The sequence below is a fragment of the Helicoverpa zea genome, chromosome 13 (genome assembly GCF_022581195.2).
Source record: "Helicoverpa zea isolate HzStark_Cry1AcR chromosome 13, ilHelZeax1.1, whole genome shotgun sequence".
NCBI classification, from domain to species: Eukaryota; Metazoa; Arthropoda; class Insecta; order Lepidoptera; family Noctuidae; genus Helicoverpa; species Helicoverpa zea.
This window is the reverse complement of record NC_061464.1, coordinates 5630650-5702738: the sequence shown is the minus strand read 5'-3', so window position 1 is coordinate 5702738 and position 72089 is coordinate 5630650. Positions and strand designations below refer to the sequence as shown.

The 72089-nt window shown below is 37.4% G+C and overlaps 6 protein-coding genes and 2 long non-coding RNA genes across 10 annotated transcripts; 6 read left to right on the top strand and 2 right to left on the bottom strand.

The window, feature by feature from the left end:
* The first annotated feature begins 11834 nt into the window (after positions 1 to 11834).
* Positions 11835 to 13881, top strand: LOC124635855 (THAP domain-containing protein 5-like). The gene is made up of 3 exons (XM_047171804.1): positions 11835 to 11913; positions 12274 to 12451; positions 13159 to 13881. Exons 1-3 carry the CDS (start codon positions 11837 to 11839, stop codon positions 13342 to 13344), a joined length of 441 nt encoding a protein of 146 aa, XP_047027760.1. The 5' UTR covers positions 11835 to 11836; the 3' UTR covers positions 13345 to 13881.
* Positions 13882 to 13900: 19 nt separating this feature from the next.
* On the top strand, positions 13901 to 15203 carry LOC124635856. 2 transcript variants are annotated; one of them, XR_006985073.1, is made up of 3 exons: positions 13901 to 14282; positions 14502 to 14724; positions 15130 to 15203. It is a non-coding gene; the product is annotated as an uncharacterized LOC124635856 (long non-coding RNA). The 2 variants fall into 2 exon arrangements; XR_006985072.1 differs by lacking the exon at positions 15130 to 15203 and having other exon boundaries at positions 14502 to 14847.
* A 17298-nt stretch (positions 15204 to 32501) lies between these two features.
* LOC124635794 lies at positions 32502 to 33664 on the top strand. Its single transcript, XM_047171749.1, has one exon. The coding sequence runs from the start codon at positions 32502 to 32504 to the stop codon at positions 33339 to 33341; it is 840 nt and encodes a 279-aa protein (XP_047027705.1). The 3' UTR covers positions 33342 to 33664.
* Positions 33665 to 45251: 11587 nt separating this feature from the next.
* LOC124635915 lies at positions 45252 to 54819 on the top strand. The gene is made up of 6 exons (XR_006985078.1): positions 45252 to 46118; positions 46547 to 46705; positions 52307 to 52380; positions 52614 to 52843; positions 53292 to 53647; positions 53741 to 54819. It is a non-coding gene; the product is annotated as an uncharacterized LOC124635915 (long non-coding RNA).
* Positions 47559 to 51749, top strand: LOC124635914. Its single transcript, XM_047171871.1, has 2 exons — positions 47559 to 47809; positions 49178 to 51749. The coding sequence occupies exons 1-2, from the start codon at positions 47647 to 47649 to the stop codon at positions 49711 to 49713; spliced, it is 699 nt and encodes a 232-aa protein (XP_047027827.1). The 5' UTR covers positions 47559 to 47646; the 3' UTR covers positions 49714 to 51749.
* Positions 54820 to 55977: 1158 nt separating the features above from the next.
* Positions 55978 to 60005, bottom strand: LOC124635756 (uncharacterized protein K02A2.6-like). Its single transcript, XM_047171707.1, has 2 exons — positions 59738 to 60005; positions 55978 to 59635 (listed from the first exon to the last, which is right to left on the bottom strand). Exon 2 carries the CDS (start codon positions 59622 to 59624, stop codon positions 56283 to 56285), a length of 3342 nt encoding a protein of 1113 aa, XP_047027663.1. The 5' UTR covers positions 59625 to 59635; positions 59738 to 60005; the 3' UTR covers positions 55978 to 56282.
* On the bottom strand, positions 55978 to 67833 carry LOC124635758 (protein ALP1-like). Its single transcript, XM_047171710.1, has 2 exons — positions 67260 to 67833; positions 55978 to 66304 (listed from the first exon to the last, which is right to left on the bottom strand). The coding sequence occupies exons 1-2, from the start codon at positions 67565 to 67567 to the stop codon at positions 65398 to 65400; spliced, it is 1215 nt and encodes a 404-aa protein (XP_047027666.1). The 5' UTR covers positions 67568 to 67833; the 3' UTR covers positions 55978 to 65397.
* On the top strand, positions 62037 to 67243 carry LOC124635757. 2 transcript variants are annotated; one of them, XM_047171709.1, is made up of 2 exons: positions 62037 to 64084; positions 66449 to 67243. In XM_047171709.1, the coding sequence occupies exon 1, from the start codon at positions 62037 to 62039 to the stop codon at positions 63438 to 63440; it is 1404 nt and encodes a 467-aa protein (XP_047027665.1). In that variant the 3' UTR covers positions 63441 to 64084; positions 66449 to 67243. The 2 variants fall into 2 exon arrangements, with proteins under 2 accessions (XP_047027665.1, XP_047027664.1); XM_047171708.1 differs by having other exon boundaries at positions 62037 to 65298.
* Positions 67834 to 72089: the final 4256 nt, after the last annotated feature.

Genomic DNA, 72089 nt, shown 5'->3' with positions numbered 1-72089 from the left:
GAACTGGTAGACCGAAAAGGGCCGTAAGAGAATGAATCCTCAACTTAGATCTGAGAGGAAATATAATAAATTCAATAATTTAGAATAAATTAGTCAAACCAAAAATCTTTACTGAATATAATTGTAATTGTAAAAAAATTGTGCTAGCTTTATTCCAATAGAGAAAAGAAAGGAAGAATTTGAAAAATGTGTGGGTCCTACAATGCACAATGTTTATACTTAGGATCATGTATTAAAGGAGAAAAGGGCCTGAAGATACACTTTGGCAAAGTCCACAAGGCTCAAAGTGTATCTCAGTGTCCCTTAACCAGGGCACGCCACCATCGTGGCGGTAAGTCCCCTCTTTGAGGAGTGGCACGGGAGGAGTCACGGCGCCCTCACGTACCGCATGACGCAGGTCCTCACCGGACACGGTTGTTTCGGGAGGTACCTGCACCGCATCGGTCGTGAGGAGGCGCCCGGGTGTCACCATTGTGCGGACAGCCCCGAGGACACGGTGGACCACACAGTCCAGGTGTGCCCCGCATGGGAGGGGCACCGCCGGGTCCTCGTCGAGGCTTTGGGCGGCGGCGACCTCTCGCGTCCGGCCCTGGTTCAGGCCATGGTCCGGGGCGAGAGGGAATGGGATGCCGTCGCCTCCTTCTGCGAAGCGGTCATGCTCGAGAAGGAGGAGGCGGAACGCCAGAGAGTTCGCACCTCTCATCCCGGCCGCCGCGCTGGACCAGGTAGACACCATGGGCGCCGGGTGTCGCGAGATGACTCCCGGCCACCGTAGGCGTGGGTCTGTGGGCGGTGAGTTCGGGTGGCTCATCGACCCTCTGTCTTTCTAGACGACAGACCCGTGTCGACGGCGCGCGTTGTTCCACGCGCTCCTCAAAGAGATGTCAGCAACCCCAGCGGGGCCCAGCAGGGCCAAGGCCTGCCGGGGCTGCGGGTTGTTCGAAAGAGATACCGCGGCCCTGGTACATAAAAGGCCCATGACGGAACACGACGGTTTTTAGTCAGTAAGAGTCTGACACTCCCTCTCCGCTGCTAACCCACAGCGGAAGGGTCATTTGATGATTTTTGACGTCGTTAAAAAAAAAAAAAAAAAAAAAGTGTCCCTTAACCGTGCCACCGGCCACCGCCTAAGCCATCCCCTCTGGAACTCTTTATCCAAATTAAAACGCATACATAAAAAATCTAAGTTATTAGCACTTAATCCTTTTGTAGACACAGAGAAGTTGCTGCGTGTAGGTGGCCGGCTAGGAAATTCTAACTTTGATTATAACAAAAAACACCCTGTTCTCCTAGATGCAAAACATAGCGTCACTAAACTGTTAATGAAACATGAACACTTACGTTTATTTCATGCTGGTTCACAGGCACTGCTCGCAGCCATTCGTGAAGAATATTGGCCAATAGGAGGAAGAAACCTAGCTTGCATTAAGTAACCAAGCAGTGCACGGGAGTAGCCAGGGGGAGGGTTTTGGGGGTTCAAACCCCCCTCCGAAAAGTTAAGATAAAATTTAACTATATTAATTAATTACTCTCAAAAGTATGTGGTTTGGATTGGATTCTCTACGGGCGCACCGCGCTGAGCCGCTCGTCGTCGTTTCACATTCGGTAATCTTCGTAACTATATTAATTAATTACTCTCAAAAGTATGTGGTTTGGATTGGATTCTCTACGGGCGCACCGCGCTGAGCCGCTCGTCGTCGTTTCACATTCGGTAATCTTCGTGTAGTTTCATGCCGCGTCGTGCCGTTTCGTATCCCACGCGCACCGCGCGCATGTCGCGTTCATTACCGAGACCTAATGCTTTGCAACTTTTGAGAGATAAAGTTGACGAAGAGTACCCCCATCTCTATGAGAAAGCAAAGGTGCTAATAGAAGAAAATGGTGGTATTCTGCTTATGCCACGTATCGTCGGGAGGCAGTTAAATCGCTCTAACATTCCTGCGTCGGATATATCCACATATTACAAAATAAATTTATTCATCCCTTTTCTCGACCATACAATTCAACAATTAATTGAGAGATTTACGAAACACCGTAAAGTAGTATCGGCACTGTCTGGTGTGTTACCGTCAAATTTTGCGAAAGGTTGTGAAATTGAAGAGGCATTTTGTATGTATTCAGAAGTGCTGCCTGAAAAGAGTACAACTGTCGTCAAAGCAGAACTTGAAGTGTGGAAAGCAGCTATGACTCTCACCTCCCCTACTCCAAAATCAGCTTTGGAATGCTTAGATAAGTGCGACCAAAAACTCTATCCAAATATTTACACATTGTTGCAAATACTGGCTACGCTACCTGTTTCCACTGCTACCCCAGAAAGGTCTTTTTCAAGTCTAAGAAGGCTTAAAAACTACTTGCGGAACACAACGGGTGAAAACAGACTGAATGGCTTGGCTCTCATGAACATTCACTATGGGATAGAAATTGATGCGAATGAAGTAGTGGGTATATTTAAAAAGAAGAACAGAAGATTAATTCTATAACGTGTACCTAGGTATAACTAACGTAACGTAATTTTTTTATTTAGCCTATATTGTCCCCCTGCTTGAAAAAGGTCTTCGACGATTCCTTTCATTCCAGAAGTTTTCTCTGAATCTGTTTATTACATATTAAATATTGTTCTTATGAATAAACGGCTATTTTATGTATTTTTATTCGTTTTATTTTCTTGAACCCCCCCCCCCCCCCCGATTCTAAAACCTGGCTACGCCCGTGAAGCAGTGCGTAGTATGTACGCACCTGGTGCGTTGTATGTACGCGCCTGCGAGGTAAACCTGTCGAACCAATTATGGGCGATCTGCCAGCCGTAAGAACTGACTTTGCATTTAGTTCCTGTGGGGTAGACTTTGCGGGTCCATTTAGAATTTCCAGCCGTAAGGGCCGAGGGAACCGCATAACAAAGAGTTATTTATGTTTGTTTGTGCGTCTAACGGTTAGACACACAAACACGCCTTAGTGGTTTCTAAGGCGTGTTTTCCGAAGAGCCGCAGTAATGCATGACATCAATCGAAAGTCGTTGTTGCGATACATTCGCAAACGCGATGATCCAGGCGACACCAGTCTTCACCACTCTAAAAACAAATAGCAACCTCGCAACTGCTACCCCAAGCTGGCAGACAGTCACGCTATTAGAGAAAATGGACGCGTGTCTGGGTGCTATTACACATGGACTCCTGCAGCAGCGAAAACAATTCCAGGAAATATACAGCAAAGCTAGTTTGGAGATAAAATCCCATATAAGCAAAAACTTCCTGGCATCTGACTCTGCATTTCGCCGTACTTCAGATTCACTCTTACAGTATACGTGTGGGAAAAGAGCCGAAATCATCCAACAGCGAAGATCGGTTTATAAACCATCTAATAAGACTCTTAACGAGCTTCTTCATGCTATTCCACCATTTAAAACGCATCTGTTCTCAGAACCACAACTATCGAAACTCATTAAAGACCAAGGAGGAACCAGTAAGTTTTTTCCTGCCCGGAAACAATTATCATCTACCGCTTATAAAACGAGAGCCCAGTATAAAAGTTCCACCAACCAAGAAAGGAGAGAGAAATCGAGGTATAACGAGAGAAGGCCCAATTTTCGAACGTCAGAGCAAGTAAAGAAGCGACCGTTCCCATCTTCTGCAACATCTGGGAAATCAAAACGACCCAGATTCGAAGGAAAACCTAAGGCATAAAGAAACAACTAACTTCAAAGCAGGTCAGGTAAGCTATCACCTGCAAACGTGGGAATCTCCTGGTGCTTCACCGGCCATTCTTTCAATGCTCGCGGGATATAGAATTCCCTTTGTTAGTCCAGCGCCATTCGTAAGATTTGACAGCATCAACTCTGAAGGACTTTGCGTCAAAGCCTCGCCGGAAATGACTGTAGGGATTGAGAAAAAAATGCTTTCTTGCGAGGCCATCGAACGGTGTACAAGTAACTCAGGTTTCTTATCACCCATGTTTTTAAGAAAGAAATCCGATGGATGTAATAAGCCAATATTCAACCTTCGACAACTTAACAGATATTTGAATTCCCCGAAATTTCGGCTTATTAATCATCATAAGATACCGTCGTGTCTTAACGAAGCTGATTTCATGGTAAAAATCGATCTGTCACAGGCGTATTTTCAATGTATTCTAAAGAAGAATATGCTGACATAGTCATGTGCTACGGGTTTTGCCAAGGAATTTCTACAAACGCACAGGCAGAATACGCGGTGCGTTACCCCGACAACCGCTTACCAGACCGAAGTGTGTTCGATACAGTTTATCGCCGCCTGAGAGAAACTGGAACATTCCGAAGACGCACATCAGATTTGGGAAGACCTAATCGTTATAACGTAGATGATGAAGATTTCATTCGACGCCACTTCATTAGAGATCCGACTACATCTACAAATATTGTTGCGAAGCGTCTGGGAATTTCACAGTGGAAAGTGTGATTTACAATGCATACTGCTGGAGACTACCCATACCATTATACCCCAGTACACGCCATTGAGGAAGGAGATCCATTGAGAAGATTGGATTTTTGTCGATTTATGATGAACAATAAATATTGAAAACTCTCAATTTCTAAAAAAAAAAATTATGGACTGACGAGTTCAAATTTGACAAGGACGGTATAACCAATTACCATAACGCTCACTACTGGGCTCCAAAAGAAATCGAAGAGGTGTACGTGATTGGTTGGATCAAAATTATCAGAATAAATGGATTGGAAGAGGGGGCCCCGTACCATGGCCCGCAAGAAGCCCGGATTTGACACCAATGAATTTTTATGTGTGGGGCCACATGAAAACAATTGTGTACAAAGATGGTCATCCTATACCAACCATAGAAATCCTGCAAGAAAAAAATATTGATGCGGCAAATCAAATAAGGGCCCAATTGACAAGTAAGGTGGTCAAGACTGGTCTGCGAAGTAGGATGAGAGTCTGTGTTAGAAATAGAGGTGGACACATTGAAAACAAGCTAAAAACTGTGTAAATATTGACTAATTAACCTTTTTAATTAGACTTTTATTAACCCTTTCTTTTCATTTTCATTATTAAAATAAAAAAGCTAAAATCAATAGGTATATATAATATATAAATCAACATGAATATGTAATATAAAGAAATAAAGATACATCACCTAATACTACCTACCACATTACATCTAATACGCACTTGTTTTTGATAAAAAGTTTATGTCTAGAATATAAGTTAGCAATAAGTAATTTAGCAATAAGCCCTCACATTTTTGCAACGCCTGCAAAAGGCCGTTAAGCTGAACCTAAACAAACCTATATTTAAGATCTGTACAACCTTAACATGCAAATAAATATTTTGAGTTTGAGTTTGAGTTATTTCGGATTTGATTTCCTACGTTTGTTAGTATCATTTTTATTTGTGAATGTGCACTTTTATGCTGACTATTGTAGCTTTTTGGATAGCTAGATAAATGTAGATGTTTTTTAAATACTCCGCACAAAAAATGTAGATTTAAATTTTGTAGAAAATAGCTACTAAAAAAGTAATTGACAAAAATTTGTTCAGAAATTCAGCATAAAAAGCTGTTTGCTATAAATATCCTCTGTGTTTTGTTACAGGTGTACAGTTTCATTACAGGTTTGTTATTATGAAGTGATTCATCTTCTATCCAAAAACACACAAAAATCTACAAAAACGAGACGTTTAACTAATAAATAAAATTTATACGTGTACCTAGACGACTTTTTAGAAAAGATCTTGAAATTCGATTATCTTGAAACGGGTTAACTTTTGCCTAATGTATCCCAGGGTCTAATTTGACCGTATTGACCTATACTATCACCTATCTTTTTTAAGCTTTCGGGAAATCTTTGAAATCCTTTCGGCCCAAAAAACATGCACTCTAAATGTAGCTGTAGTGTCCCGTTGAGATTGTGGACGTATTAAAGCGTAATCAAGATGATGAAGCACTAATAATGCTGCGCTTAAAACGCAACATGATGGAGAAAATAAATATACGAAATTCCCAGTAACAAAGCCTACTGTCGCGGCAGCACTATTGGATAACCGCTTTATGAGTCTGACTGAAATTAATTTATATCTAGAAAACCAGAATATGGCCAGAACCTCGTTTCTTTCCTCGTACATTAGAGAAGTCATTAATATTAATAATGTGCCAGAAGCTTTAGCAGAAACTACAGGCAATGCAAGCACAAGCAATGACACCGATACAACATTCTTGCAAAAAATGTCGAAGAAACATAGCATTAGTTCATGTCAAGGGATTCAAGGCAATCCAATTGAGCAAGAATGTTGGCGTTATATTACTAGTGCTGATCCTACAGAACCATGGTAATCTGTTAGCTTATTGGAATAGTAAAATGAAAGCTTTCCCCTATCTTGCTGCTCTTGCTAAATCTTTACTTTATGTGCCTGCTACAAGCACTCCAAGTGAGAGGGTGTTCTCAGTAACCGGATTAACCGTTACTGCAAAAAGATCTCGCTTTAGCACACGAAAGGCAAGGCTGTTCGAAAGTGACTAGTAATGTAACTCCGTTTATGAATGGACGCAAAATACGGAAGGAAGGAATGGAAGGAATGGCTTAAGTAACCATTAAATGAGTGGGGACGCTATTCTTATAGGTAAAGTAGGTAGGTCGTCGGTAGGGGGCTGTGGGTTTCAGAGTTCAAATCCCCCGAAATCTGTCAAAAATAAAGAAACTAACCTATCCGACGCAGAGTACCGTAGAGGCGGGTTACTTTGACCCTAGGGCATAAGTTTGGCCCAAATCGAGAAAATGTTGGAACTGTCCGCCGTGTCGCGACCGTACAACCGATCGTCGTAGTTCCTTCGGTAACTAATAGATGTCGATATAGACGTGTACTTGTGGAACTGTTTTACCGACTCAACTGCACGTCGCTACATCATGTTTGCGCCATTTGAAATTTTGACACTAACGTATTTTTCTGCTGCAAACTTTGATGTGTATTGCTCTATTTTGGTAAGTTTTGCAACTGGATTGTTATTTATTTTCTTAGACATGTATACAGGAGTATGGCAATGGGCATTGAACAATTTTTTCGACCCTCATTAATTAAAATCTCACCTCATAAATAATTTTTAATTTTATGGAGTTGTTCTATTTTTATTAATTATTTAAAATTAAAGGCTCGAGCAGACCGGATGCGTATGCGTAACCACGTCGTAGTCACGCGCGTAGTTACGGCGTAACCATGAGTTGTAATGTATGGAAATGTATAAGACAGGCCACACCGCTTGCGTAACGTAGACGTGCGCGTCGACGTAATGCGTAGCCATACGCAATGCAGCTCCCAAGATACAAACAGGCTGCGTGACTACGCCGTACTATGCGCAGAGCAGAGCGGCAACGTCGCGTTGATGACGTTGTATTCAACGGCACGCCATATTGGACGTCACACCGAAAAAGTTTGAACACGCACGTACCTTTGCTGTGCGTTGCCCTACGCGCGTAACTGCAGTGAGTTGTATTTTATTACAAACCGGCACTAAGTTTTGTTTTATTTTTACCTATAATAAACTAACGATAAAATAACGATGTAATTAGTTATTGTTGTTTTCCTTTTTATTTAATTTGTACTATGATTTTTGGTGTATTATTTTAATGTCTTTTTAACCGACTTCCCAAAAAGGAGGAGGTTCTCAATTCGTCGGGATCTTTTTTTTTTTATTTTTTATGTATGTTCACCGATTACTCGAAGACACCTGGACCGATTAGCAAAATTTTTTTTTGTTTGATAGGGTTTACCTCCCAGGTGGTCCCATAATCATCAGGTCAGGATCTGATGATGGAAACCCTGAGAAATCGAGGGCAACTTTCGAAAATTGTAGGCATACGTAGAGTAAAAACTTGTCATTAAGGCGTATGTCTGATAACACTATGCAATGGTGAAGGTTTGAAGCTGACCTGATGATGGAGACCAGAGAAGGTCGAGGGAACTCGACAACTGAATGTGTAAACTGCCTCGTGTTTGGGCTTATATTATTCGTATTGACAAGACCTTTGCAACAGTGAAGGTTTGGAGCTGACCTGATGATGGAAACCAGAGAAGGTCGAGGGAACTCGACAACTGAAGACGTAAACTACCTCGTGTTTGGGCTTATATTATTCGTATTGATGAGAACCTTCCACTTATGCAGATAGTGACAACTATTATGCTTGTCACTGAAAAAGTTTAAAATAAAAAACTTTTTACAAAAAAATAAAACCGACTCCCAAAAACACTGAAAAGCAAAAAAAACTATTCTTAGGTGCATCGGCCTAGAAGTCGGTGGCGTATGATATGCACCTAAGAATAGTTTTTTTTTGCTTTTCAGTGTTTTTGGGAGTCGGTTTTATTTTTTTGTAAAAAGTTTTTTAACAAAAAAAATGACCAACGAGGGCGAGGTTCGCATGCATAAATTGGACTCCTTGCAGCACTGGCTGCAACTAGCTGTTTTATTTTTTAGTTCCGCTTTTGTTTTTCGTAGATGTCGAGCCTCTCGTTTTTCCTATTCTTTCAACAAAATTGTTTCATTTAAGGCCAGGTTTTCGCTCTTTCCCGGTGTTTACCGCAACCATTGAATAAAGTCCACCTCCCACCGAGCACAATAATGAATAGTGATAATAAAGAAAAACTTATTGAAATGGTGCGTAAATATGAATGTATCTACAATCCAAAAAGTAAAGACTACAAAAATGTATCCTATAAAAGTTTATTATGGGAGAAAATTGGAGCTACACTTGAAATACAAGGTATGTAAGTACGTATCTAGTTATTAAAATATGTAACAAACTTTTCTCTAATATTAATTGCATCATTAGTTGACCTTGTGTTAGTGCGTCTTAGAGGTATTAATGCACTTTCTTCCAAGTTTGTTTGAGTTGTTTCAGTTTGAATCTCGTGCATCATAATATCAGCGTGTTTTATTCTTACATAATTATGTAAACAACATGCTGCCTTCGTAACGAGAATAGCCTTTTCGACATGGCACTCAATAGGTCTATGAAAAATCCTCCATTTTTCCGCTAAAATACCAAAAGTATTTTCAATGATACGACGAGCACGGCACAACCTGTAGTTATAATTTCGTTTTCTCGTATCATGTAAAGTTGTGGCTCTAGGAAATGGTCGCATTAAGAAAGTTTGTAATGCGAAACCTTCATCGCCGATAAGCACGTGTGCTACAGGTTCGTTAGTACCGGGCAGAGGTTTCGATGTTAATATTGTTTTTCCCAGTAAATAGTGACGATAAAAGTCAGAATTTTCAAAGATGTTGCTGTCACTGTGTCGACCGTAGCTCCCAACGTCAATCATCGTAAATTTATAAAATGGGTCGGCAATAGCAAGTAAAACAATTGAGAAATGATTTTTATAACAATAATAGTTCGATCCACTATTGGGTGGGCATTTTATATTAACGTGTTTCCCATCGATGCTGCCGACACAGTTTGGAAAATTCCAAATTTCTCTGTAACCCAATTCCGACTGTTTCCATATGTTATCGTTAGGGTTAGGCATGTATATAGGTTGTAAAGTTTCCCAAATGGGTTTTGCTACCTCTTCGATAATCTGAGATACCGTGCTTCGTCCAATGCGAAACGAAAACGAGATGGTAAGAAAGGAGTCGCCAGTTCCGATATATCTGAAAAAATAAATAATGATATAGCGAGTCAAAAGCAAAACAGAGGTTTCGCTCCGCGCTCCAAGCGAACCGTCGACGCCCGGCGCGCAACAGACGCGCACGATCCGCTTCAAACCGGCGCGCGGCGGGTGCTGCGTCCCCGCCGCCCGCCAGTCCAAAAGTCCAATTAGTCCGCGACCCGCTCCGTCAGCGATAACACGCGCGCCGATCCTCTAAGTCGTGTCTCTAGCTAGTGTTTCTAAGTTTTAGTTTTGTTTTGTTCATCCATTGTTGTTTACAAACACTATATTTTACTTCATTATACGTCTTTATACACCTATCCACAGTTTCATTAATTAGTTCGCGTACCCCGAGCTATAATTATAATAATATTAGTATATTTTGTATTTATTAAAATCTTTTATTTTTATTTTAGGTTCCAAAGCAAAGGATGCGTGGAGATCATTGAGAGATGGATATATTCGACATAAAAAAAAAATAAAAGGGCAAACTGGTTCAAGCAAGAAATATTCAAATTACACATGGAGTTCCCAGATGTCAATTTTGGACAGCACGCTCGAGTTAAGACCAACAAGCACTAACATAACACCACCGCAACCAGGTTTCGATGCGTCACTGTCACCATCATCTTTACCCAGACAATCATCGCCAGTAGGGAGACAGTCATCGCCTGTACTAATGCCCTCACCGCCTTCCCCGCAACCTGGACCATCGCGGCTGTATCCTGAACCTGAAATTGATGACTATTCACAATCTCTATTAGAAACACTTGATTTACCTTCAACACAGCCGCAGCAGCCGCCAACAACTAGTTTACAGCCATCGCCGTCGCCAGCGTCACGTACAACGAAAAAAAAGACTAACAGCCGTAACTCGGCAGACAACGCCGGTAGGGTCCTTGATTATCTTAAAAATAAAAAGAAAAGAGAATGGGATGACGCTGACCACTTATTCATGAGCTATGCCAAATCTTTTAAAAAATTATCAGTGCGCAATCAAGGTAAAATAAAAATAGAATTAGCAAAATTGTTTGCTAATGCTGAATTGGACGAATTTGAAAATAAGAGTTCAACGAATGGAGGAACTAGCCAGCAACCATCGTCGCTAATGTACCTTTCACCGGCGGCATATTCTGTAACGTCTGATGGTTCTACTGAAACCATTTTAATAACAGGAGAGCATTTACAACAACCTGTGTTGATAGCGGAAGAAAGTTCTCTTGAACCACCTCAAGAAGATGACGTCTTTCTAGCCATAGATTTAACGAAATGATTTTAATGAAAAAGTAAAAGTTACCTTAAAAAAATTGCTAGTCTTTCTCTTGTTGCAACCGCCTTTCTGTAGTTGGTATCCAGTTTAAATATATGTGGTTTCACTAAATCATGCAATTCTTCAAAAGAACTTCTTGACATATGGAAATACAAGTAAAAGCGATCCTCATACGATTCGAGTTCACGGCAAAGGTTATGATATTCACTATGTGTTTCCCTTCTTTCATTTATATCATGGACCCATTTTCGCACCCATTTGCACACGCAGAAGTATTCTGGCATAATAGTAGTAGTATTGCGTCTTCCTCGTCAGATGAACTACTAGGTCCATATACCCAATCTTCGTCAGACATCGTGCACAATAAACGTCGAAAACAGCAAAATAAAATATGGCTGCTGCAGCAGGGCACGCAATGCTCTTGCGTTGCGCGTTCTCAGCTCGATAGCGTAGACGTATGCGTAACCCGGTGTAACATCGGGTTACGCCGTAACTACGCGCGTGACTACGACGTGGTTACGTCGTAGTTACGCATACGCATCCGGTCTGCTCGAGCCTTTAGAGTAACGTTTTTTACGGTTACGTCATCATTTGTCTGTATAATTTACGTGTCTTTGGCCTTTTACTTAAAAGAATTTCTTTGACGTTAGAGAAATGTCAATAGGTTGTTAATCTGTTCATTAGTGACATACAGTAAACAATAAAAAACTTCATTTAAATAAATACCACGCTATCATTCATCTTGTTTGTAAATCACTTTATACTGTTTTTTTACGAACGGTTTACCATGACTGACAACTTCGTGAAAGCCAATGATATTATAAATAAAAAGAGGTAGATATCGCACTGGCACGCAAAAATTGTTGCGAACGAATTCAGACAATTGTCGTAATTTGTTTTAGTCGGCTTATAGCAGCGAGCGAAACAACGCGTGTCAAAAATGCCAAGTTGTGTGTTACGAAAGTGTAAAAACTATGGTTCCAAGAAAAATAAGAGTGTAGGAGTTTCATACCATACGTAAGTATACTAAAATAATGTCATTTATATATTTTCACGATTTATTTCTCATTTACTAAATACATTTCGAATTTTTAATATGGCGGTTCGATAAGGACAGCGAATATGATGACAACTGCAACGCGACAAGGACAAATAGCCATGTGTCATAGATTAATCAACCAGAAGCGAAACCGTAGGCAGAATACACAGCGTTCGTTGACCGCTTGAGTTAGTTTGTTAGCGTCTTTCTAATAATAATATTAAGATGATATAGAATTCAATTAGTAATAGCGGGTTAGTCAATATTATTTTATTACTCGATTAGAAAGTATGTACCTTAGATAAAACATTTTTTGTAATGTTTTTGTTATCTTGCAGATTTCCTACTGATGATTATATAAAACATAGCATAGTTCAGGCGGAAAGAAGTGAATTTAACTGGATACCTACAAAAAGTAGTACAATTTGTTCTGAACATTTTAAAAATGAAGATAAATATACTACTTCTAAAGGCTACACGCGTTTGAAAAAAACTGCAGTACCTGTGATGGCCCCGGTAAAGTTTAATTTTATAAATACAGTCGACTCTCGTTAATTCGAAACTCGAGGGACTCTTAAAATATTACGAATTATCGAGTTTTTGAAATATTAAATGGTTCGAAATTTGTGAGAGAAAATAAATAAAACTTCGAATTGTTAAGTGTTGATCAATTATTATTTGTTAACTGCTATTTTATAACAATGACAAAAGTTTAAAGACACATTTGTGTGCATACATGTATTCATAATGTGAATAAATTAATCTTTCGAAACAGCTCCGTCACACTGCTTCAAAACAGATTGCTGCTACTCAGACTGCTCTCTGACTCTGACTTACCTACAATCTTTCCGCCTCTTTCTCTCTGCAACTTTGAATTCTCGAGTGTTGGACGACTAAGAATTCGAATTAACGCGTCGTTTTGTTATATAGCAATGCTTTTTTCGTTCGAATTACCAAGTGCATAAAAATGTATTGATTTAGTTCGAAATATAAAGAGATTTTGTAGGGAACTCGTGATAACTTTGAATTAACGAGAGGTTCGAAATATCGCAGGTTTGAATTAACAAGAGTCGACTGTATTATGATAGTTGAAAATTTTCACAACAAGAAAAGAATGATCGTAACTTATGTAATTCCGTGATCCGTGCATTCAATCTTGCTCAATTAATTACAAATATAATTTGTAATTACCATATCAATTAAGAGAATTTATTCTATTTCAGGACAATGATGATGTTCCACAATTTCGCTCACCTACCAGTCTGGACCATGTTGATATATCCGACATGGATTCAGTGTTCGACACCTCCAGAAAAGCAAAGCTAAGGACGCGAGTTCGTAAATTAGTTGTTGAAAAAAAATGTTACAGAAAAAAAATAATGCTCTTAAAATCCAAAACAGCAGATTAAAAACAAAATAACAAGCATGAAAAACATTTTAAAGGCTTTGAAAAAAAAAATTATCTCACGGAACAGCAATTTTCGGATCTTAACCTAAAAGCAGAACCATTAAACTTATTTAACAGAATATTGCAAATAAAAAAGTCTAAGAAAAGTTTTAGGAAGAAATACCCAGCAGCGCTTCGCAAAGAACAATGTTCATTTTTGACCTGACAATGTATAGAAATGAAATAAATATTAAAATGTAGCTTATTGTTTTGTGTATTGATTACGCTTATCACAATATTAGAAGAAACGCAGGAAAAAAAGTTTTTTAACATTTAATCACGTAACATTTTTTCTATGGCATAACGTATTAACATATTTTGAACGCATCCAAATCATCCTTCTTTAAAACGTTCCATTTTACACTTTGCTGCTTGACTTTATTTAACTGTGTTTCTGAGTTTTATGGTTATTTCACGATTAATTTGATCAGTAAGTATTTATTTATTAGTCATGGGATAAAATACATTATTTAATAAATAACACAATAATTAAATTAAATTAATTATGCAGTGTTTTATTTAGTGGCCGCAAGTGAAATGGATTTTTTGACATTTGATTGACAGTTGACAGTTCTGTGATTTGCATCGGCGCAGTCCTTCGTTGTTGCGCTTGCGTTTCGTTGTGTACTGTGCTATTTCGTGTGTGTTTCTTCTTATTACGACCCTATTTACCACCCCTTGACGCCGATATCTTCCTCATCTGACGACCTTTGCTTACCATACCTGACACCGTTATAAATCCGCCCTGTTGACAATTGGTTGACAATGCCGCCATCAGCAAGTCGACGTATACTTTGCATAAACTGCAATGTCTGTATAAATACGTTCCGACGTTATCTCGTTCAAGAGCTGAACACAAGGGTTATTTCGTTACTTAGCGAGTGGATATCACCAGTAATTGTAAGTATTTTATGCTTATTATTTTTAATCTAAAAATATATGAGAATCACACAAAGCTCCTATACAATGTGTGACATAAGATAAGAAACTGTTCGAAAAAGTTTTGAACTGGTGTATATTGTTAATGTGGAACTATTTCATCAATATAACCCTGCTGGTATTAAGCTATTTGTTTATAATTGTATTGGAAAGAAGTTTATATTGAGTATCCTATTTCAGATTACTGAGGACGATTACATTTGTGAACCTTGTAATGAACTCCTCATGAGGAGCATAAACCAGCAATTAACAACAAGCTGTGATGGTGCTCAGGCTTCTGGGTCATCTCAACTTGGACGTTGACAAGTGTGCAGTATTTGTGGACGGTCTACTTATTGACAATCCTTCAGAAGAGCAAAGACAGATTAATGCTGTTATACAAACAAGAATTGCGCCACGTCAGGTACCTATTTATGTTTCTATATTGTTTATTATCATATTTCTTCTTGATAAAAATGATCATAACTGTCAGTGATTGACCTGTGCTGTAATAGTTATAACCACAAATAAAAAATAATGTACATAATAATACTTTATCATGAAAATAATAGGTATTATTGTTTTTTGATCCTGAATGTAGTGACAGAGTACAAGGGGAGTAGGATATCTTCATAGAAACGCGCCGCGCGCGGCTTGTATGTGTGCACCATAGTATTTACGCGTCGCGTACGCACACTTTTATAGGGAATATCAGTGCGGGCCGTGCTAGCCACGGCCCGCACTGATATTCCCTATACTCTGGTAGTGACATGTCTTTTTATATTAATACATAAAATACCTGATATTAATTCAATGTTTTTTTTCATAGATATCATCATCTGATAGAATATGCCATGCATGCTGGATGAGTTGCAAGCGTGCTGCCATACGTATTGAGCATCCTGATGATGCCCGTGGAGTTGCTACTACTGAAGAAGTTCAAGTTGAAACTACTACTGAAGAAGTTCAAGTTGAAACAGGTGACTCTGAGCTAATCACTGCTGAACCAGTTCATGAAAGTCTAGATCTGCCTTCTGTAGTTGCACCTAGTGAAATAATGTTGGAAAATTATAGACGGGCAGCAAATACTGCTTCTCACTGCCTTTTCCCTCAATGTAATAATATTAATTTGCACAATATGGCAGATTCATTTAGAGCAACAATACTCAGTACATATCAATATTATATCCCTGTGCACAGCCGTGTTTGTACAGAACATAGACTAAGTAACCAGTGGAGTAATCTGTACAATTCAAGTAATAGCATCAGAACATTTACTTTACAACAAGTGGAACATATTTTTTCATTTGTTAATGCTTTCAAGCCTTACCTTGATTTTACAAATGTAGAAGCTATCCAGGAAATTGAGGATAACATATTTTTCTTTTGGACTGGAAGGTCTAAACAAGATTTTTTCACCCTTGTTAGTGAAGTTCCTCGCATACAAAGGATGCACAAAGGCCTTTTAGGATTAGCTGCATTGCTAATAAAAATGAGGACCGGTGAATCAGATGTTCGCTTATCTACATTATTAGATGTACCGCGTAGTACATTAGAGCGGCTAATGAATAAAAGCAGGGAAATCCTGGTTCAAGATTTTGTACCTATGCACCTAGGTATTACTCACATATGAAGAGAAAATCTAATGAATCATAATCTTACAATACCAAATGGTATATACAATGAAAACTTCACAAATGCTATTATTATTTGTGACGGTACATACATAAATATAAATAAAAGTTCAAATTACTCCTTCCAAAAGGATACATATTCATTACATAAATATAAAAATCTATTAAAGCCATTTTTATTTGTGGCATGTGATGGTTACATCCTTGATTGTTTCGGTCCATACAAGGCTACCACATCCGATGCCGACATTATGATTTCCCTCTTTGATGATGAAAACGCTCCTCTAAGATGATTATATTTTCAAGAAAATTATGTGTTCATTTTGGATAGGGGATTCCGAGATTCCATAAGAATGCTGGAAGGTTGCAATTACCGGCCATACATGCCTGATTCTCTATTAGAAGGTGAACACCAATTAACAACACAGCAAGCTAACCAGAGCCGCTGTGTGACTATATGTCGTTGGGTGGTTGAGGCAGTTAATGGACACTTTAAAAGAGATTTCAAGCTCCTGAGGCAAGACTATTTTAATAAATCTGTCCCAAACATGATGCAGAATTTCCAAATAGCTGCTAGTTTACTAAATAGATTTGGTGTTCGTTTTCAGGACCGAAATGAAGCTAATGAGATAGTTACAATTATAAGACAGGGAATTAATTTTGAAAATAATTTAGCCTTGTTAGTTGAACAACTTAACATGAATAGAAGGTCCACTGCTTTTCAGAGTATAACTGCTGACCGAGATAACTTATTTTTGTTTCCTAGATTAAGTTATAGCGAATTAATATTATTTGCTCTAGGTACTTACCAGATAAGACAAGCAAGGTCATACTATGGAGAACATATTAGATTTCATGGATCATATCGAATAGAAGTATGTAGGGATACACAAGACTTTTCTCAATATAATCTTAGAGGAAGTGGTGATAAAACGTTAATAAGAGGAAAAATTAAATCCAGGCACATTTCAAGAAAACAATACTATGTCTATATTTTAGTAGAAAATAATGTGCCTGGCAGAGCTGGGATTGTTGAATATTGTTGCAATTGTTTGGTTGGTCGACGAACCATTGGATGTTGCGCTCACGTGATGACGGTAGTGTGGTACCTTGGTTGGGCTAGGTACGAAGACAATATATCTGCTCCAGCAGCATTTCTGGATGACGTAGTTATAAGAGAACTTGATGATAATGATGAGTATTAATAAACTATTCCATTGTAACATAGTATTTTATTTACTTTATTTAACTAATTTTTTAGTCTTATAAATGTGGGTTAAATGAACTGTTAACAATGTTGGTTTACCGAATAAATAGGTAATGTGTCATGGAGAACAACAGTTCTCAACTCGACATTCATTTTATAGTGGCAATCATTGAGTTTTAACATTGATTTACAATTATTGGTTACAAGGAATTAATAAAGTAGAAAAGATGTTTTAAACCATAGTTAGGTAAAAGATATTCCTATTTTAGAATAAACTTCGAGCGTTATTAATATGTTCATACACGTTTGCTTTTATCATTTCTGGTGACAGCAAATCCTAACCTAAAAATAAACATTAATATTTTTCGGAATTTGTGGCGTTTAAATCGCCAAAATGAATTTAATACATTATTTTCTAAACTTATAGGAATTATTTCTACTATATCTTATAGCTATACATATACTTTCACTATCAGGTTTTTCAATGTATGGGAAGTGGGCATTGTTCTTTGCGTTAACTTTAAATTACTACTCCTCAGCGGCGTATAAATACGTTAGGCGGGTATTCCATACTGCCCTGCCTCATCCCCGTGTTTTGGCTAAATGGTACCAAAATAGTTCAATGTTGCCGGGTTTTACGAAACAGGCATTTTATATTTTAAAACAAAAAAGTAATTTATCTAGAAAAAAAATTATTTGTGGCCTGTGTAGTGTATGCAGGTACATGTGCATCATTGTATAGGTTATGTCATTATTATGACGCCTCGTGCGCATACGTCACTCGGTTATAAATACCGGATCGAGCGGTGGGGAGTCGGTCGTTGTCAGACTGTCGACCTGTGTGGTGGTGCGTTGGCGAGTCGATTAACATAATAAAATGAGCGTACAATACATTGGCGACGAGGATAAAACCGTGAGTGTTTGGACCAACAGTTACCTATTATCTAATTTTTATAATTTTGAACTACCTATTAGTTCTGTGATCCAGAAAAATATTTGATATACAAGGTTATACTAAATAATTTGTCCTATTCATGCCTATACCAAATTAATGTATGCTAAATAAGCTTTGACAACAAGTAACCTCTGACCGATGTTAATATTCAATCATATTAAAAAGAGCAAAAGGAAAGAAGGAAGGGAAGAGAGTAGAATGACAAAGTATACATAACTTTTATGTTCATGTATGTATCACCCGAATTGCAAACAAATTTTAACCTTTTTACGTAATTCTTTGTTTAAGTTTACCTTGTTACAATTCTAATGGAAGTAGCAATATTTATTGCAGGTGTTAATATTTATCAAATGAGTAATTTATAATACAAAATCATTACTTGGTGATCAGTTTACTCATTCTTAAACCTGCATCAAAGTTTATTCAATAATAGGCATTTATGGGAAGCAATATAAAGTTGCTGGTTGTTGAATTGTCGTCAAGACGACTTTAGCAGTGGTGGGATTTCCTAGAGGATATAATACAATAACCTATTTGCCTTATAATCAATTGTGTTTAATAATTGTTGTGCTTGCATGCCAACAAGGCGGAATGTACACGGATCTTATTATGTTGTTTACAATCCTATTTTGTAAGTGCCTGCATTCTAAGCAAATAAAGACCTATTCTATTCCAAAAATCTGCTGGTCATTAAATTGACAGCTTGACGGTTAGCAGTAGTGTATATCTACTGGTCATTAGATTGACAGCTTGGCAGTTGGCAGTAGCGTGTATCTACTGGTCATTAGATTGACAGCTTGGCAGTTGGCAGTAGTGTGTATCTACTGGTCATTAAATTGACAGCCTGATTGTTGGCAGTAGTCTATATCTACTGGTCATTGAATTGACAGCTTGATGGTTGGCAGTAGTGTGTATCTACTGGTCATTAAATTGACAGCCTGATTGTTGGCAGTAGTCTATATCTACTGGGCATTGAATTGACAGCTTGATGGTTGGCAGTAGTGTATATCTACTGGTCATTAAATTGACAGCTTGGCAGTTGGCAGTAGTCTATATCTACTGGTCATTAAATTGACAGCTTGACAGTTGGCAGTAGTGTGTATCTACTGGTCATTAAATTGACAGCCTGATTGTTGGCAGTAGTCTATATCTACTGGTCATTGAATTGACAGCTTGATGGTTGGCAGTAGTGTGTATCTACTGGTCATTAAATTGACAGCCTGATTGTTGGCAGTAGTCTATATCTACTGGGCATTGAATTGACAGCTTGATGGTTGGCAGTAGTGTATATCTACTGGTCATTAAATTGACAGCTTGGCAGTTGGCAGTAGTCTATATCTACTGGTCATTAAATTGACAGCTTGACAGTTGGCAGTAGTCTATATCTACTGGTCATTAAATTGACAGCTTGACAGTTAACGGTAGTGAACGTCTACTGGTCATTCAATTGACTGTACACGCATAAATTATCTGGCGATAGTTGTCAACTACTGCAACAACTAAATAGTAAATCTTGATAATTTTTATATTTTCTGTGCCCGGTGATTTGGATCATAAAAAGCTTCCAAACTTAACTTCTCAGAGTCTAGTCAACAACTTATACCTGCTATATTGTTCTGGTACTTAACTAACTTAATTCAAGTGCTTGCAATATAGAGGATATTACAAGAACAAACTGGTGGGTTATATACTCAACGGTTCTACAAATGACAAACATGTGCTAGGTATCTAGTTAACCCGTATCTTCCCAAGTCCTCAAAACTCATCTGATTGAAGCGAAACTTTCAGAATCATTTGTTAGTAGCCTAATTATCGATAATATGCAACAAAAAAAAAATTTCGATTTCCGGTATTTCAGTTACAGTACCGATCCAAAAATGGAACAGTAGGAGAATATGCCACTGTATTTTATTGTTGGTATTGTGTGCTTTTTAGGAAGATTGCTGTAAATAATGAAAGATATTTATGAATAATCTTATTTATTTTTAGTATATAATTTTAGTATTTTTAGTATTTTATATAACATTTAGTATAACATTTAGTATTACAATTTTATTTCGTATGAAACGCAGGAGAACACTTTTGGTGTAGGGCGACGTTGCATTTGCCACATTTCATTGTCGTGTTTTTATGACATAAACCACAACGGTTTTGTTTATCACTTTTGATAATATGGTGTGCCTTTCCATCTAACCTAATATCAACTGGAACTCGTTTTATGATTGCTAGAGATGATCTTGGAATAGGCTTCTTTACTGAAGAAGAATTTTCAGGAAAAGTCTGAAGATATGTTGTTACAACATGTCTTGTAAATGACAAATAGTCATGCTGATTGTTTTGTGAAGCTGGCGATAATTTATATAACTGAAAAGCATTATTCATACATACATTTATAGGAAACATAAGTAGCTGCCAGTACCACCTCTTCAGGCGTATAGAAATACGATAGCATCCCACATTTTGATCCAAACGGTCGACACCGCCCATATATTTGTTATAGTTGACGATGCAGCGAGGTTGGTCGACGTCTTTCTTCTGCTTGTCACAGTAACGTTTTACCTTAGCTAAAGGCTCCACACCACATTCGGTTGAGGCAACGGTAACAATATTGTTGTCATTGTAACGTACGAGGGTGATGTTCGTCAGAGTATCTGTACACTGGTCAAAAGACCCTCTGCTCATTTTCTTCATATCTTTCGCTTCTTTCAAGGGTGCCTTTTCTACCCTATTTGCCCTAACCGTTCCCGTCGCATCGTGTCCTAATGTTTTTATTTCATCCAACAAGGGTAAAGATGTAAAATAGTTGTCCATATAAAAGCTGTAAGTACCGGGCGGCAATTTGGATATGAGGTCTAAAACAACAGAAGCACCTACACCAAGTTCTGGGTGGGTATTTCCTGTGCTTGCCCCTTGATAAAGCTCTCCATATATCAAATATCCAAGACGAGTACATATAGACCAATTCTTATAACCGAACCGAATGGGTTTACCATGAATATGTTGCTTCGTCCCATGTTTCCCGAAATATGGAATCATGGATTCATCAATGCTTAGATTCCTGTCACCGGGATAATATTTTACCCATCTCTTATTGAGTAGATTCCAGAGAGGACGAACCTTCGCGAACTTGTCCTGTGGAGCTAAGTTATTATTATCGGCGACGTGAAAGAATCGTAATAGTTCTTCAAATCTGTTCCTAGGCATAGCAGCTGCCACACCTTGAAAATTACAATCAACACTTTGCTCCCAGTACATACGATATCTAGCAACACTGTTGTAACCAGACAGCAAGAGAATCCCTATAAATCGTTTTATTTCCTCAGTTGTAACTTTGAAATTGTGGTAACCTTTTTGAATAGCATTTTTTTCGGTTTCAGAGCGAATCAATTCAAAAACGTCTTCGTCAAAAAAAAGTTCAAAAAAGTGAACAGGAGTATCTAGGTGTTCTAAGAAATGTGGTGGCTCTGATGTTTTCTCTGTCTTCACTGGAATATCTACTTTCCTCCACTTTCGGGTAGCTGGACATTTTTTTTTCTTTGCCGGTGGTTGTACTGATAAGTCGCCGTGTGTATTATTATCTATAGAAACTTCATTTGATACGCTTTCTATAATATCTAAATTAGACTGTGAAGATACAGTAGCCCTAAACTCAGCCTGTGCTAAGAGCTGCTGCCTGGACAGGTGATTTATGTTCGAAGACTCCTCATCTCCACTGTCTTCATCACTTTTGTCGTAATTATCTGGGGGTGTTATGTAAATATCTGCTGACAATACGTCATCGTTGTCTTCAAGATGCGATATTATGTCATTTACCGACAATCTAAAACAAAATAAACGCAAAATTCAAAAATAACAATTATGTCACTACATAAAATGTTCCATATCCATATTATCCTACTGATCCATTATTGGATCGGTACGTATAAAAGTAAAAAATAAATGTAAATAAGCTAAATGTGCATTTCACTGTCTTGCAATATGATAACTCAACTCCTAGCCGATATAAATACGATACAATAATTATAAATTATCTAAAAAAAAAACAAGAAATACTTACATTCGGCGATGAGACATTTTTTCACAATTTCCAAAAAATTCAGTGCGTAACAAAACACAAATTTCGCGGCCCACCGAGGATCTGACAAGTGAATATGGCGGCAAGAACTGTCAGTGCTGCCACCATAGACAAAAAAAATGGCTGCGTTCACGAAATTTTAGTAAAAAAAATATTAAACTAACCGATCCAATAATGGATCACTGGGATGATACGGGTTAAACAAACAGCACATTGAGGGACCGTAGTAGGTTGGCCATGTATGTTGAAGAACTCGCCCAGGTATACTGGTATGTATTCACCTATGCACAACATCCAAGTCCATCAACACCTCTAGTGGGTTGCCTACCCATAATAGTGTTAATTATAACAGTTGCTCAGTCACCCTAGGTATAATTTCAATACTTTTACTTTATTTTGCTGTATTAAAGAGGTTGTTATACAACAGAGATATTCCAGAAGATACAGAACAGTAGAACAGCATACAAGCAGCAATACTAGCTGGAAAATGTGGATCAAAATTTTGGTATTCAATAGATAGAATCTTTGGTAAACATGCTAGCTCACAATTGTAATTTCAGTACTTTAGGTTGATATAAAACTCTTAGATCAAAAGAATATGGAACTAAGCATTGGAGCAATCTGTGATTTATTTGACAATGCTACTTTATCTACCCAACTGCCTCGTTGGTCTAGCTGTCGCAAGCGCGGCTGCTGAGCACGAGGTCTCGGGTTCGATTCCCGGGTCGGGCCTGGAAGTTGGTGATTGATACACCCGTGCATCGGAAAGCACGTAAATGTCGGTCCTGCGCCTGATCTCTTTCCGGTCGTGTCGGATTGCCGTCCCATCGGGTTATGAGAGTGAAGGAACAGTGAGTGCACCTGTGTCTGCGCAAATGCTTGTGCACTATAATATGTCCTGCGCAGTTGGCTAATCCCCTTACGTGAGTACAGCCGCCGTAGCCGATAATCGGCTAGGAGGACATCATCATCATTTACCCAACTGGGCCTTCTCATCTGTGACAAAAAAATCTTTTAAGGATGATACCTGGAAGGAGTTCCAATGTAGATACTTACTCTGGGAACTGTCTAATGATGATTAGCTCATGGATGATTGTTGCAATCAAGTTCTCAAAAGTTGATGATTGCGTGTGCTTTTAAAACCTTCAAGACTCAGGCTTGAATGAATTTTAATTGGTATCTTAGCCTCTTTTTTATTGATTTACATTGGTGTTTACAAATAGTTTAACAAAGTGGCCCTCATTATAATATTGTTATTTGCAAATTATGTTTTACAGTATTGCAGTACCAATAAGCAGTATAAGTACATTGAGAGTTGTGGAAGAATATGCTTCCATAGGAGCGAATAACGTAACCATATATGAACATATATGAAATAGAATCCATTTATTGATCTCAAGTTAATAAATCATCACATTATAATATATTCTTGAAGTGCACACCTACTTGTAATATAAAGTTGTGTAATTTCCTCAACCCATCCCATAAGATAAGATCCATATGGGTGATGGGATGGATATCTATTAACAAAATAATGTCTTGTGTCCATAGCGTTAGGGTTAATAATAATTGATCTTAGAACACCAATCTTAGGTTACCGTAAGACAATTGGACTCGCATGAGAGGTAAAGAACTTTATCACTATTTACATTTATCGACATTTATTACTCTTTTGTGCTAATTAAACTACACAGTTGCGTCGACATTTGGTTAATAATAACTAAAATATTATTAAGTTCCTAAGTCCTACTGCAAAATATAATCTGAGTAAGTGTTCCTTAAAGTATAGGAAGTAAAATTGCCCTTAGTCACCAAATCGTTTAAAAATTTACTGGGGTGCTGTCCCTATAAAAGATAATAATATTTTTATATTCTGGTTGTCTAACTAAAACAACGTAGATAAAGTCAGCTGCAATAAAGGGTAAGCGCTTTTGAACGAAAACTATAAACATACTTATGCAGCCAACTATACTTACATAAAAAAAAAAATATATATTACGTTACCTATACGCGGTCATGAAATTGGAAAAGCGTAAAATATTAAAAATGGAAGCAGCACAAAGCTGATCATCAAATTGATGAGGTCAAGTATGACATGAGAGCAGCATAGCTGCTCATGAAATTGAGATATAGAATTAGAATCCCACATTTATCTAGAGCTGCCACCTCTCCGGGTTTGACCCGGAGTTTACGGGTTTGCATGGTTCATGTCCGGGCTACGGGTTTAACATCGATATCTCCGGGTCCGATGGAACGGGAAGCGACAACACGTCATCACGCACCGGGCGCACGGCGCGGAGTGCGTGCCGGCGTGCGTGCGTGACTGAGACTGATAGTGTGAGTGAGACGTACAACGTACGGGCGCGGGCGCGGGCGGCCGAGTGAGCGGGAAAGTGGGAGTAGCAGGCAGGGAGCGCGGGCGGGTTACAGTACAACAGTACATGCGTACGCAGAACGATCATTAGATTCAAAACAATAGCTAATTTCTGTTAGCGCTTCGTAATAATTGCACACAAACAAGAGTATTTTATGTTTTGTTCATTAATATTTCTATCACAGATTGTTTTCTTTACTTTCTCTTATTAAAAGTACCTAGTGTTGTAGCGTGTGGTCATAATGGAACAAGAAGAATCACAGTCGAAGAAAAAAAAGAAGTACGAATGTAATTTTCAACAAGTGTGGCTAGAAAATGAGAAGTATAAAATGTGGGTGAGAAAAGTCGATGAAAAAAACGCGAAATGTGTATTTTGTAACGTGAAATTTACAGTGAAATGGGATGGTGAAAAGGCGTTATCGACTCATCTTAACAGTGAAACGCACAAGAAAAAGGTGAGAAACATTGACTCAAATTCTTTGATAACCGCTTTTCTGCCCAAGAAAAATTCTTCTGAAGAGCTAAAAGTAGCGACAATCGAAATTGCGTCGATTTATCATGCAATTAGCCACCACCATAGTTACTTGAGCACCGATTGTGGTATTAAATTAAATGCTACTCTTTATTCCGATTCACCACTATCACATAAAGTTCACTGCGGCAGAACAAAAGCTGAAGCCATTGTTTTGAATGTCCTAGCACCGAATTCAATCCAGTCAACAATACAAGACCTAAAAAGGACTCAATCTGGAGGCGGGGTTCACTTTTCGATTGCTATCGACGCCTCAAATAAAGGATCCCAGAAAATGTATCCAATTGTCATCAGATACTTTGACCAAGAAAAAGGTGTTCAGAATAAATTAATGGATTTTTATGAGGATTCGAACGAAACATCTCAAAAAATTTTTGAGAATATTGACAATTTTATGCTTCAGCATGACTTAGACCCAACTTTGCTGTCTGCTTTCTCTGCAGATAATGCATCGGTTAATTACGGTGCTCACAATTCCGTGTACCAAAAAATTAAAGATAAATATTCCGATACCAAAGTCGTTAAAGCAAATTGTAACTGTCACGTTCTTCATAACGCCGCCAGAAACGCTATGAAAGCTTTAACATATGATGTGGAAAACTTGATTATGAAAGTTTATGCGGAATTTTCGAACAGCGCAAAACGCACGAGAGAATTGCAGGCATTTTTTGAGGAGTTTGAAATTGAATACAGAAAAGTTTTGAGACATGGGCCAACTAGATGGTTAAGTTTGGGAAGAGCTGTTGACAGATTGATATTGTCATGGCCTGCTGTATCCGCGTATTTCAAAAGTCTTGGTGAAGCAGCATGCCATAAGATAATATGGGAATTCGTAAAACAGTGTGGTGATGATGCTGGAAGTTTATCTGCAAAAATCACACTACAGGAATGTTATTTATATTTCATTCATCATTATATGAATATGCTGACAGAAGCCATACTATTACTGGAAAAAAACACAGTAACAGCTGCTGAGTTGCACCCAATTATGAAAAATATAAAAGACAAGGTTGAAAGCCGACTGCATGATGAGTTTTATGGCGCTAAAGTAATGAGAAACATGAAGTTTTTGAGGCCTTCCGAACAGGATCAATTAAAAAAAGAAGCCAATGAGGTTTACAGAAGAACTCTTGAATACGTACAGAAATATTATGATTTTGAGCATTCTGTGTTCAATTTTTTTTCCAAATTCGATCTAACAAGTGCAGTAAGTTACGAAGATGCTGTGGAAGCTTGCGAATCACTTGGTCTGAAAAATGTGGACGAAGATAAACTGTATGACGAGATCCGAAAATTAAACCAAGTATTTCCTCAGTTCGAACAGTCTATTGATTCAACATTATCTGTTGATTTACGATGGGTTCAGCTTTTCAAAGTCACCTCAACTTTCACCGAACTGCCAAAAATAATTGGTAAAATCTTTTCAATCCCTATAAGCAATGCTTTCGTAGAACGCGTCTTTTCTTTAATGGGAAATTTGTGGACAGACGAGCGAAACTGCTTATCAGTGGACATGGTGAAGGCTGAGTTAATTGTAAAGATTAATTACAATATGAATTGCCAAGAATTTTTAAAATTTTTGAAGAAACCTGAGCAAGAAGAAATGCTGAAACAATCCCTGCAGAATAAAAAATATAATTTTAAGTGTCAAGCTAGTTCAAGTCAGCCTAGCACTAGCTAGGTAATTTATATTTAAAAAAAAAAAACGTTACATACCTATATTAATTTACCATTACTTTGTACTTATTTCATTAAATACTTAAATCTTTAAAAAAATGTTTTATTTTAATAAAAAAAAAACGACATTTCTAAAATCTCCGGGTCTACTGTTTTTGAAAGGTGGCAGCCCTACATTTATCTATGTGTAGACAAATGTTTTAGAAAGTTTAGCGGTTGTTTTGCAAAAGGAAAATTGCATCGACTAGAAAACTGTTTGTGAGCTGCTGTCACCTTGTTGAAAGGAAGAAGAGCATGAGTTGAGGGTCAGGGACTCTTCTATTTTATGGTGATGCAGAATGTCACAGCTTCAAAATATATAGTGCAAAGTTAGTGACACCTGTTAAAGTGCGTTCGTTACATAATATGGTTCTAATTAGTTAAAATCTAATAATATAATTAGTTAAATATGTAACCATGACACTAAAAAGCTTACCATCAAAGCATAATAATTCTTTGACTACTTTAATTTTTGAAAACCACATTAATAAAAGCAAACAAACATTACAGAACGCAATGTCCGGTGATAATAGTGTTCTTGGATGCCTAACCGAAATATAAGTATTCCTATCGCACTATTATATCATCATCATCTCAGCCATAGGACGTCCACTGCTGAACATAGGCCTCCCCCTTTGATCTCCACAGATACCTTATAAAGACGACCTTATAAAGGTCACCGGAAGACGCTGGATGCAGGTCGCTTCCAACTATTATATGCAGTAAGGTATTCATATGTTGGGTGTTGAATGCTAAGAAGCTTACAGTTTCTTGACTAGATATTGGACATACATTGATGTAGGGTATTTAAAGCCTATATCAGAATTTCAGCGAGTGTACTAGCAGAAACGTGCAAAGTACTAGCGCTGATCAATAGGGTTGAAGACCAGATTGTTTGTTACATTGCTGAGATAATGATAGGCTTTGATATTCCACTCTCAAATTAAAAACTACATATTACCAAAATTAGTTGAGTTAGCATTCTCTTGCTTACAAGGCACACAAAGTACTTAACTCGTACATAGAACTACAATTTAAACCATTAAATTGGTGACAAAATATGTGGTCGCCATTAAATTGGAGACAAAGTATGTGGTCACCATTAAATGGGTGACAAAGTATGGAGTCACCATTAAATTGGAGACAAAGTATGTGGTCACCATTAAATGGGTGACAAAGTATAGAGTCACCATTAAATTGGAGACAAAGTATGTGGTCGCCATTAAATGGGTGACAAAGTATATGGTCATCATCAAATTGGAAACAGTCCATCTAGGTCACCATTCAATTGGGACGATCTTATGTGATTACTTTCCTCGTACGGCTCGTACGGTTTTGAATGAGTGAAAAGCATTGATGAGGTACCCTAATGCCGATCTTTTACCTTGGAACAATGCATTCTGTATCAGTTTTAAGTGAAGTCGAACCAAGCAAGATGAGTGCTCATTATCTGAAGGCACAGCAATATTTCAGACTTGCTTGATTTCACATGGACTGATTGGCGGGATGTCTGCCAAATGGACGGATCATCTCTAGTGTAGATATAATACAGGGCCGGAACAGCGGCTACAAAACCTGAAGTTAAACTTGCCGGCCTGATATCACTGCTACGAATTTGTCTTGTTGAGCCTGAAGCAGATGCTGGTATGTTACCGTCTGCAAAGGGACGGATTTTTATTTATGTTTATTTCACAAGGGAAGGGATGTAGTGTCCTGCAGTATCACCGATATCTGTCGTCTCCTTAAATGGAAAGGGAAATGAAATGGAAACGGAACAAAGTAAATCAGTTTGATGGCAGTGTGATCGGTGGACTGATCTGATAGCGTGGTTTTGTTGTGCTGCAGGTGTTTGATAGATCTTTAAGAAATTACCAAAATATTTATGAGTTTGATTGTTGGACTTTTTGAAACAAGGTTAAAATCAAAACAACAAGGGAGAGATGTAGTGTATGCAGGTACATGTGCATCATTGTATAGGTTATGTCATTATTATGACGCCTCGTGCGCATACGTCACTCGGTTATAAATACCGGATCGAGCGGTGGGGAGTCGGTCGTTGTCAGACTGTCGACCTGTGTGGTGGTGCGTTGGCGAGTCGATTAACATAATAAAATGAGCGTACAATACAGCCTGATTGTAGACGAAATGGCTCTCAGGCCTCTGCCTCGAATTTTGCGGGCAGCGGGGCGGCGGCGGCGGCGGCGCGGGAGCGGCAGGATCTTACGCGTATAAATCAAATGGAACGGCCCTCGAATACAGCGGCGCGGGAGCGGCGCGGCGGCGGGCAACGAGCGGTGCGCTCCAGTCAAGCGGTGACCACCCGCGTTGGGCGTCTGCATTGTAGGCATAATGTTATACATTTTTTTGTGACGTATCAAAATGTCTTCGGACGTGCAAGAGCTAATTATTTCGGCCATCTTTGAGAGGACACCCATATGGAACAGCAAACACAACAGAACACAACACTACACTGCTATAGCGCCGCGCGATCTGCCCGCTAGTTTCGAGAACAGGTATGCGTTGCCCGCCCCGCTCCCGCGCCGCCGCCGCTGCCGCCCCGCTGCCCGCAAAATTCGAGGCAGAGGCCTCAGGCATCAAACTCAATGGACAGGCAAAAATACAGAGGGATTAGTAAATTATGGTTCTGGACCTTCAGAAAACAAAGAAATTCCAACAGAAGCATTTGTTTTTATTTTAGTATGTTTAAGTGAAAACTGGAAAATTCCTGTAGCTTACTTTTTCGTCAAGGGGTTATCATCAGAGACGAGGGCTACTTTAATCATGGATTGTTTAAGACATTGTTATGCAGCAGGCGTTGACGTAGTAAGTTTGACTTTCGATGGTTGTGCGGCTAACTTGTCTACTGCAGCGGTTCTAGGCTGTAAACTGAGCGTTATTGATAACTTAAAAACTACATTTAAACATCCTGAAACCAATAAAGAAGTTGCACTTTTCCTAGATCCATGCCACATGATTAAATTGGTACGCAACACTTTTGAAGCGAAGTCAGTTATTTTTAATAATGAAAATAAAGAGATAAGGTGGCAACTATTAAAAAATCTTAACAAACTGCAGACAAACCAGGGCTTGAATTTTGCCAACCGACTTACACAACGACACTTAAATTTTCGCAATGAAATTATGAAGGTCAAGTTAGCCACACAACTTTTAAGTAGAAGTGTCGCAAATGCTTTGCAGCTTTGCGAAGAGATACTGCGTTCATCAAATTTTAAAGATTCGGGTCCCACTAAAGACTTTCATAATATTATTTAATGACTTGTTTGATGTTTTTAATTCGAGAGCTCGTGACAAATTTGGATTCAAAAAGCCTGTTAGTTCAGGTAATGCAAAAGAAATATTTGCTTTTCTAGAAAAAGCTAAAAAATATATACTTGAATTGCGTATTTACAATAAAAACAGAATTACCCGACGTGGACATGTATTTATGAAAATAACTAAAAAGAAGCTCGTGCAATGTAAATCTAAAACCGGTTTTTTAGGATTTTTGATTTGTATCGAAAGCCTTGAATATTTGTATACGTCTCTTTTTCAAGATGAGAAAAGACTGAGCTACATTTCTACATATAGGTTAAGTCAAGACCACATTGAAATAATGTTCGGTGACATACGTCGACATGTAGGGTATAATAATAACCCAAATACAATCCAATTCAAAGGAATTTATAAAAAAATGTTCAATCATTTGGAATTGCGATCTGCCTTTACAAGTAATTGTATTCCGGTAGAATATTTTCCGATTCTGAATTGCTCATCAGCAGTAAAAAATATAAATAACACGTACAACGGACGGGTTCTGGATGAAAATTGGGGTATGGATGAGCTTATGAACTTGGAAAGTGATAAAAAATCGGAAGAAAACGTGTCTGTTATGACAGATTTACTTAATAACGATCATCGCTCGTGTAATGTAGAACAAATAATTGGATACATTTCAGGCTGGGTATCTAGAAAGCTTTGTGGAAGTTTAAAATGTCAAGAGTGTCGTTCCTCTTTATTCACGAATGAAAAAATATGGTTTCATAAACTCGTCACTCTTAAAGATATGGGTGGTTTGTGTTTTGCATAGCATGATGTTTTTTTAGTGTGCTTAAAATGAGAAGATATTTTAAAGAAATTCATTATAGAAAATGGTCCCTATTTCAGAAATTCTCATGACTTGAAGCGATTACAATACAACATTTTAAAACACTTTTTGCAGTCCAACGTATTCGATATTTTGTTTGAACATTCTATGAATCAAACCCCTTTACTCAATCACAGATTGCAACTAATTCGAGCTATAATACAAAAGTATCTGAATGTCCGTTTGCATCATGAGCATAAAAATAGCCCATTCATTAAAAGCACGTCAAAAAGACAAAAAAGAAATAAATTAAACTTATTTGAGGGTAAATAAATAATGATGAAAATCTTAACTGCCAACTCAACTTTCATTTTTTTATTTTTATAATTGTATCTTAGTCTAAGTTTATGATTAAATAATTAACAATATTCTGTTTTTTGTTTTATTTAATAAACATCATTACCAATGTAATGTACCTATGCTTATATCCAATGTCCCATCTGTGGAAAATCCGCATACTCTATGATTCACTAGTATACTTCAAGCGCAACTCACTACAAATAGCTATCTCTTTCTGTACCATACTTTCCGTATTATCTGTCGCAGTCGTAGTTGAAAATGACATTACATTTGTAATAAGAACGCAACAATTTTTGGACGCGGCGGCGCGCCGCTTAGTATAAACGTAGCGTATCTTCTTTATAATATCATTGGTGAAAGCTGACTCCAGAAATCTACCGAAGGTGGAAAATATTATGATATTAGAGTATGTGGCAACATGTAGCCATCATAACTTGACTGAAATAAAGGGAGCAAATATTTTAATGTAAGATCCTTCGCCTGTTCGCCAACTACTCATGTCTACTTGGCTCCAATGAAATAGTATTAACGCAACCGGTTTAACGTAGGGATGATAATTACTTCACTAAATGATTTCTGTTTTTTGTATTGTTTTAAATTACTATATATACTAAAGCATCTTTAATTTTTAGGTCATCTCGGGATTCGTACATCAATACCGCTGTGGGCTACGTAAAAGTTAGTCGAACAGGCAGTGATTGCATAGTCAGTGCTAAAGTAGTGCCTGAACACAGAATAAGCAAGAAATTGTATACCGTCAATTGTAAAATTGATGAACAGGATAATAATATTATTAATGCAACATGTGAAGATTGTCCACCATCAGCAAGTATTTTTATAATTAACTTTTAAATTAGATATGTAAGTACCGTTTGTTCAAACTTGGATTAACTGTAGTGGGACCTACACTAATTGTTGACGCATCAATATTGTTCATACTGTACTTGCATTGTGTTCGCCTCCCCAGTTGTCCCGTATATCGCACTACCAACGCACGCTACTAAATATTGTGACCGTACCAAATCCCATGTAACCTAATTGGAGTCAGAAAATAAAAGTGTATTAATTAGTATTCGGTTTATTTACTTATCTCTGAACACGACACCCCACCATCTAAATTGGTGACCCCGTGTGGAGAAAGTGTGAACTGTAACCACCAGTGAATTTGGACTTGTAATTCAGTGAATCGGACGACCGGGGCAACTCACACAAGTGTACGTAGTGTCGGCTTAATATTAGTGCGCGTCAAATTAAGAAAATTATAATGTCGTCTGAAGACAAGAAGGTCGTTATTGAAGAACATCAACTGTCGTCCATCTCCATCACAGCTAGAATTCCGGAATTTTGGAAGAAGTCGCCTAGAACATGGTTTATTCAAGCAGAAGCGGTTCTAAATCCTCAGAAGATGTCCGACGAATCAAAGTACCAGGTCCTTATTTCAAAATTACCCCCAGACGCTGTTGAGCAAGTTACACAGATCCTTGTGGATCCCCCTGAGAAAAATAAATATGAGACCTTGAAGAATAAGTTGATATTTATATATCAAGAATCCGAAGAGCGGCAAGTAAAAAAACTCATTGGCGAAATGGAATTAGGCGACCAGAAACCATCACAATTACTAAGAAAAATGCAAGACCTAGCCAGGGGACGAGTAAATAACGAAACACTCATAGTTATGTGGCAGAATCATTTACCAAATTCGGTGCGAGGAGTTTTAGCTGTAACGGAAGAAAAAGATTTAGAGAAATTAGCATCAATAGCGGATAAAATAATGGAAACGACGACTCCCATACACAGTGTTGCGACTGTCAAACAGGAACCAGGCCCATCCGGTTCTCAGGACCAAATTATTTCGGCAATAAACAAATTGAGTGATAGATTACAAAATTTAGAGTCAAGATCACGAGGCCGTTCAAATAACTGGCGAAGGAATAACTTTAGACGCAACAGATCCAGGTCAGGGTCAAGAAGTCGCACAAGGAAATTCGAAGATCCAAATTGGTTATGTTTTTACCATTATAAGTATCGCAGCAAGGCAACTAAATGTGTGGATCCATGTAACTGGAAGAAAAAACACGACAAGGACAAGCCAGCGGAAAACTAGAGTCGGTGCAGTCTGCGACGGGAGGCTGTGACCGTGCCTTCGGGAATCACCGTCTGTGTGTCAGAGACAGGAAATCGGGCTTAAACTTCTTAGTGGATAGTGGTGCAAACGTGTCAGTGTTACCGCGGAAAGTAGCCTACATGAAAGGTAATACAAGTGAGTGTTGTTATAAACTCTTTGCCGCAAATGGAACTCAGATTAACACGTATGGTACATTGTACTTAGAATTAGATTTAAACCTAAGACGAGCATTCCGTTGGTTATTTACATTAGCGGACGTACAGCAACCAATATTAGGTGCTGACTTCTTAGCTAATTTTCAGTTGTTAATTGACTTGAACGGACGAAGGTTAATCGATCAAGTAACTAATTTAAGCACCAAAGGCAATCTTTCTAATTCTAGTGAGCCCACTTTGAAAACTATCGTAAATAATTGCCCTTATTATGATTTATTATGTGAATTTCCAGAACTAACTAAACCAGTTTCGTACAAAGAAACGCCTAAACATAATGTTTGTCATCACATTGAGACCACAGGACCTCCAGTGCACGCACGAGCCAGGCAGTTACCACCAGACAGGTACGTAAAAGCTAAAAATGAGTTTAAGATTATGCAAGAGCTTGGGATTTGTAGGCCGAGTAAAAGCGCTTGGGCAAGTCCCTTGCATGTTGTTCCTAAGAAGGACGGGAATATTAGACCTTGTGGAGATTATAGACGTTTAAATGCGATTACCAAGCCTGATCGATATCCAGTTCCCCGTCTTCATGATTTTACGTATATGTTAGATAATAAAAAGGTTTTCTCAAAGCTAGATATAAATAGAGCCTATTATTGTGTGCCAGTTTCGGAAAATGACATTGAGAAAACTGCCGTCATAACACCGTTTGGTTTATTCGAGTTTGTGCGTATGCCATTTGGATTAAGAAATGCTGCACAAACTTTTCAACGTTTTATGCATCATACTGTTTTACAAGACTTAGATTTTCTTTTTAATTACGTAGATGACGTCATCATTGCATCGGAAAATGAAGAGCAGCATAGAGAACATTTACGAAAAGTTTTTGAACGTTTCAATGAATTTGGTATAACGATTAATTTTTCAAAGTGTAGTTTTGGTAAAGATAAATTAGAGTTTTTGGGTTTTGAGGTCTCTACAGAAGGAATTAAACCATTAGAAGATAAAGTTAAAGCGATTATTGATTTTCCAAAACCTGATACTATAGAGGAACTTAGAAGATTTTTAGGCATGTTAAATTTTTATAGAGCTCATATACCTCATTCAGCTGATCATCAGGCAGCGTTAAATAAATATTTAGGGAATTCAAAGCGTAAGGATAAAAGTAAAATCAATTGGACACCTGAAGCTACGAAAAATTTTGAAAAATGTAAAGATGATCTTAAAAATGCTACCTTATTGCATTTCCCATCGGCACATACACCTTTGTCATTGATGACGGACGCATCAGACACAAGTGTAGGTGCAGTATTGCAACAAAAAGTTGATGGCAATTGGAAACCCTTAGGATATTTTTCGAAAAAATTAACTGAAGCACAAAAGAAATATAGTACGTATGATAGAGAACTTTTAGCAATTTATTTAGCAATCATACATTTTCGTAATTTAGTTGAAGGGCAAGAATTAATAATTTTTACAGATCATAAACCATTAACTTTCGCGTTTACTAAATTAGATACCAATAGAGAAACTTCTAGGCGAACTAGGCAAATTATGTTTATTAGTGAATTTAGTACTGACATACGACACATTAGTGGAAATAATAATATAGTTGCTGACACATTATCTAGAGTTGAAACAATAACATGTCCCACGACGTTAGATTTCGCAGAACTCGCCACTGCGCAGGAAGTTGACGAACAGCTTGCAAAATTATTGAGAGCGTCAAACAACAACAGTAAAGTAATATTAAAACGCGTAACGTTACTCGATACTGATAAACATGTTTATTGCGAAATGTCTACTAATAGTGCAAGACCATATTTACCTGAAAAATTTCGTCGTTTAGCTTTTGATTCTATTCATAATTTAAGTCATCCTGGTATTAAGACAAGTAAAAAATTAGTAAAAGATAGATATTTTTGGCCTGAAATGAATAGAGATATTGGTAAATGGGCTAAAACATATGTAAAATGTCAAAGAGCGAAAGTTCAAAAACATACGGTTTCCGATTTAGAGTCCTTTAAAAGTACTAAACGTTTTGAGCATATACATATTGATATTATAGGACCGTTACCAACCTCGCCAGAAGGTTATAGATATTGTTTAACGATTATCGATAGATTCACTCGTTGGCCAGAGGCATTTCCACTAAAAGAGATAACTGCAGAAATCGTAGCGAAAACATTATATGAAGGTTGGATTAGTCGTTTTGGTTGTCCTATAAAGCTCACTAGTGACCAGGGTCGTCAGTTCGAAAGTAACTTATTCAAAGAATTAATGATTTTAATGGGAATTATAAAGACACGTACAACTCCGTATCATCCTCAATGTAATGGTTTAGTAGAACGTTGGCATAGATCTTTAAAAGCCGCGTTAATGGCTCGCTTAAATAATAAATGCTGGGTTGACGAATTGGCAACTGTAATGTTGGGGTTACGCACAACGATAAAATTAGATACAGGCGTAACCGCTGCACAAATGTTGTATGGCAGTAATATTAGAGTACCCGGTGACTTTTATGATACAACTGATTTGAAAATTAGCGATTCTGAAAATTTCGTAAATAAGTTAAAAGCTGTAATTGACGGGTTAAAGCCATCTAATAGGAAAAATAAGTCACCAAATAAGATTTTTGTGCATAAAGACTTGTATGATTGTGAATATATTTTTATCCGTAATGACGCAGTACGGAAACCGTTACAACCACCTTACGACGGACCATATCGCGTCATAAGTAGAGATAATAAAGTATTTTGTATTCAGTTGCCCGACCGACAAGTTAAAGTTTCTATAGATCGTCTGAAACCAGCGTACATGTTAATAGAGGATGAATCGCAATCTAAAGTAGTTGATAATAGTAATAGGGATACCGTTTGTCGAAAAGTTACGAAAAAAGTAACAATTCAAACGGACGAACCCGATAGTAAAGTTTATACTACGCGAACTGGTCGAGTAAGCAAGAAGCCATTGAAATACCGATAAATTATTTTATTGTTAAAATGTCAATTTTGCAGATTTATTTAGGACATTAGTTTCAAATTGTGGTATCGTGATCTTTAATTTCATTTACGTTGAGACGATACATCAGTATAGTGGACTAAATTAGCAAAATGGGTTCTAATCAAACGAAAGAGAACGTAATTGTAAACGAAAATGTATCTAATGTAGCCCATATGCATAATAAGTTAAATATTATTGGCATAGTGATGATAGTTATTATAATAATGTTAATCATGGTATTTGCCTACGCACTGAAACGAAGATTTATTAGAGGCGTGAGGAAATGGTTAAGAAAAGAAATGGTAGCCAGTTCTGTAGCCTTACCTAGTATTAAGGTCGAAACTGTGCAACCTCAACATACAATGAGTCCGCCGTCAACAGCCAAAGTTGTGCTGTGATAATAATATGCTGATCAAAAACCCTCGTTCTCTCAAGTGATATTATATTTGTGTGAATGTGTAGTGAATGTTAAACAGTAGTGAATGTATATTTTTTATGGCGTCATCATGTCGGATACTGGAGACTCTTGGTCATTCGTACGAGTAGGCCAAGCGTGTAATTTTATTTTTTAATATGTATAGCAGAGTAACCCGGCATGATAACTACCTTTAACGTATTTCGTATATATATACTTAGATTATGTATATTTCATGTTACCTATTATGTATGTAATCACATTAAATGTCAAGACAGACTCTCTAGAAGTGCTCCGCAACTGTAATAGACGAATATGAGTAGTGTATTACATAGATTTAAGGTAGTTACAGGATGTATTGTGTTATATTTTGTTTTTCGATCGTAGGACATTCTGCATAGTTTGTATTGTTGGTACCGGCCGGCCACAATGACTCCAAGAGAGGAGAACAGAGTATAACACAAAGGTTAAGAACATTTTGTACTTAGTTTAAGATTTTTTTTAGAAAGTTTTATCCTGTTTGAAGATAGATTTTTTACTCTGTATTTGATATTTACTTTGTAATAATGAACATAAGTTTGAACCTGCACTCTCAGGCACGAGAGGTGTATCTTTTAATCACTAAGCCATTAGGTACAAAGCCAGTAGTACTGAGACAAACATGCGCTTATCGCACAACCCGTCAAGCATCTTGTTTCAAAGTTGTTATTGTATAAATGTATACTGTAAGCAAATTTTTGTTGAGACTGTAATTTAATAATATTGTTTGTGAACATTGTAAGCTTCTTGGATTATATAGCAACTGGATAAGAATATTTTTTTGTAAAAAAATCTTTTGTCAAATTTTTTTTTTAAAAAAAGGGGAGGAATGATGTAGTGGGACCTACACTAATTGTTGACGCATCAATATTGTTCATACTGTACTTGCATTGTGTTCGCCTCCCCAGTTGTCCCGTATATCGCACTACCAACGCACGCTACTAAATATTGTGACCGTACCAAATCCCATGTAACCTAATTGGAGTCAGAAAATAAAAGTGTATTAATTAGTATTCGGTTTATTTACTTATCTCTGAACACGACACCCCACCATCTAAATAACCATGATTTTTGTTTTTTACAGGTGGTTGTAAGCATTCCCTTTTGCTATTGTTTTGGTTAGCAAAAAAAACTTCTGAACCATCATCAACTGCAGTTCAATGTTACTGGAACAAACCTTCTCTTACAAGTGCAAGCGCAGGACCAGTTACTAGTAAAGATATTTTTCCAAAGGCTAAGACCCCAAAACTTATGCCGAAAGACACTACTGTCTGAACTGAATTTCAGGAACAATGTCTTAGAAGAAATTTGAGCAACTGCCTTATTATGTTCTGTGATGGTTTCAAAACCAACTCCAAAAATATATTTGACATGTGCAATGGAAATAATATATGATGTGCCACACCTCTTAAAGGGTTTGAGGAATAATTTACTAAATAAAGACCTAATATTTGTTGATCCAACATCAAAAGTAGATGTAACTGGGAAATGGGAATATTTTAACATGCTCTATGAGGCTGACAAATGTTGTACTGACCGAAAACATTAATAAAATGCGGGCCAAGCCAGCTGCACAACTTTTTAGTCACAGCGTAGCAGTGGGCATAAAACATTTGTCTATTAGGAATGAAGTTCCAAAAGATATAGAAAAAATTATACCATTTGTACAAATGATTGACAAGTTATTTGATAGCCTAAATGGCGGTACTTTCTATATTAAAAATAGCAAAATATATACTGTAGCTGTAAAAATAAACTCCACATCATAAACTGTGGAATGAGGCAAAAAGTTTTTTTTTAATTCTGTAGGCTATGTAAATAGAGTAAGCAAAATAGAAAAACGAGTTCCAACTGTAAAAAATTGGATTAAAACCGTAGAGGACACTTTTATGGAAAACTTTAAATGACAAATACTCCCAAGATTGTTTTCTGACTCGAAACTGTAACCAGGATCCTCTGGAAAATTTCTTTAGAAATGTCAGGAGTATGGGTGCACGTAATGTGTCGCCAAATTGTGTAGGGTTTGAGGGAGCATGTAAAACATTGCTACTAAACAATTTTAGTGCTCACCATTCACCTCGTGCAAATTGTGAAGAGGACACAAATTCTTGCCTACAGTCACTGCAGTTTTTTAGTACTGAAAAAGAAAAAATCTAGGAAGAAACTGGTAAATATAGAAATTTGCACATTGGTGAACCACTTGAATTGTTTAGGATAGACGACACCGAAACCCCGGGCATCTTCCAAAGAAAATATGTTTGTGGATGGGCTTTAACAAGTATTAAAAGCTGGAAAAGGGTGCAAAAAATGTAAGCTTTCTCTTTGTGGCAGTAAAAACGAACCTTGAAACAATTTTATAAAGTTAAAGGAGAAAACTTGGCTAGTATATTCATCTAAAAATGTATCAACATCTTTTAGCCATATCCAATCTGTGGTATCCAATTTTTTAACACACGATGTGCACGTACCAGGTGTAAAAGAAAGAATTAAATCTCTCGTAGAAATAATCTCTGACTCTTCGTATATTGATTGTGAGAAACATAGACAAATTGTTATAAAATACTTTACAGATATCTCATCAAATCTGTTATTGTATAGTTGGTGCAAAAGTGTAAATAGGATTTTATCAGGTAAATACAATTACGAGGGTGAAGACCAAATTAAATTAGCAGCCTATGAAAGGGCTGCTTCATGAAACATAGAACTAAACCAAAAAAGTAAATGGCATGATTATTGACTTGATATTTTTATAACTGTAACATAGTGCACTGAGGTAATTACGACAGCCGGGTATATTCCTTTTTTTATTAATTACTACCAAAAGCAGCGATATATTTTAAATATCGCCGTGGCATTGTTAACAAATAATAACTAAATGAATATTAGGAAACAACCCTATTATTTGGTAGCAACTTCTTATGGTACTGGTAGCTGGTAGGCATGTGCTGAATGCTTTTCGTATTCTACGTTTTCGGCGAATACTCGTAACTCTGGTCAGAAAATTCTCACCAAAATCAAATGATTTTAGGAATATGACCTTGTTTTGATTTAAGTATTTGATTTAAATATTTAACTATTTTTCGATTGAGTATACCTATGCAGTTTAAAATGGCTTTATTTTCTTCGGTAATGTAAGATTTTCTTTCCAAGGTATAAAAAATCTCTCTTAGACTGATTTTTTGGCAGTCAAACGATAATGTTATCATGCCCTGTCTTTCTTCTCATAGTAATTGATAAAATGCTTTCGCTTTGAGCACGTGTACTGTTTCTCTTTTATTCTTTATTCTTCAAACTGGCATCTTTTTCGCATTAAATTTTTCTATCCATAACTTAATATGATTTATATAATTATATGTATAACATGGGTAGTTACGATTTTTATTCAGCGGAATTCAGAATCGTAAAAACTTCTCTGTAAGTATAACTTATAGTATCTTCAGTGTAGTCAATATTGTTTGTGATGACCTGCTTCTTTAGGTGGATGTAAGCATGCAGTTGCTTCCCTGATGTGGGTGCATCGAAGAAGTGAGGAACCGAGTTGTACTTCGAAAACTTGCTATTGGAAGAAGTCTACTTTGTCTAAAGTGGGAAGCACGCTCAAATTTATAACTGCCAAGGATATGTCTGCAAGTTCTTCTGTGAAGAATTCATAAAAGTTGCCAATCAAAAACAATTACAGAATTGTCAGCTTTTAAAGCATCCGCCAGATTTTCAAACAAGAGGATTTTTAGATCGGTTCAGCATGCACTGCTTGTAATTCAATTATCTAAATGAATATGACATGAATAAATTTCATATGTGAGACACGAGAACAGCACAAATCAAACCTCTGGCATGAGCTCCGTTATGCACGCATTACTGCATCAAAAGCATTTGAAGTAAGTCGGTGTAAAACAAGCAATGGGTCTCTAATAGCCTACATAATGGGAGCACGAACCCCTGATACACCTGCAATGAAAAGAGGCAGGCAATTGGAAGATTTCGTGAGGACCACTCTTGAAATGGAATATGGAAAAATTGAACGTTGTGGTCTAGCTATTAGCCAAACATATCCAAAGTTAGCAGCCTCACCTGATGGAATATTAAAAAATGACACAATCATTGAAATAAAATGTCCAACATCGGAAAATACTTTTAAAAATTATATAAATAATAAGAAAATAACAGAAAATGCTCAAGTGCAACTGCAGATGTTTGCGATGGGTTTTAAGAAGTGCTTATTTTGTGTGGCAGACAGTGATTTCGAAAATAATAAAAGGGTAGAAGTTATAAAGATTGATTATGATGAACAATTTGTGAATACTATTATGCAGAAATTGGTAGACTTTTGGAAAACAAATGTATTACCTTTATTATACAAAATAAAACATGATAAATAAAACGCTTCCGTTTTCTTATCTAGATTTTATGAATGAATCCTGTATATTTACTAAGGCACATGCTACAACAACACATTCATCTATAACTTTTAACAAATTAGTATTAATTACACAGTGAGGTTTTAAAAGGGAAAATTACTTTAAACTTCTGATGACTCTTTCGATGTGGATTCGAAGGCTAGCAACTTCTTTAGTTTTATGAGCTTCTGCTTTAGTTAACTTTGATTTCGAACCCACACTTGGCGGCCGCACCAATTCTATTCCCTTTTGGAGGCAAAGGTTTTGAAGGTGTTTAAAATCTCTGTCTGCCAATATTCATGTGATTAATTCGGGCATTATTTATAATGCCCGAGCATTATGAATAATGTCTAGCTTTGACGGGCCAAGTGATTAATAACTATCTTAACTTCATTATTTATCACATTGCACGGGCATTATTATATTGCTACATGATAGTTGGTCAATTTGATAATAAAGCTATATTTGGTGGCAGTTGTTCTAATAAATAAATCCTGTTACTTGCTACATATTTTATGATTATTGTTTTAAATTATATGTTCTATTTTAATGGGAAATTATAAGTACACAAAATTATTAATTGGACAATTGTCATCTAATTTACTAACTCGGCCTCGTTTTTCTTGATCTCATTTTTCTTGGCTCGTTTTTTTTATGGTAGAATTTAATTTGGATTCAAAACATTGTATTAAAAACTGAACTTAATGACGAAAACGAATCGCTGCAAAACTGACTCCACGTAGTTTTGTCTGCCCTACCCCTAGAGTGCAATTCAAAACCGCGTAGGCACGGAGGGGCGAGGCGGCCTGCGAGCTGAGGCGCAGGTAGTTGAAACGCTCGCCGCCGCGGCTGAGGCTGGCCGGCCGAGCCGGTCAGCAAGCCGAAGCTGCGGTGGTGAGCGTGAAAACTATCTGCGACGATAAGCTCGCATGGGACCGCCGGAGCCCCGCAGCGCCGGAGCCGTGACAGAAGCCATGCTTGCTGCATGTTGCATGCTTACTTCTATGCTCTGTCAATTGATATGGGATGTGTTATATTTAGTTTATTTTAAGTTAAATGTCAATAACAACAAAAAAAATGAAATTAAATATGTTTGTATTACTTTGCCCAAAAGGTCACGTGCAATATGTATAGTGCCCGGTCAATTTGATTGTTTGAATAATTATTATCAAATTGCACTCTCATATTGGGCATTATTCATAATGACCGGGCATTATGTATACTGCCCAATTTATCACTTGGTCCATAACATTGACACTCCTGGTTCCATATTCTCCAAAAACTTGCAATTTTCAACTAGGGTGACATCACTTGTCCTACCTACCACTGTAACCTCCAGATATAAAATTAATTATACTATCTGGTGTGCTGCTTATTAAATACTTTAAAATAATGGCTTTTTACAAGCTTTTATTTAGTTTCACCTGTCCCGTTGTCTGTAATCAAATCTTGCAACTTAAATTTGATCCACTTCCCGGTTTCCGATTGAGCTGAAATTTAGAATGCATGTATAAATCGGATGACAATGCAATGTTATTGTGACATAGAGCTGATCTGATGATGGAGCTGGAAGGTGGCCATAGGAACTCCGTAATTAAATGATGCAACCCTATCGAGTTTGAGCTCATTAGATTCGTCTTGACAAGTACTTTGATACTATATGGTAACCAGGGTCTGATGATGGAGCCGGAAGGTGGCCATAGGAACTCCGTAATTAAACGACGCAACCCCATCGAGTTTGGGCTCATTGGATTAGTCTTGACGAGTACTTTGATACTATATGGTAACCAGGGTCTGATGTTGGAGCCGGAAGGTGGCCATAGGAACTCCGTAATTAAACGACGCAACCCCATCGAGTTTGGGCTCATTGGATTAGTCTTGACGAGTACTTTGATACTATATGGTAACCAGGGTCTGATGATGGAGCCGGAAGGTAGCCATAGGAACTTCGTAATTAAACGACGCAACCCCATCGAGTTTGGGCTCATTGGATTAGTCTTGACGAGTACTTTGATACTATATGGTAACCAGGGTATGATGTTGGAGCCGGAAGGTGGCCATAGGAACTCCGTAATTAAATGATGCAACCCCATCGAGTTTGGGCTCATTGGATTAGTCTTGACGAGTACTTTGATACTATATGGTAACCGGGGTCTGATGATGGAGCCGGAAGGTGGCCATAGGAACTCCGTAATTCAATGATGCAACCCCATCGAGTTTGGGCTCATTGGATTAGTCTTGACGAGTACTTAGATACTATATGGTAACCAGGGTCTGATGTTGGAGCCGGAAGGTGGCCATAGGAACTCCGTAATCAAACGACGCAACCCCATCGAGTTTGGGCTCATTGGATTAGTCTTGACGAGTACATTGATACTATATGGTAACCAGGGTCTGATGATGGAGCCGGAAGGTGGCCATAGGAACTCCGTAATTCAATGATGCAACTCCATCGAGTTTGGGCTCATTGGATTAGTCTTGACGAGTACATTGATACTATATGGTAACCAGGGTCTAATGTTGGAGCCGGAAGGTGGCCATAGGAACTCCGTAATTAAACGACGCAACCCCTTCGAGTTTGGTCTCGTTCGATTCGTCTTGACGAGTCTCTTGCTTTCGTCCCATAATTTTTTTAATTATACTATATGATTGATTGGATGGATGACCCAATGCCAAGGTGAGCACGTGCCGAGGGCTGAATGGTATGAGGGTGTATAAACATGTCTTACCGCTAACGTTGCGCCTCATATATATTTAAATTCTCTAGATGCTCTGTAACAATCACAATTCCACAGTTATCTACAGATCTAGGCAACATATGCGGCAGTTTTTCGGTAACCTCGAAAAGATCCTGAATTCACATAATACACCAAATCAGTTCAATTTCCTGCTAAATTTAATCACGGCACAGCTGAAAGAAGAATCCGGATTGTCTTGTCTTGGGCTTCAACTGTGCATAAAATGCAGGGAACTACTGTAGATCATGCTGTTATTTATCTAGGCTCCAAATTGTTCGCTGCTGGTCAAGCTTATGTAGCTTTAAGCCGAGTTAGGTCTTTAGCAGGTCTCCAAATCGAAGAACTTGACTGCTCCAAGTTGACGTCGAAGAAACCTTGTAATGTTGATGCATTAAAAGAAATGGATAGAATGAGAAACGTTACAAATAATTAACAAGTGATTACATAATTTCAACATTATTGATATTTAAATCAGTACATATTACATATCATGTGAACGAACTACGGACTTCATAAAGGAATAACGCTGCTACGCGCTGCGAACTATGTACGTCGTAGTAAATCTCGAATTAAAAATAGAGGTACTAAAAAGTTATAAATAAAATTACAGAAAAAAAAACCTTTTTAAAAACAAGCTTTTATTTAAATGCCCTAAAAAGAAAAAAATAAACATTTTACACTAAAACTTTTACTGTTAACCTATAACGTCATTTCAAATTTAACACATTTGACACAATTTATATATTATAAAAGCTTGTCGCGAGATCTAGGTATTCGTACCTGCTGTCTATTAAAATTATAAAACTAAGAAAATACGAATACTTAGTAATACGAATACTTAAGATCAAAGTAGGCGTGAGTAATACGAATACTTAAGATCTCGCGACAAGCTTTTATAATATATAAATTGTGTCAAATGTGTTAAATTTGAAATGACGTTATAGGTTAACAGTAAAAGTTTTAGTGTAAAATGTTTATTTTTTCTTTTTAGGGCATTTAAATAAAAGCTTGTTTTTAAAAAGGTTTTTTTTTCTGTAATTTTATTATTTGATTACCCGGCTTTCGTTTAACGGTCTGTTTCTGCTTTTCAAACTGACATCGGCGTTAAATCGGACTTCAATTGTGTTTCGTATTGCGTTCTTTTTACTTTTGGTGCATAATAATGCCTAAACGTGGACAAACATTGAAAAGTGGAGCCCGTGAGCTAATCATCAAGCTGCAAGATTACTTTGAGCGGGAGCGGCAAAATTGCGGACCCCTGGTACCAGTCGAACAAGTACAAGAACGCGTCTCTCAGGCGCTTGGAGTTAGCAAACGAACGATAATAAATATTAACAAAGAAAATTTCGGCTCGACTGGCATGGGAGATAATATTTTAAGCATAGTTTACACGGAGTCCAACACTGGCTGCCAATAAGACTGGCAGCCAGTGCTGGCTTGGCATGGCATGGCATTGGCCTTGTGTAAACAGTTTTTCAAGCCAAGCCAGCGCTGGCTGCCAACGCTGGCGAGAATAGAGCGACCATCTATTTTTCTAGCCAGTGACTTCCGCCCGCATACCCTTCGACCCCCGCGCCAGCGTTGTGGACACGTGTAGACGAGTCTCGCCAGTCACTGGCGAACGTCCGTATGGTGTGTGTTATTTGTTGTTTTGGAATTTCTGCGACAAAATGCCGAGAAAATTCAACGAAGAAAATACTTTGAAATTCGTACAACTTTATAGAGAGCACGAATGCTTGTGGAATAAGCGTTGCGATGCATACAAAAATAAAGAAATGCGCGCTTCGGCACTAGAACAACTTCGTGTAGGAATGAATATAGAAGAACTGACTCTCGATGAAGTTAAATCAAAAATCAAAAGTATTCGAAATACGTCCTACTTGGAACTCGACAAAATAGAAAAATCTAGAAGATCTGGGGCTGGGCGGAGCGTTTATAAGCAAAAGTCAAAATGGTTTGATGAATATTATTCGTTTGTAAAGCCGGTTTCTATGAGGAGAAAAACCATAGTAAGTAAAATCACATTATTATATATTTATTTTAAACGAAAATTACATTGAATTATAAAGCCACTTAAAGACACAGGCATACTACTTACAACAAAAGAAGCTCGTGTATTTGTCCGTTTCAATGTTGATTTTCGAAGTCGATTGTTAATGTATGCTATTTAATTCGTTATTAAACATATTTTTAAAACTTCTCTTTTCTCTCTTGCTGAAAATGAATGAATGAAATTCCACTGTGTTTCAAATAACTCAGCAATCTTTTTCCATTCCTCTTACGTAGAAGGCAACTGTAAATAAATAAGATACATGGGTACATTATAAACACCAGTTTTGCTGCGAATCGTTTGACTTTTTGTCAAAATTCATTTTTTTTTAAACTTTACATAATTATATCAGCACAATGATTGTTTGTAATAAATGTTTTGTTTCAGGAACCCAAAAAAAGAAAAAGGAAGGGGCCAAAAGAAGATATCCTTGAAACAAAATGGATAAATTATATGAAACGGCTCAAGCTTTGATGAATCGCAAGGATAGTGAAACCAACTCTTTCGGGACGTATGTTGGGCAGAAGTTGGAGCAGATTGAATCTGGTCAGTGCGAAATTGCTGAGAAATTAATTTCAGATGTACTTTTTCTAGCAAAAACAATCAATTTACGTTACGATTCGCGAATTGATACACCATCTATTAGCCGTTTTCCTCACTACAACCCAGATCCACCCCATTCCTCATCAGAGAACTCAAACACAAATACATTATCAATCCCTCCTTACAGTCAGTACAGTCCCCAAACAGATCATTGTAGATTTTCATCAATTTCACCACAGACTATGAGCAGTGTTGCCAATTTAGCAAATTTTATGCTAGATTTGGCATATTTTTATGTTGTTTAGCATTTTTATAAGTTATTTAGCAAATAGCATATTTTTTGGCATATAAAATAATTATGAATAACAAGTTTACTTTCCTTTTTTAAGTCCAAATACTTCAAAAATATATACCTATATAAAATATACTGTAATTATCATTTGTTTTTTATTGTTGATGTACTTCTTTATAGTTGGATAGGGCATCACTGTCTGATGGTGTAAATAAACTGAGAGAATTTTCGGTGACTCTTAGGAATTTTGCAGATAAATAATCATTTATATCAGGGATATCATAAATAACAAGCCATGTAAATAGTGTACAAAAATGTAAACAATTACATATTGTGATCTCGCCTTCCTTTAGCATATAAGGCAAATTTGTATTTTGAATTTTCGCGGTCAGATGGCGGTGCGCCCCGGGGCGCTGGGGCGGCTAACCCGAACACACCATGATATTTGATGATGGTGCCAACTTAACGGCAAGGGTAACCTTTACGTCAAACGCTCTCAAGCGTGTTTCGGGGATTCCCCAACAAATCTAATTCAATATACCATAGACAAAGAGCATTCTTTCACTCCCTCCTTCCTTTACGAAAGAAGCGAGATAGATTGTAAGTACTATACCGCGATTACCGCGTATTCACGTATTTACTGTCACTGTAAATGAAAGAAAGTTTAAAAGTTTTACGTGCATTATTAATTAATTGCTTGATAGTCGTTAATATGCCGCCTAAATACAGTCAGCATTACCGGTCTGAGTGGGAGCAAATGCTGGATTTCAAGGATTGGTTACAGCCTGTCAAAGATGATACGACGAAGGCCTATTGTAAGTACTGCAAGTGCGAGATGATTGCAAAAGTCCATTGTTTAAAGTTACATATTTTGTCAATAAAGCATAAGAAAGCTATAGAACCAGTAAAAAGTCAAAGAACAATTAATTTTCCCAAAGTTAAAAAAGATCTAAATACACAGAGAGCAGAATCTTCACTAGCGATGTTTGTGTGCGCGCATTGTTCGATTATGGCTGTCGATCATTTATCAAAGTTATGTAAACACCGATTCGGTGATAGCAAAAGTGGAGACTTTCGAGTCCATCGTACAAAATGCACAAATATTATAAAAAATGTTTTGGCGCCTCATTTTAATGAAGAAATTGTGTCAGATTTGCGAGACCAAGAGTATAGTCTCTTGCTCGATGAGTCCACGGATATTTCTGTAAGCAAAATGTTGGGAGTATCGATCAGATATTTCAGCCGATCTTTAAAAACAATAATATCCACATTTTTGGGGTTGGTCGAGATTGAAGATGGCACTGCAAACAGCATAGTCAACGGTATTAAAGGATTATTGTTAGTTTTGAATATTGAAATAAAAAAAATGATCGGTATTGGCACAGATAATGCTACGGTGATGACAGGCACTAACAACGGAGTACATGCCCTATTAAAAAATGAAACTGGTAATGATAATTTGGTATTAGTTCGCTGCGTGTGCCATTCATTACAGTTGGCTTTATCGCATGCTTCGGAAGAAACTCTACCACGGAATGTTGAATTTCTAATAAGAGAAACCTACAATTGGTTTAGTCATTCTTCGAACCGTCGACTATATTACAAAAATATCTACCAAACAATTAACTGTGGCTCCGAACCATTGTTAATTCCACAGATGTGCAACACCCGATGGATATCAATTGAACCAGCAGTCAACCGTATTCTGGAGCAATGGGTGGAATTAAAACTCCTGTTTGAAGTTGCTAGGCGCGATAACCACTGCTATATGGCAGAAACACTATACACCATGTATAATGATCCTGTGAATCATTTGTATTTATTGTATTTAAAACCTATTTTGGAGGAAGTCCAAACTGTGAACAAGCTATTTGAAAGCAACAATATTGACCCAACAAAACTTTACAAAGATTTGTGTGCCTTAGTTCAATCTACAAGTCCGCGTATTTTGAACCCAACTGCGAGAGTCGATATTTTTACACAAAATATAGAAAGTTATTTGGATCCGAAACCGAACATGGGATATGCTTTTGAAACAAAATTACGGGAATACAACCTTCAACCTGAAGTGGAAAATAATTTACGTCAACGTTGCCTGAATTTCACACTGAAACTTGTTTCAGAGCTGCGTTCTAGATTACCAATTAATTTTAATATACTTGAGAAAGTATCTTTATTTTCAGTAGAAGAAACTTTAAAAGCAGTCAAGCCTTCTCTAATCGATATTGCCCAAGAATTCCGAGTGGATGCAGCTACAATGGATAGGCTCATGTCTCAATGGAGAAACATAGTGCACATTAAATGGGAAAGCACATCTTCCACTGTAGAATTCTGGAATGAAGTAATTGATTACAAAGATGCAGCTGGTAATAACCCCTTTGCAGATTTATCTCAGTTAGCAATATCATTACTATCACTACCTCATTCCAACGCAGAAATTGAACGCGTTTTCAGCCAAATGAATATAGTCAAAACTAAACTTCGCAACCGTTTGTCGATAAAAACTTTAAATGCCATTCTATACGTCAGATTCGGCCTAAAGAGGGCAGGGAAATGCTGCTATTCTTACACAGTTCCGGATAACGTACTGCGCTCTATAGGTACCAAGGAGAGTTATAGTCTTGAGAATAAGGCTTCCACGTCTACATGCACATCAGCTGCCGAGCTTGCCGATGAAGACGAAGATATTAACATTTTATTTAGTAACATAGTCGATTAAAACGTAGAATAAATCAAAATTTTGTTGATTAACAAACATTTAAAATTAAATAACGTTGTATTTGACATTGAAAAATGTTAGCTTATTTTCTGGCAATATTATAAAGCAATTAGCATAATTTTGGCAAAATTTTAACATCAGTTTAGCAAGTTTTAGATTCACCTTGTTGGCAACACTGACTATGAGAATGTTAAAATTGCTACAAACCTACATTATCATTAGATGGCGGTACTGTGGATAAAGCAGAGGAGTGGTTTTGAAATGAAGAGGAATCGACAAGTGAATAATAAACTTTTAATGTCGTTTCTTTGTATTTTCAGGTACGATTATAAACCTGATTTCTATTGTTTTAGTGGGTAAAAGTGATAACTTATGTTAAAAAAAATAAAACTTTGTATTTTCAGAGCAACACATCGTTTATTTTTCCGAAGATTCCCTATATAATTGTCTTATATATGTATTATTATTTCTTCAAAATTTTAAGCTATTACAATGGGAAGCCGAGCACGAATGTTAGTCAAACTTTGTGAGCAAGAATATTCAAATTATGACAGTATTGAGGACCAATCGCTTGCTTCAAAAACAGTTATTTCTACTAGTGCAAATCGAAAATAATTGAAAATTTTTGTTTTTTAGATTTTTGTGATTATGGTTTTGTAGCTTTATTCGGATTTATTATTGAATTTCAATTATTGTCAATTTATTTTAGCCCGTTGACCGTTTGTTTTCCGTGATCATGTGGATTGGACAATAAATCAATAAAGGGCTGTGCTCTTCTCGGACGAGACGAGGGTGTGTCTTTTCTGCAACGACAGGCGTCGAAGAGTGTACAGGAGGCAAGGGGAATGATTCGCACAAGCCTGTATTCAAGAGACAATGGAATATGGGGGTGGCTAGCAATTGGTAGCAACTAATGGTAGCTAGTAGCAATTAGGTAGCAACTCTCTATATGTATTTCGAGAGGATCGGAGACTTGTGACGGCGGTCCTGACGCTAACATTTTTACTGATAAAATAAATTTTTCCTTTTTAATCATTTGCATTAGCTTGCTTTTTTTATATCCATGTAAACAAATAACCACATCCATTGATTTATTCTGAAATTTAAATAAATTACCTTTCCAATGATACCTCATAATCATATGTCTACCATTGATTAATAGGGTTAAAATGACTTTGAAGGGAATTTATAAAGAGGTGCGATTTTTGTGACGCCGAGTGTATATTGGTCATCAGATAGATTTTATAACAATCAGGAAATAAGCATTGCCATGCCATTGAAAAGGTTTAAGAAAATTTTGGAGAATTTTCATGTCAGAGATATATCCCAAGAGCTTCCAAAAACTCACCCACAATATGATAAACTAGAAAAAATAAGACCTGTTGTATCTATTCTGCAACTGAAAGACATGTACTGTCCTACTGCGATAAGAACATATACTCAACATATGGGTGGAGTTGACAAATTTGATCACTTTCGCAGCTCATACCCTATTGGAAGAAAATCAAGAAAAACATGGTTACGTCTATTTTGGTTTATGTATGAAAGTGCTATCATAAATGCATACATTCTATACTGCGAAACTAGACAGAGAGACAACATCCATTGTGATTTTCGACTACGTCTGGCAAGAGCACTAATAAATGGGTATGTAGAATTTTCAACCTGAAATAATGTTTACATTTACTTCCTATTATACATTGCAACATTTTACATATTGAAATATTTTACGATTTCACATATTCACAAAGAAAACATAAGCCAGGCAATTTCATAAAGAAAAAGGGTGGAATTTTTGGAATACCTGACGAGATTCGGCTCTCAAGGCCTGGTCAGCATCACGGTAAAAAGGGCTCATATAGAAGATGCCGTTTTTGCAGTACGAGACAAAAAGAACTTAGAACATACTTCGAATGCAAGTCAAACCACTCCGATTTGTGCCATGTTGGGAGTTGTTCCATACAAAAAATAATTAAATACCTATATTTGTCAATAAAATAATTTATATATTTCTATAATAATTTATTATTTATTTACCACCAATAACATGTATACAAGCCGGGCGAATTAACTTGACACCTGGCTCGAAACTCGACCACCCTCCCACCTCCCCGCGCCGGGCCCCGCTCTCGCCGTGCGCGTTCAGTAGCGTTAGCATATCTGTTATCGGTGCACGTGTCGTTCAGTTTCCGTTTCGGAAGCTATTAATTGTTGGATTTTTGTTGAGTTTTTGTTACGTTTGGACTTTTTATTTGTTACTGATGTTAAATTTTTTGTTACGTTTGGAGACCTAATTGTTTTTTGTTAAAAATATGGGTAAAACTATCCATAGCAAAGAAAGAGCCTTAATACTTAAGGTATTTTTATTTGTTACTGATGTTAAATTTTTTGTTACGTTTGGAGACCTAATTGTTTTTTGTTAAAAATATGGGTAAAACTATCCATAGCAAAGAAAGAGCCTTAATACTTAAGGTATTGGCTTTTTTTGAACGCGAGAAGGAAGTCAGCAATTTTGTAATTCCCGTAGACCCGACTAAAAGTGCTCAAGAAAATAAAGAGCATCTTAAAATCAACAAGAAGTTTTTAATTCCAGTGAATCAGCCCATAAATAGAACCTGCGCTGCCACTGGAATATCGAAAAGCACATTGCTAAGAATAAAAAAGCAGGTAACTAATTTAAAGTATAATAATTAATAATATACTATATATAAAATTAAATTCATATCTTTCAAATCATGAACACTTCGATGATAGACGGGCTAAAATTCTTTTACTAGTTGCCTATACTACAATGCAGGTAAGTAATCTATTTTGAAAACCCAGTATCTTTGTAATTAATTATTTTAAGATCTCATATTTTTGACTGTGAATTGTGAATAAATTTTATAATTTTATTTTAGGTGAAATCACAATCTCCAGTGCCCTCAACGTCTAGTAATATAACGTCTGCCCCACCTCAACCTTCGACACCTGGCAAAAAGAGAAAACCAAGTTTAAAAAAAAATAAAGCTCGACAGCTTTGACTTGGTCGCTCTAAGAAACATTGTCAACAGTTTCTACACAGTCAAAAAAGAAATACCTACGCTCAAAAAATTATTAGCAGCTGCCAAAAGGGATTTGAATTTTCCAGGTGTGTATCTTTGATTTTTTATATCTTGACTTAGCTATTATCTACACCAGTGAACCGTTAATTAATAATAACAACTATCTATAAACTTTAAAATGTTTATTAGGTGTTCTTTGTTGCCTTCAGGCAATGGGATGGGTACACAAATCTCAGTAGTTAATAAAGTATCTATTTATTTCACATAAAACCTCAATAGCAAAAAGTAAGTAGGTAAGTACATAAATAAAATACCACGCTGCTGGCAACAACATAACGAACGACAAGATGGCGTCACCCCCTATCGCTCTCTCGCTCACACGGGGGCAGAGATAGCGCGAAGGCAGCCGACGACTGCGAGTCGCGCGAAGGCGGCAAAGTAGACTTGGTTGCATGCGCTATATATATAATATACTTGCCCTCCAGTTAAACCAACACGAGTAAATTTTTTTATATGTATTTTTTATTTTTTTAGGTGGAAGAACTACATTGCGACTCATTTTAAAAAACGAATTGGGGTACAAGTTCAAAAAATGCAAAAATGCCCGATCGGTTTTAATCCAAAAACCCGATATTGCAGCTTGGAGGGCTAGATACTTGCGGCGTATGAAGGAAAACAACGAACTTGGAGCAGACAAGAAACCAGTCACGTATTTGGACGAGACATGGATTAATTCCCACTACACTGTGAGAAAGTGCTGGCAGAACAGTTCTGATGCCAGTGTAATGAAAAATACGAATCCTGGTCAACGCCGGATTCTCGTGCATGCGGGTGGCGAAAATGGCTTTGTCCCTGGCGCAGAGTTACTCTACAAATTAAAAGTAAGACAGGTAAGGCCGCCTTTGCGCACATTTAGCCATAGGTTCTTAAGTAAACATTTTTATGTGTATGAAATAAAGTGTTACTTACTTACTTACTTACAGGTGATTACCATGATGAAATGGATACGAACAATTTTGTTAAGTGGCTTAATGAAAAATTATTGCCCAACTTGCCTCCAAACGGCATAGTTGTAATAGACAACGCACCATACCACTCGACACAGGCAGAAAAAGTCCCGTACCAAACTGCATTGAAGAGCGAGATGCAAAATTGGCTTACCAGTCAGAACATAACCTTTAATCCAAAAATGACGAAACCCGAGCTATTTCAACTGATCAAAGCAAACAAGCCAGAAAAAAAATATATTGTGGACGAGTTGTTTAAAGAACATGGGCACGAAGTCATACGTCTGCCACCCTACCACTGCGATTTAAATCCAATCGAATATATTTGGAATCTGGTCAAACAAAGGGTGGCAGACAAAAACATTGACCAGTCTGAAAGACAAATAGAGAAATTAACAAAAGAAGCCATACAATCAATAACAGTGGAAGACTGGAAGAAAGAGATCAATCATGTGCAGAGATTAGAAAACGATTTCTAGGAGAAAGATCGTCACCAAGAAGATCAAGTGAGACAATTCGTGATATCACTTGGAGGAGAAGACAGCTCATCGGACAGCGAAATAGACGAAGACGACACAGATAACAGTGAGATATCGGGTATAGAAGAATTAGCCGATGATTAGTCAATACAATATTATTTAAATTATTAACATTATTTATTAAAATATATATATATATATATATATATGTATGGCTTTATATTGTATGAATTATATGTGGTTATGTATTATATGTATATTTAAGTAAATAGTTGTAGGTATATCATTTGTATTATTTTATTTATTTTACTTTCCTTTTTTATTACACATTCTTGTCTATCTCAAAAGTATCTATTTTCCTACAATGGTATAGGTTGGCTGGAAGAGATCTCTTTATAGAGATAAGCTCGCCTTTGTTACAATTTTTCGGTTCTGTAATTGTTACAATGTTGTGTGCAATAAAGTATTTAATAATAAATATGTAACTAAATAGTATTTTAATTATTTTTCTACCAAGACTTGTTATGTAAAGAATTAATGACTGTTTGTGACGAAAATATAAATAAATAAACATAATATGTTTTTTTTTCTTACAAAGTAATTAATAAATTGTTCAATCAAGTATCAAGATACCTACCGTAACGTAAGATGTATTACTTAAAACGATCTTATTGAAATAAATATCGAAATCGTACTAAATTAAATAAATTCTATTCGTAGTTATTTTTTTATAAAATTTAATTGACGTTTGTAAAGGCTAGGTTTATTAGATCCAAATAAAATATTATAACAGTAAAAAAAACACATAATGTGGGTTACTAAAAGGTATTAAGTACATAAATATTTCTGAAGTTCAATTAAAATACCTACACCCCTGCATAAACTTACCGAGAAAATATTGTGTTTTAGTTTTTAAAGATATAAAACGAAATATCTTTTTTGCACTCAGTACTTTAAACAAACGTCAGGCGTCTCAGGTGTCAAGTTAATTCGCCCCAGTTGTACAGACTTTATAGAAGAAAATAAGACACTTTGTAAATATTTGAAAATTTCAATCCCATTAAAATAACTTTGCTCTACTTGGGCAATGGTAGAATAGCTCCCACATAAATTTCCAAAAAAACCATGGAGGAGTCACGCCATTTTGGGTCTGAGCTTGGTGTCTGGAGGGGCCAGGGTTCTGGAGCCCTGATGCCACGAGTGCTGTCGAGCCATATATTTGTCAGGCATCGTTTCCCGCTCAGCCTTATTCAGGATCTGTCTGGAATGGAAGCAGACTTTGTTCCCGACTGTTTCTGACGCTTGTCGGCCATTATTTGCCATTATTAGTTTTGGAGTTTCCTGTGAGTATATTGTACGTGTTTCTGTTCCTCTCGGAATTCGTGTAGATCATGCGTTTCATACAGGGTTGTTGTCTACAGGTCTGGTTTTTTAGGAGGTCCTTAATCTCAGGCTACTCTTGTGCACGTGGTCACCGCGTGGGTGATTGGTGTCGCCGAGGTCTTGTGACTGTTCGTCGGCCAGGTACGGTCCGACGGGTGAGCTGTGACAGCGTGGCTGACCCGCAGTGGCGGCTACCGCCTCCACGCTCCTCGTTACATGAAGACGTCAGGTAGGGTAGACTGGGTACGGTAGTGACAGTCGCTGTATTGTCGAAAATATAAGGATTAGCGGGGGGCGTGCAAGGGGAAAGACGAGCGCCTTGCACGTTGTTATATAAATGAAAGTCCTTGATCTTGGGTTACTTGAGTTTTATTTCACAACACACATTCACACAGTTACATAGTCGACCCATACCAAAGATATGGAAAAAGACAGATGACAGATCATAGCGGAAGTTATTATATTAGTGACGTACTAATTAGTATTACTAATTAGTGATGTTACAACATCCCCCCTGTTAAGTTTAAATTAACCCTTGACAAACAATAGACTTAAGACTATGGACTGACTTGACAAAAATTGACTTTATTATACATAGTTATGATAGACAAAGGTTTTTACTTAATTATGACTTAATTTAGATTACAATTATATACTTAATCTATTTCTTCTATTAGCCTACGAGAAGGCTTTACAAATCGACCTGAACGTGTGACAATTTGACTACTTGAGGATTGAGATGAGAGTTCTTGAGGTCCAGCCTTCTGACTGTCACCATCCTCTCTCCCCTGCGACGATGACAACGACGACGACGAGTTGGATAGCATAGGAGAGTACTTATGCCTTAAGTGAATTCTATTTCTCCTATACCTAACTCCATTGACATCCTCAATGACATATGACCTATTATTTGCCAGCCTTTGCTTGACAATGGCATGTTCCCAATTATAATTTGGTTTTCTTTTAAAGTAGACATGATCATTAGGATACAACAATGACAAAGGCTTAGAATTTCTATTATAATATTTTGACTTATTGACATTATTCTTGTTTACACATTCTTTGTAATCTTTAAATTTTACAACCTTTGGTTTTAATTTTTTATATGACTTTGGAACATTATCTCTTAAATTCCTAGACATTAACAGTTGTGCTGGGGATGGTAAATTATTTTTAGGTGTATTTCTATATTGTAATAAGGCTATATAAGGATCAGACGAATTTTCTTTACATTTTTTCAACATATTTTTTACAATTTTGACTGAACTTTCTGCTTGACCATTTGACTGTGCATGATATGGGCTAGTAATAATATGTTCTATGTCCCATTCATGTAAAAAATTCTTGAATTCTAAAGATTGGAAAGGAGGTCCACCGTCAGACACTAATGACAAAGGTATACCATGACGGGCAAAAATAGACTTTAAATGTGTAATTACATTTTTGGCTGTACTATTTTTATTTAACAAAGCTATCTCTATGTATTTAGAATAATAATCTGTAACAATTAAATAAGAAAGGTTATCAATATACATTAAATCAATACCAACTTGTTGCCATGGATACTTATTAATCTCAAAATTTTGTAATGGTTCTTTTTGGTTACAAGGTTTGAATTTCGCACATATAAGACATTGTTCTACTAAATTTTTGATATCACCTGACATGTTTGGCCAATATAAAGAATCTCTAGCTAATTTAAGACATTTGTTTATACCTTGGTGACCTTCATGAATTTTATCCAACATTTCCTTATACATAGACTGTGGTACTATCAATTTTGAACCTTTGAACAACAAATCTTTTACGACATGAATTTCAGCTTGTATATTCCAATATGGTTTGACTAATTGACTGACTTTACTTTTACTTTTTGGCCAACCTTCATAATAATATTTCTTTAACAATTGCAAACTTTCATCTTTATTAGTATGTTGTGACAATTTTGTGCTGTAGTCTTTAGTGACTGCTAAATTTGAATACATTAAATTGACATGACAAGTTATTTCTGACTCATTTTCTGGTATATAATAATCTTTTAAGGCAGCTCTAGACAAGGTATCAGATATAAACATTTGTTTACCTGGGACATGTATGACTTTCAAGTCATACTTTTGTAAAGTTAACATCATTCGCTGTAACCTAGCTGGTACATCATGTAATGGTTTATCAAATAAGTAGACTAATGGTTTATGATCTGTATGAACTGTGACTCTATGACCATATACATACTGATGAAATTTTTCACAACCAAATTGAATTGCAAGCAATTCTTTCTCAATTTGAGCATACCTAGACTGAGTTGTGGTTAATGTTTTTGAACTATAAGCAATGGGTTTATTATTTTGTAAAATGACTGCTCCCAATGCTGACTTAGACGAATCTACTGACAAGACTAATGGAATATTGGGGTTATAGTGAGCTAAAACCGGTGACTTTGTAATTTCATCTATTAAACTCTTAAGACATTTATTATGATTTTCATCCCAAGACCAGACTGCATCTTTTTTCAAAAGATTTCTTAAAATTTGAGTTTTTTCTGACAAATTGCTAATAAAGGGACCTAAATAATTGATCATACCTAATATTCTTTGCAATTCTTTGACATTTTGTGGTGTAGGCATATTGACAATTGCTTTTACTTTTTCTTGGTCAACCCTTGCACCATCTTTACTAAAGACATAACCTAAAAAACAGACTTCAGAAACTAGAAATTTACATTTGGACTTATTAAATTTTAAATTAACTTGACGAGCTCTTTGCATTACTTTATGTAATCTCTCATTATGTATAGACTCACTTGGACCATAGACTAGAATGTCATCGATGAATATCAAGACTCCTTCTAAATCACCAAACAAATTCATCATAACTCTTTGAAATATTTCTGATGATGCATTTATGCCAAAAGGTAATCTTAAATATTTATATCTGCCAAATGGTGTTTGAAAGGTACATAAATTAGAACTATATTCATCTAATCTTAACATCCAAAAACCTGAAAATGCATCTAAATGAGAAAAACAAACAGCTCCTACTAATTGAGATCTTATCTCATCAATTGACTTTATTGGATAAATTTCCCTTATAATATTCTTATTCAAATTTCTAGGATCTAAACAAATTCGTAACTGACCTGAACTTTTGACCGTAATTACTATGCTATTCACCCATTCTGTAGGCTTAGTGACTTTTTCAATGACTTGCATGCTCTCCATGCGATCCAACTCCTCGCGTAGCTTTCCAAGCATCGCAAATGGTACTCTCCTGGGAGGATCCACGCATGGTACTGCATCAGGTTTGAGTTTCAGGTGACAGACAGGAGGTAGACAGCCAAGACCCTGAAAAACATCATTATATTGTGTTAGAATTTGTTGACAAAAATTTTGTTTAGATACTGAAAAAACTCTTTTAATTATTCCTAACCTTTCACAAGTAGGAAGACCTAAGACATTGGGACATACTAAATTTGCGACTATGAATACTATATTTTCACTGACAGTGTTATTATTTAATATTAAATTGCATTTAATATTGACTTTTCCCATAATGGGTATTGACTTGCCACAAAATCCTGTGACATTTATGTGACATTTGACAAGTGACATTTGACTTTGTTGACGTTTTAAAGAATCAAAAGTTTGTTTTGACATTATGTTAAGATCAGCTCCTGAATCAATGATACAATTAAATTGTGAATGACCTACTTTAACATTTATGTTCCAAGACTGTTTACTATTGTTAATGTTATGTTTATATTTTGACTCGACTATATTGACCCGACTAAATGATGATGTGACTTGTTGACTGTGATATGGTGATGTGACTGTTGTGATTGTGTGAGGTGATTCCTCAGACATGTGTCTGTACTCATCATTAAGATACCCACTTTGACTATCACAACTTTTATTTGAATTATGACAATATGACTTGAGAATTGATTTCTCTGACTGGTGACTGCTTTCATCACCGAGGTACTTTTCAGACCTCTCAGACATGACATTATCACCATTATCATCATTGAAATATGACTTGAGAATTAATTTCTCAGACTGGTGACTGCTTTCATCACCGAGGTACTTTTCAGACCTCTCAGACATGACATTATCACCATTATCATCATTGAAATATGACTTGAGAATTAATTTCTCAGACTGACAATATGAGTCTCGGTGAGATCTCTCAGGAATGACACCAATGTCATCACCGGAATCATTCCCTGACTGTGACTGACTATGTATGTGTGTAAATTGTGGTGGTGGAGACAAGTGGTGCAGTGAATGTGTGCTTGCTGACTTGACATGTTTATAGTGACTGTTATATGACTTTAAATGACAATTAGACTTATGACTTTGACTGGAGCTATGACTATTCAAAATTCCAACAAAATAATCTTTATTATTATTATGACTATGACTTTAATTAAACGACTCTAAATGACTGATATTTTTATTTTTGAAGCAATATTTAGCAAAATGACCAAATGATTTACATGACCTGCATTTGACTCCTTGCGCTGGGCACTTGTAGCGGTGAGATTGCCCACAGCGGCTACACGTCCTCGAGCGCCTTTCAGGGTTGGGAGACTTCCCTGCGCCAGAACCCTGCTGACCGACTGGTGAAGCTCGCTGTCGACGATCCCCTCGACTACGGCTCCTCCGACGTAGATGCATGACATTTTCTGACTTTTCAACGTTGGAACTACTGACAATTTTTTCAGCATCCTGCTGTGCGACGATCAGTGTTGTTGCCAGTTCTCGCATCTTCTGATATGTCAGATCAGGTTCCTGGAGTAGTCTCTGACGTACATGCGCTAAATCCATATGCAGATTTGCAATGAAAATATCCCTGATGAGCGATTCCCTGAGTGTTCCAAATTCACAATCTTGGCTTTTGTTCTCCAAATCTGCTAGGAATCCTTCGATCGACTCGGATTTCTGTTGCTTTCTGGTGAAGAACATGTGACGGCACATGGTTATGTTCCTTCTGGGCTCAAAAAAATTTTGAAATTTGGACTTGACTTCGGCAAGCGTGGTCTTCTCAATGGTGAGGTTGAAAGTATTGAATATATTTAAGCCCTTTTCACCTATGAGATGCAACAAGATAGCTATCTTACGCTTTTCGGGTGCCTTATCCAAACCCGTGGCCAACAGATACAGCTCCAACTGCTGCCACCAGCGTTTCCACGCCTCCGCATTATTATTTGTGGAATCTGACGAAATTTGCAGTGATTTTATTTTGCTGTTAAGGCCTTGGACGCCATTATGGTCGCCCACGCCGCATGGCTCGGAACTCGACTGGTCCATTTTCGCGACCGACTGTCTTCCAGACTTCGACTTTTTTGACTTGAGTTCTTCTTGACTTCTGACACCATGTTATATAAATGAAAGTCCTTGATCTTGGGTTACTTGAGTTTTATTTCACAACACACATTCACACAGTTACATAGTCGACCCATACCAAAGATATGGAAAAAGACAGATGACAGATCATAGCGGAAGTTATTATATTAGTGACGTACTAATTAGTATTACTAATTAGTGATGTTACAACACACGTCTCAACCTGTGTCACAGTGTTGCGTCATCCGACGCGCAGAGTGTACGTGACCACGAGCACATTTTGATTTTTGAACGCAAAAAGTAAGTATTTTGATTCATTATTATTTCGTAATTGCTATAACATGTATACTGATAGGGTATTGAGTGTTGTTCATCGATATAAATCAAATAGTAGCAGTGTAATATCAGTGGTTACATTTATTGTAGGTTATTTTGTTTTGACGTGGTGGTGTTTCTTTTATTAAAACGATCTGTGGGTACAGTTGTGACATTTTTACTGGGTACGGTTGTGACATAAGTAAAAGCGGTTGTTTATTGTTTTAGATGCCTAGAATACGCAAACGAAAGACTACAAGAGCACAGTGCAGCTTGAATCAGTATGAAGATGCTTACAAAGAAACTAAACGCGGGACTTCTTTGCGACAAGCTGCGGAAATGCATGATGTTAATCGCATGTCACTATTAAGGTATGTTCGAAAACGCGATAATGCCAGCACGGGCGATAATGAAAACAATAGCATTAGCATGGGGTATGTTGCTCACAATAAAGTATTTTCCGAACAACAAGAGCAGCAGTTGTCAAAATATTTACAGCGTTGCGCGGACATTTATTTCGGACTTACTGCAAAAGAGGTGCGGAAGTTGGCTTTTGAGCTTGCAACTCAATATAACCTAAAGCGACCTGCTACTTGGGCTGAGAATGAGATGGCAGGCTAAGAATGGTTCCGTTCCTTCCTGAATAGAAATCCTTCTCTATCTGTTCGAGTAGCTCAAGCTACAAGCCTTTCAAGGGCAACTAGTTTCAATAAAACAAATGTGGAAGCTTTTTACGACAACTTGCAAGTTGTTATGGATAGACATCCTTACGAGCCACAGGATATCTACAATGTCGACGAAACAGGCGTCACTACGGTCCAAAAACCTGATAAAGTCATTGCAAGACGTGGTACGCGGCAAGTGGGAGCCGTTACTTCTGCTGAACGGGGCACGTTAGTTACGGTAGCTTTTGCAGTGAACGCCTTGGGAAATACCATGCCTCCGTTTTTTATTTTCCCTCGTGTTCGTTACCACGACCACTTTGTGAGGGACGGACCAGTTGGATCTGTTGGAGCTGCAAACCCTTCCGGCTGGATGCAAGATCTATCCTTCTTAGAATTTCTTAAACATTTTAAGAAATTTTGTAATGCTTCACTAACTCACAAAGTGTTACTCGTGCTTGATAATCATTCATCGCACATTCACATTAATACCTTAGATTATTGTAAAGAAAACGGGATCACTTTACTTTCATTTCCCCCACATTGCTCTCACAAGCTTCAGCCTCTCGACCGGTCTGTCTTCGGACCTTTAAAAAAAGCTATTAACACTGCTTGCGATGGATGGATGCGAAGCCACCCTGGTAAAACGATGACAATATATGATATACCAGGTATCATCAAAATTGCTATGCCTCTGGCTCTTACACAGGCGAACATACAGGCTGGTTTTATGAAAACTGGGATCTATCCATACAACCGTAATCTGTTCGGAGATATTGACTTTGCACCCTCTTTCGTAACCGACAGACCAAACCCTGATACTGAAGACAATATTCCTGCAGTACCGTCACCTGGAAGAACTAGACCAAATCCTGACACTGAAAATAATGCTTCTGCAATACCATCTCACACAACAAGCAGAACAGACACTGAAGATATTTCTCCTGCAGCACCATCACCTGTAATAAGCAGACCAATCCCTGACAATCAAGAGGATGCTCCCATAGCACCATTTTTAGTAAATATTGCCAACCTTGACTGTATTCAAGAAGAAAATTTTGTTACTGAGAATTTTGGACCTAATAATAAAAGTCCACCACTTTCACCTTCTATATTAGACAATACACCAAGCCAAAATTTTAGCAATGTTCAACCATCTACTTCTGCCATACCATCAGTTTTTTCTCCTGAAATTGTTCGGCCCTTTCCAAAAGCTTCCCAAAGAAAAACGCGAGGACCTAGAACCAAGAAGTCTACGATTTACACGGACACGCCTGAAAAAGAGGCAGTCAGGCAAGAATATGAAGCAAAAGAAAAACGACTGAAGGCAAAGGGCATCAAAAAAAATCTCAATGAGCCGAAAGGAAAAGGAAAAGGTAAAGCAACGAAAAGGAAACAATCACCGTCAATATCAGATGAAGAAGAATATTTTTGTTTGGTGTGCCTTGAAATTAAAATGTTCAAAGATTTTATTTCTTTTGTTAGGAAAGTATAATTTAGTTGATTATTATATAAAAATAAATAAATATTTTTTGCAATTAAAGTGTTTTATTGGCATTTTAGAGTATTTTTATCTTATTTTGTGATCATATTACAGTATTTTCATCGTGTCACTATTGACCCCCAGTACTGTCACAACCGCGGGGGTGGGTAGTACCTTTTTTTTTAAATTTCATTTTATGTACTAACCATTTGATTTAGGCCCATAGCACACGGCGTTTTTTAAATGCGCTGATAACGCGCGTTTCAGGAACGCGCTTCTTCGGCGCTGTAAACGCTAATTGTTGCGTTTGCATTGATAATAGAAACGCGCGCATGAAGCGCGTATACGCGCATTTGAAGCGGTACAAACGCGCGTACAAAGGAGCGGAGTAGGGCAGAGGGGGTGGGGGTCCACCACTGCGCCCGCGCCTCAGTTGCAATAATGGTTTATTGTGTGCTGCGCGTGTATCTCGTTTAAAATGGAACCCTTCGACACCGACCGCTTTATAACAGAAATAAACAATCGTCCAGCTACATGGAATTCACTACTGCCCGAATATTCAAACAAAGTGTTAAAAAGAAATGCTTGGGATGAATTGTGCCAAATTTTTTATAACAATTTTAATGAAAAAACCAGTAAGGAAAAAAACCTGGCAGGTAAGATTTCTTATATTTATTTAAAAATAATTTATTATAGTTTATAGTGCGACGGTACATAGAACAGTAAAACAGTAGAACATGTAATTAGGTAGGTACCAGTGGCGTAGCCTCCATACAACACGATTCCCATCGGCTTCCCTTGGCAGATTCTAATAGGTATATGTATTTTTTTTATATTTACAACAATAGCTTCACTGAGCCCTAGTCTTACAAAAATCTATTCGACTAATCTACGTAATTATCGCAAACAATATAATTACATTACACCAGGGTGACCATTTGTGGCAGGTTCCTGCCATTTTGTACAGATTAATTAAGGACAAAAAAACCCTGGCAGTTGGCAGAATTTATTTAATTAATTTACTGAGAGTCTCAGTAAATTAATTATATAAATTATTAATCTATGCCAGGCTTTTTTTGTCCTTAATTAATCTGTCAAAATGGCAGGAACCTGCCACAAACGGTCACCTTGCATTACACGCTTTCACAAAATATTCTTCAATAAGCTGAATACAAAATACGCAATGTATTTGAATCGCGCAAACGCACACGTATATTATTTTACGCGTGCCGATTTTACTCGCTCATATTTATGGGAATTCAAATGTTTGAAATGTATGCGATTCACGCATACATACACATTACTACCACATGCAAACACTGTCGATAATATGAGCCGGGTAAAGCCGATCTGTGATAGCTTACAATCTTTATTATAAGAATATTATTTCGTTTCATTTGTCCGTTGCAATATAATGTTGTAAGTTAAATTTGACCCACTTGTCGGTTTCCAATTAAGCTGAAATTTTGCATAAATGTGTAAATCGCATGACAGTGGAATATTATGATGATGTATGACGTAGAACTGATCTGATGATAGAGGTGGAAGGTGGCCATAGGAACTCAGTAATAAAGCGATGTACTTCCATCGAGTTTGGACTCGTTTCATTTGTCTTGATGAGTATTTTGTATTCAGACAGTTTCCAAGGTCTCATGATGGAGCTGGAGGGTGGCCATGGGATCTCTGTAATAAAGCAACGTAATTCCGTCGAGTTTGGGCTCGTTTCATTTGTCTTGATGAGTACTTTGTCTTCAGACAGTTTCCAGGGTCTGACGATGGAGCTGGAAGTCGGCTATAGGATCTTCGTAATAAAACAAAGTAATTCCATCAAGTTTGGGCTCGTTTGATTCGTCTTGATGAGAACTTTTATGTAAGTAATTTAATGACGTCTTGTTTATTGACGCGGTAAACTTTTTTTTGTGCTGGCTTTACTTTTCTTTTTTTTCACCCTACGCTACTGGTAGGTACCCTAAATTTTAGAATCTTGCCATGGTACTGCACCTTCATCACTAATAAAATAATCAGCGTACATATTTCGTATCATAGTTCCGCTTAATTGTCCCTGTGACCGTCTTGCACCAATCGAAATCAAACTTGCATCTTCAGGAGGATCTTCTAAACCAACTATACTCAAAGAATTATGAAAATTATAACCGTCACGTTCACGTATGAAATTATGCAGTACACAACAGGCTTTCACAATAGCCACACTGAAGTCCACGCTAACGTTCAGTGGCCGATTAAAGATTTTAAATTTGTTGCTTAATATACCAAATGTACATTCAATGTATCGTCTGGCACGTGTCAAGCGGTAATTATATATTCTTTTCTCTCGTGGCAAGATTTTTCCAGCGTAAGGTCTCTGTAAATGTTGAGATAATGCAAAGCCTTCATCTCCAACAAACGTAAATGGTATTGGCACTCCATTATTAGATATTGGTCTCGCATTTGGTATATTATAATTTCCTTGCCTTATCTTTTTGGTCCATTCACTACATTCATTTATTGTTGAGTCTGCAGCCTTTCCATAGCATCCGACATCTATATCGATAAATCTGTAATTTGCGTCACATATTGCAAGCAATACGATGGAAAAATATTTTTTATAATTAAAATACTCTGATCCACTATGTTGAGGTTTTATAACTCTGATATGTTTCCCATCGATAGCCCCAAGTAGATTGGGAAAATTTGCGTATTTCATAAATCCTTCAGCAGTTTTTAGATGTGATTCCTCGGTTGGTTCTGGCATACAGATGTTTTTTAATTTATCCCATATTATTTTCACTGTTTCACGGACTATGATGCCTGCCGTCGTTTGTCCACACTTAAAGTCATAGTGAATATCTGAGAAATAGCAACCCGTAGCTAAATACCTGAAAAGAATAACATTTTTAAAGCTTCTCTTGTTATCGTAAATTTTACATATTTAATTAAAATTAACCTACAACTACTTATTTCAAATGAATTAAAATTAACCTAATAAATAACTAAACTATTTACATTATTATTGTTTTCAGTCATTGAACTTCAAAGAAAATGGAAGAGCATTAAGGACGCTTATAAAAGAGACAAGGCGAAGAACAATAACTGTTCCAGTGGATCTGGAGCTAAACCTAGAAGACCCTACATATATTCCAATTTGCTAACTTTTTTAGACCCGCTTTACGAAATAAGATCTCCAAGTCAAAATGATGATGCAGCACTGGGGAATAACCAAGACTGTGATTTTCAAAAACCACATTCACCAAAGAAGTCTAAAAAGACTCCAAAACATGAAGACCCACAAGACAAATTGTATGAAGCACTGACAGCAAATCTCAAACAGTCTAAGGAAGCGAATAATACAATTTTATCTGAAAATCCCGACATACTGTTCTTAATTTCGTTAGCTAAAGATTTTTCTGCTATCAAAGAGGAATTTAAGTTAGAGGCCAAAGCTGATATGATAAATTTAATTCGTAAATATAAAAATATGGGACACTCATCGAGAATATTGAATGAAAATAGATACCAAGGTGCATTTCAATATGAACATCAGTATGGATACCAGTCTGGATATCAGTCTGAATCTGGATATCAGTCTGAATTTCAACCACAATATCCAAGTAATCAATCAGCGCCAAGAAACGAATCTGTCAGTTCACTTCAAAATTTAGATAGCAATGAATCGGTTACAAATGACTCCGATATCATATCTGACATGTATGATGATATTGAATAAATCTTTTTCTCTTATTCATAATCTAAGTGCACTTATAACATTTTACGATTGATTTAAAAATGTAACAGAACAATAAATAAATAAATAAATACTAGTTGTTTTCTTACCTCAATGTGATGAGCAAACGTTCTTCTGCCGATATACATGATCTCATTGCTGTATTTTGACGAGTTAACTCAGGTTTTAGAATCAAAAGAAGTTCTTGGAATGACGAATATGACATTCGATAACAATTATAAAATTTCTTCCATCTTCTATGTATTACCAATTTTTTAAAAGTTGTATGATAATGACCACTCAATCTTTTTTCACTCGTAAATGGATCTATCCAATAAATTCGCTTTTTTTTACGTTTTTTACTTTTTAAAAGAAGTACTAAAGCCAAAGTAAGCAGTGTTGTCTCAACCGACGCCATTGTACAACTGAAGAAGAGGAGTCTCTGATCAAAACGCAAAAGGTACGAGCGACTACAGCGCGTCTTACCGCTGTACCTGCGCGTATACGCGCAGAAGAGGCAGGTTTTATAATCGCCCCGTGTGCTTAAGTTACAAGGTTGCGATCCAATCTCGTTTGAATCGTGTATACGCGCGTTCTCTGCGCGTCGTCAGCGCGTTTAAAAAACGCCGTGTGCTATGGGCCTTAGACATATACTTTCATGTTTATACGTTAAGCAATGAATAAACTTAATTAGAATACATTTTTTGTTCAGATTAATAGCATAAATAAAAAGCTATAGTCAATCATTTGAAAATTGTCACAACCGTACATTAACACAAGGTAGGGTAGACTGGTCTACCCTACCTTGTGTTGTACCTTGTTCACCTCTCGAACTTGCAAAGCGGCGCTAAGGCCTTGTTTAGAGTCAATATACTCATGTTCAAAGGTATAGGAATTTGACAGAGGTTGCCACTTCAGACCACTGTGGAAGCCGAGACACAGTGGTCTGGGGCCCTGTACTATGTGTGCAATTCAACTCAATTCATTCATTCAGAAAAAAACATTAAATAATAACTTTACACTAACTAACTTTACATTAAATAATAACTTTAACATTACATTGTGTGAATATTAAAACATTAAATAATAACTTTTGTCTTCAAACAGATTGTCTGTAAAATACATGGAAGTGAAATATAATTGTGTAGTTTTATTGGTTCCCATACCATTTAATTTTTACTGTAGAACGGTGGGAGTAAAAACCCCGTGCCGGGTTACAGTTGGCGCCCAACGTGGGGCTCGAATCCACGACCCTTTTTTTTTTTTTTTTTTAGCGACGTAAAATCATCAAATGACCCCTCCCGCTGTGGGTTAGCAGCGGTGAGGGAGTGTCAGACTCTTACTGACTAAAATCGTCGTGTTCCGTCATAGACCTTTTATGTACCAGGGCCGCGGTATCTCTTTCGAACAACCCGCAGCCCCGGCAGGCCTTGGCCCAGCTGGGCCCCGCTGGGGTTGCTGACATCTCTTTGAGGAGCGCGTGGAACAACGCGCGCCGTCGACACGGGTCTGTCGTCTAGAATGACAGAGGGACGATGAGCCACCCGAACTCACCGCCCACAGACCCACGCCTACGGTGGCCGGGAGTCATCTCGCGACACCCGGCGCCCATGGTGTCTACCTGGTCCAGCGCGGCGGCCGGGATGAGAGGTGCGAACTCTCTGGCGTTCCGCCTCCTCCTTCTCGAGCATGACCGCTTCGCAGAAGGAGGCGACGGCATCCCATTCCCTCTCGCCCCGGACCATGGCCTGAACCAGGGCCGGACGCGAGAGGTCGCCGCCGCCCAAAGCCTCGACGAGGACCCGGCGGTGCCCTTCCCATGCGGGGCACACCTGGACTGTGTGGTCCACCGTGTCCTCGGGGCTGTCCGCACAATGGTGACACCCGGGCGCCTCCTCACGACCGATGCGGTGCAGGTACCTCCCGAAACAACCGTGTCCGGTGAGGACCTGCGTCATGCGGTACGTGAGGGCGCCGTGACTCCTCCCGAGCCACTCCTCAAAGAGGGGACTTACCGCCACGATGGTGGCGTGCCCTGAATCCACGACCCTGAGATTACCTCATGCTCTACCGACTGAGCTAGTCGGGCACCAGTGTTCACCTCTCGAACTTGCAAAGCGGCCCTGAGGCCTTGTTTAGAGTCAATATACTCATGTTCAAATGTGGAATTTATTGTAACTATAACCAGCAATTTGATAAATGTAGGTCCAAGGCAGTTCCCATAATTATCGGATTTGTAATTTCCTTTGTGATTACTTCTTTTATACTTCTAATTGTTTTCTGTTGCTTTAAGGGAAGGATTCATAATTGCATTAATGGTATAGTTTTTTGGTTTTTACTAGCCGATGACAGGAAAAGGTTTAAAATGGTCAAGAAGCTCAATAAAACTACTGGTGTTAAAAATCCAATCCTATTTCGACGCATTGTCTTATCTGATAAAGATATAATGGAACACATAATAAACAGTAGATTAACAATGAGGAAGAAATTGACTGGTGATGAGCCAGAGTATATGGAAATATGCCACTCTGGAGATAGTGCCGACCAGTATATGGCAAGACTGGAGATGAAGGTCATAAATACTCCCCATCATCAACGGGGAATGTTTATAGCCAAAGCACCAGCTGCAGCTTTAGCTGCTAGACTTATGAATCCACAAGCGACATATGCATGTGACAAGACCTTGGTTATCATATCTAATGGAAGGGTATGTGATGATACAACATATGTAGATATGAAGACATTCTCAATCCCAATAATGTCAGGATCAATGATCTGCTTTAATACAGTACAGAATGAGAGACTAACTCTTAAAATTAAAGGTGCTGAACTTATACAAAGATATTATCCAATATACAAAACTTGTAGTTAGAATATTGATCTCCTCCTCCTCCTTGAGTCTCCTGGTAGTATATGCTGGAATCATGGTGGTTGTAAACCTAGCTCTATTCACAATGGACTGGTTAGGTCTACTAACAACCCTGTTGGCTATGGATGAGCTAGTGATGCCATAGGATGTGACACCTGGTGTTATCATCAGACCTCATGTACTTGGTTTAGTTGGGAAGTCAAGCCAAACTTAAAGGAATGCTCAACTGTATATAAGAAATCAAGTCAAATATGGAATATTGTCATCGAGATCACCTGTAAAGGTATAACCAAAATTATCAACATGAACACTAATAACCCTTCATTTAACTTGGAAGGTTCAAAACTGTCAGATATAAATAAGTTGCCAATATTTATCACGTCCGTGCTTGCTGAGACATTCTTTGATTACAATCTATGTCTATGTTTGTGGAAGCTGCATTAACAAGAAAGCAGTACGAAATAATTAGAGAAAGTTCTAAAAAACTATATCCGTGCTATTCTATTTTACAAAAAGCAAAACGAGATTGCTATCCAAATGCCGAGTCTTATAGGGTCACTGAAACCTGTGCAGAAATTCAGTTACAAGCATTACTAGACCACACTGTCCGGCGTCTTATATTATATCTTGAAAAAGTGTTACAAACTTTACCAGAGGAAGAATTGGTGAACCTAGAGCTCACATATAAATGGGGATGTGATGGTTCGCAGCAGGCGAAATATAAACAAAAATTCGCTAACAGCAGTGAGTCTGACGCAAATACATATTTTTCAATCATCACTTGTGCCATTACAGTTGATAAGTAAGAGTAATAAAAAAATTATTTGGAAAAATCCATCACCGTCTTCTCCTCGTTACTGTCGACCAATGCGGATCAGATTTATACCTCGTGTTTTCATAAGTTTTGAGACAAACTTTTTACTTATAAAAATAATAAAAAAATGTTACTGGCTGCTGTATATTTCTTTTTCTAATTTTGAATTTGGAATGTTTACTTTTAATATCTATGATATCGGATTATTTTATTTAAATTTTCTCGTAATGGAGGGAACAAAAGAATTACGTGCGACCGTCATTTCTCTATTTAAGGTGGGAAGAAAACCTATGGACATTTTCCGAGAACTGTAGTTTTGGTGTGAGCCGTAACTTCGTGTATTACACTATTAAACGATACAAGGAGACAAGTTCTTTACAAGATCGGCAAAGAAGTGGTCGTCCACGCTCTGTGAGGACGCCTGCGAATATTAAAATCATCCGAGAGCGACTTCGCCGAAATCCATGTCGCACTCAGAAGAAACTAGCTCTGCAGACCAATATTTTGCGCGTTTCAGTCAACAGAATACTGAAATATGATCTCAAGGTTAAGGCGTATAGCCGTAGGAAAGTACACTTTTTAAACGATCGCACGTTGTCCAGTACTGCTTAGGAGACACGATGCATGGAAGATACTCTTCACCGACGAGAAAATCTTTACCGTCGAAGAAAAGTTCAACCGACAAAACAATAAAGTCTATGCCAAAAGTAGCAAGGATGTCCCAGCTTCAGCACGGAATGTCTTACGTACTCATCATCCGGCTAGTGTCATGGTATGGTGGGGAGTTTCGTACGAAGGTGTCACTCAGCTTCATTTCTGCCAACAAGGCGTCAAGGGGAAAGGCAAAAATTATCAAAGTGACATTCTAGAGACTGTAGCGAAACCCCTGTCCAATACCCTAATCCATCACAAGATTGGGTTTTCCAGCAAGACTCGGCGCCATCCTATAAGGCTAAAACCACCCAAGCTTGGTTGAGGGAAAATGCGCCGGCCTTCATTGCGGCGAACGAATGGCCCTCCTTCAGCCCCGATCCAACCCGCTGGATTATTCTCTATGGACCGAATTAGAGCTTAGAGCCTGCCGAAAGTCCCACCCAAACTTGGAGTCATTTAAGCGAGCTCTTGTCCGAGAAGCGAAGCGAATTCCGATGGAAAAGATTCGTGCCGCCATTGATGACTGGCCAAATCGTCTAAGGGCATGTATTAAAAACAGGGGTGGTCATTTTGAATAATAATTATATTTAATTTTTACTTACT

What these genes read in the sequence shown, in the direction of transcription:
- LOC124635855 (XM_047171804.1), top strand. Translation starts at nt 11,837, where the DNA reads ATGCCAAGTTGTGTGTTACGAAAGTGTAAAAACTATGGTTCCAAGAAA. An exon ending in GTAGGAGTTTCATACCATAC is followed by an intron (nt 11,914 to 12,273) that starts GTAAGTATACTA and finishes GTTATCTTGCAG; the next exon opens with ATTTCCTACTGATGATTATA. An exon ending in CAGTACCTGTGATGGCCCCG is followed by an intron (nt 12,452 to 13,158) that starts GTAAAGTTTAAT and finishes ATTCTATTTCAG; the next exon opens with GACAATGATGATGTTCCACA.
- LOC124635794 (XM_047171749.1), top strand. Translation starts at nt 32,502, where the DNA reads ATGTCGTCTGAAGACAAGAAGGTCGTTATTGAAGAACATCAACTGTCG.
- LOC124635914 (XM_047171871.1), top strand. Translation starts at nt 47,647, where the DNA reads ATGAAAGAAAGTTTAAAAGTTTTACGTGCATTATTAATTAATTGCTTG. An exon ending in TGATACGACGAAGGCCTATT is followed by an intron (nt 47,810 to 49,177) that starts GTAAGTACTGCA and finishes CTTTATTTTCAG; the next exon opens with TAGAAGAAACTTTAAAAGCA.
- LOC124635756 (XM_047171707.1), bottom strand. Translation starts at nt 59,624, where the DNA reads ATGTCTGAGAGGTCTGAAAAGTACCTCGGTGATGAAAGCAGTCACCAG.
- LOC124635757 (XM_047171709.1), top strand. Translation starts at nt 62,037, where the DNA reads ATGGATAGACATCCTTACGAGCCACAGGATATCTACAATGTCGACGAA.
- LOC124635758 (XM_047171710.1), bottom strand. Translation starts at nt 67,567, where the DNA reads ATGGCGTCGGTTGAGACAACACTGCTTACTTTGGCTTTAGTACTTCTT. An exon ending in CGTTTGCTCATCACATTGAG is followed by an intron (nt 66,305 to 67,259) that starts GTAAGAAAACAA and finishes TATTCTTTTCAG; the next exon opens with GTATTTAGCTACGGGTTGCT.